Here is a 72,089-nt window from a genome sequence, read left to right as displayed (position 1 = left end):
TGAAAATGCAGAAATCAGTGGTCTTCTGTGTTGCTTGCGCTGGGAGATGGAGACTGGAGCTGTTCCTATTCGGCCATCTTGCTCCGCCCCCCTATTTTATTCTTTATCATTCTTCCACATTCAATAATTTATGTACTTAAAGTTATTCATTTCACTTAAACATATGTTCAACTACAATTTATTTGTTTTGAAAGCAAATAATGAAAAAAAGAAGATATCAGAATGTATAGTTCATAATTTATGAATATTACTGTACTCATATATTGTTTGATGTATCACAAATATTCAGGAAATAATTTTAACTGAACGTATGCTATATAGGCAGTCATACTTATCGAAATTTCTATCTTGATTAAAAATTTCTTGAGATTTGGCATGTAAATTGTATGAAGCTTTGTCTCACTGATATTTTTGCTTTGAATTTTATTTTTCTTATGATTTTATCCATAACCATCTATGACTTTAAAAACAACTTTTACTTGTCTTTTACATCTTCTTGTTAATCTCTGTATTTTTACATCTCTGTACCATTTAATTTTAGGTGTCTCTTCTAAATCACATAGCCATTTATAATTTTAAATACAATCTTATATTTTTAATTTAATAAAATAATTTAACACATTAATGTTTCTTGTGATAACTGATACTTGGTTTATTTTTCTATTATTTAGGCTTTGTATATTTTATGTGTTCTTGCTGTTTGCTTTTTCTCACTTTTCTGTCATCAGCTACACAATTCAATTTCTTTATTCCTCTTATTCTCTAACAATTTAGAAGTTACATATATTGTTTCTTTTCTACTAATGATTATCTTTACCTTATCTTATCTTGGACCTATGTTTTTGTATCAGTGTCATGAATGAACAGAAATCCAACCATTACCGTCACCTTCCCAGTTTCTACCCTTAAACATACTGACCTATATGTTCTTTCTACACTGTCTTCTTAAGTTTTAACCTTATTTGTTTATTCTTAGCTAGATTATACAAAGTAATTTATCTAGGAAAAACATAAATAGCATGTTTTATGAGGCTGTACTGTTCCTAACTATTCTAAAGAAGTTAATGGTATAATGGTATCATCTATTCTTGATTGTCCAATGTTTCCCTATATACATATCACCTCTATTTTAATCACATTAAAATGGAGTTGAGGCAAGTAAAAGAGACTTATGTGAATTCCTTTTTTTTTTTTTTTTTTTTTTTTTGAGACGGAGTCTTACTCTGTGGCCCAGGCTGGAGTGCAGTGGCCAGATCTCAGCTCACTGCAACCTCCGCCTCCCAGGTTTACACCATTCTCCTGCCTCAGCCTCCCGAGTAGCTGGGACTACAGGCGCCCGCTACGTCGCCCGGCTAGTTTTTTGTATTTTTTTAGTAGAGATGGGGTTTCACCGTGTTAGCCAGGCTGGTCTCAATCTCCTGACCTCGCGATCCAGCCCGACTCGGCCTCCCAAAGTGCTGGGATTACAGGCTTGAGCCACCATGCCCGGCCTGACTTATGTTAATTCTAAGACATATTATCTTACAGTTTAAAGATATACTCATACTATAAAGATATGCTATACTAATTTTTGATGTTAACAAACTTATTAGGAACATTTAGACATACAAAGTCAAATGGGAATATCATTACCAACCACTGTTACAGCCCAGCATTTTAAAAAACCATTAAAATTAAAGCCTTCATAAATTTTTAAAGTCAAAGTTTAACTAAATCATGCATTTCTTGCAATGGAACCAAAGATTTGAGTTGATTTCTAGTTTACTTGTTAATCCCAAGGATTTTTCTTTTCAGCTGGAATATACAAAGCCTTATATGGCATTTCAACTGTTGGAAATACAGATGAAACAAAGTATCTAAACTCTAAACCAAGCAACTAAGAGATGTGTTTTTATGTTGGGTAGCTAGTAGGGGAAAGAGTATGTTTCTTTTTATGTTACAGTGATGAGCTATTTGCATTAATTGTAGTTACATATGCATCTGAGGAATTCAAATGATCTATGGTCTTTTTTCCCCTAACGTAGCACTCTTTTCCTGACATTAGGTAATCTTTATTAAATTCAGCAACATCCCTTAACAGGATTAATGATTTTTAAAAAGCAACTCAAATAATGCATGTATTTCTTTTCAGCATAAATAAGACATACATCTTTAATCATTCAATGGCTTATAAACACCTTCCAGGAACAAGTCCAAGCATGCCATATGACACAGGTTTCCATCTTTGCCTACATTCTTCTCTTTTCACTTTATACTCAAGTTACACTAAAATTCTCTCCATCTTTGAAATCATCAAGCTTGCTTTCTTTCTTCGTCCTCCATAGCTTCCTCTTCTAGGACTGCTTTTATCCCCGTTCCACCCCTTGAATCTGAACAACTCTTTGTCATTTAAGAATCGAATTTAAGCCGGGCATGGTGGCTCACGCCTGTAATCCCAGCACTTTGGGAGGCCCAGATGGGCGGATCAGGAGGTCAGGAGATGGAGACTATCCTGGCTAACACAGTGAAACCCCCATTTCTACTAAAAATACAAAACAAAAAACCAACAACAACACAACAACTAGCAGGGCATAGTGGCGGGCGCCTGTAGTCCCAGCTACTTGGGAGGCTGAGGCAGGAGAGTGGCGTGAATCCAGGAGGCGGAACTTGCAGTGAGACCAGATCGCACCACTGCACTCCAGCCTGGGCGACTGAACAAGACTCCATCTCAAAAAAAAAAAAAAAAAACCTGCCTCTTCCTAAAAGCTTCTTCTGACCATCTCAATATCAGCAAAATTTAGGAGGTATTCTTATGTCCTACAATAGCATGCTATGCTTTTCTAGTTTATGGCACTTATGATAGCAACTTATAATAATCTGTTTATTTCTTTGCCTCCTCAATAGACTCTGTTTTTTGATAACAGGGATTATGTCTCTTTTACCTTCATTATTTAGTGGCTAAAATGTCTAGCCATTAAAATTCTCCCCTCAAAAATATAATCCATCCCCTCAAAAACCTTAAATGACAACATTTGATGCAATGCTGATGCTGTGATTCTCTTGAAATTTTGAACATTTTCAGTTGTACTTCATTGTCACAATGAAGTGACTCTTCACTTTGAAAAGATGACATGTAGTGGAGCAAGATGGCCAAATAGGAACAGCTCTAGTCTCCAGCTCCCAGGGCGAGCGACACAGAAGACAGGTGATTTCTGCATTTTTAACTGAGGTACTGGGTTCATCTCACTGGGGAGTGCCGGACAATCGGTGCTGGTCAGCTGCTGCAGCCCGACCAGCCAGAGCTGAAGCAGAGCGAGGCATCGCCTCACCTGGGAAACACAAGGGGGAAGGGAATCCCTTTTCCTAGGCTGAAGCAGGGTGAGGCATCCCCTCACCTGGGAAGCACAAGGGGGAAGGGAATCCCTTTTCCTAGGCAGGGGAACTGAGACACACAACACCTGGAAAATCAGGTAACTCCTACCCCAATACTGCACTTTAAGCAAACGAGCACACCAGGAGATTATATCCCACACCTGGCCAGGAGGGTCCCATGCCCACAGAGCCTTCCTCATTGCTAGCACAGTAGTCTGCGATCTAACAGCAAGGCAGCAGCAAGGCTGGGGGAGGGGCGCCCACCATTGCTGAAGCTTAAGTAGGTAAACAAAGCCCTGGGAAGATCCAACTGGGTGGAGCTCACAGCAGCTCAAGGAGGCCTGCCAGTCTCTGTAGACTCCACCTCTGGGGACAGGGCACAGCTAAACAACAACAACAACAACAACAACAACAACAAAGCAGCAGAAACCACTGCAGATGCAAGCGAAGCTGTCTGACAGCTTTGAAGAGAGCAGTGGATCTCCCAACACAGAGGTTGAGAACTGAGAATGGTCAGACTGCCTGCTTAAGTGGGTCCCTGACCCCTGAGGAGCCTAACTGGGAGACATCCCCCACTAGGGGCAGTCTGACACCCCACACCTCACACGGTGGAGTACACCCCTGAGAGGAAGCTTCCAAAGCAAGAATCAGACAGGTACACTCGCTGTTCAGCAGTATTCTATCTTTTGCAGTCTCTGCTGCTGACACTCAGGCAAACAGGGTCTGGAATGGACCTCAAGCAATCTCCAACAGACCTACAGCTGAGAGTCCTGACTGTTAGAAGGAAAACTAAGAAACAGGAAGGACACCCACACCAAAACCCCATCAGTACGTCACCATCATCAAAGACGAGAGGCAGATAAAACCACAAAGATGGGGAAAAAGCAGGGCAGAAAAGCAGAAAATTCCAAAAATAAGAACGCATCTCCCCCTGCAAAGGAAGGCAGCTCATCGCCAGCAACAGATCAAAGCTGGACGGAGAATGACTTTGACAAGATGAGAGAAGAAGGCTTCAGTCCATCAAACTTCTCAGAGCTAAAGGAGGAATTACATACCCAGAGCAAAGAAACTTAAAATCTTGAAAAAAGAGTGGAAGAATTGATAACCTGAATAATTAATGCAGAGGAAGCCATAAATGAACTGACAGAGATGAAAACCGTGACACGAGAAATACGTGACATGTGCACAAGCTTCAGAAACTGACTCGATCAACTGGAAAAAAGAGTATCAGCGATTGAGGATCAAATGAATGAAATGAAGTGAGAAGAGAAACCAAAAGAAAAAAGAAGACAAAGAAATGAACAAAGCCTACAAGAAGTATGGGATTATGTAAAAAGACCAAATCTACGTCTGATTGGGGTGCCTGAAAGTGAGGGGGAAAATGGAACCAAGTTGGAAAACATTCTTCAGGATATCATCCAGGAGAACTTCCCCAACCTAGTAGGGCAGGCCAACATTCAAATTCAGGAAATACAGAGAACGCCACAAAGATACTCCTGGAGAAGAGCAACTCCAAGACACATAATTGCCAGATTCACCAAAGTTGAAATGAACGAAAAAATCTTAAGCGCAGCCAGAGAGAAAGGTCGGGTTACCCACAAAGGGAAGCCCATCAGAATAACAGCGGATCTCTCAGCAGAAACTCTATGAGCCAGAAGAGAGTGGGGGCCAATATTCAACGTTCTTAAAGAAAAGAATTTTAAACCCAGAATTTCATATCCAGCCAAACTAAGTTTCATAAGTGAAGAAGAAATAAAATCCTTTACAGATAAGCAAATGCTTAGAGATTTTGTCACCACCAGGCCTGCCTTATAAGAGACCCTGAAGGAAGCACTAAACATGGAAAGGAACAACCGGTACCAGCCATTGCAAAAACATGCCAAAATGTAAAGACCATCGAGGCTAGGAAAAAACTGTAACAAACTAACGAGCAAAATAACCAGTTAATATCATAATGGCAAGATCAAGTTCACACATAACATTATTAACCTTAAATGTAAATGGACTAAATGCTCCAATTAAAAGACACAGACTGGCAAACTGGATAAACAGTCAAGACCCACCAGTCTGCTGTATTCAGGAGACCCATCTCACTCGCAGAGACATACACAGGCTCAAAATAAAGGGATGGAGGAAGATCTACCAAGCAAATGGAGAACAAAAAAAAAAAAAAGCAGGGGTTGCAATCCTAGTCTCTGATAAAACAGACTTTAAACCATCAAACATCAAAAGAGACAAAGAAGGCCATTACATACTGGTAAAGGGATCAATTCAACAGGAAGAGCTAACTATCCTCAATATATATGCACCCAATACAGGAGCACCCAGATTCATAAAGCAAGTCCTTAGAGACTTACAAAGAGAGTTAGACTCCCATACAACAATAATGGGAGACTTCAACACCCCACTGTCAACAATAGACAGATCAATGAGACAGAAAATTAACAAGGATATCCAGGAATTGAACTCATCTCTGTAGCAAGCAGACCTAATAGACATCTACAGAACTCTTCACCACAAATCAACAGAATATACATTCTTCTCAGCACCACATCACACTTATTCCAAAATTGACCAAATAATTGGAAGCAAAGCACACCTCAGCAAATGTAAAAGAACAGAAATTATAACAAACTGTCTCTCAGACCACAGTGCAATCAAACTAGAACTCAGGACTAAGAAACTCAATCAAAACCACTCAACTACATGGAAACTGAACAACCTGCTCCTGAATGGCTACTGGGTACATAACAAAATCAAGGCAGAAATAAAGATGTTCTTTGAAACCAATGAGAACAAAGATACAACATACCAGAATCTCTGGGACACATTTAAAGCAGTGTGTAGAGGGAAATTTATAGCACTAAATGCTCACAAGAGAAAGCTGGAAAGATCTAAAATAGACACTCTAACATCACAATTAAAAGAACTAGAGAAACAAGAGCAAACACATCCAAAAGCTAGCAGAAGGCAAGAAATAACTAAGATCAGAGCAGAACTGAAGGAGATAGAGACACAAAAAATCCTCAAAAAATCAATGAATGCAGGAGTTGGTTTTTTCAAAAGATCAACAAATTTGACAGACCGCTAGCAAGGCTAATAAAGAAGAAAAGAGAGAAGAATCAAATAGATGCAATAAAAAATGATAAAGGGGATATCACCACCAACCCCACAGAAATACAAAATACCATCAGAGAATACTATAAACACCTCTATGCAAATAAACTAGAAAATCTAAAAGAAATGGATACTTTCCTGGACACTTACACTCTCCCAAGACTAAACCAGGAAGAAGCTGAATCCCTGAATAGACCAATAGCAGGCTCTGAAATTGAGACAATAATTAATAGCCTACCAACCAAAAAAAGTCCAGGACCAGATGGATTCACAGCTGAATTCTACCAGAGGTACAAAGAGGAACTGGTACCATTCCTTCTGAAACTATTCCAATCAATTGAAAAAGAGGGCATCCTCCATAACTCATTTTATGAGGCCAACATCATCCTGATACCAAAGCCTGGCACAGACACAACAAAAAAAGAGAATTTTAGACCAATATCCCTGATGAACATCGATGCAAAAATCCTCAATAAAATACTGGCAAACCGGATTCAGCAGCACATCAAAAAGCTTATCCACCATGATCAAGTGGGCTTCATCCCTGGGATGCAAGGCTGGTTCAACATTCACAAATCAATAAACGTAATCCAGCATATAAACAGAACCAAAGACAAGAACCACATGATTATCTCATAGATGCAGAAAAGGCTTTTGACAAAATTCAACAGCCCTTCATGCTAAAAACGCTCAATAAATTCGGCATTGATGGAACGTACCTCAAAATAATAAGAGCTATTTATGACAAACCCATAGCCAATATCATACTGAATGGGCAAAAACTGGAAAAAATTCCCTTTGAAAACTGGCACAAGACAGGGATGCCCTCTCTCACCACTCCTATTCAACATAGTGTAGGAAATTCTGGCTAGGGCAATCAGGCAAGAGAAAGAAATAAAGGGTATCCAGTTAGGAAAAGAAGAAGTCAAATTGTCCCTGTTTGCAGATGACATGATTGTATATTTAGAAAACCCCATTGTCTCAGCCCAAAATCTCCTTAAGCTGATAAGCAACTTCAGCAAAGTCTCAGGATACAAAATTAATGTGCAAAAATCACAAGCATTCTTATACACCAGTAACAGACAAACAGAGAGCCAAATCAGGAATGAACTTCCAATCACAATTGCTTCAGAAAGAATAAAATACCTAGGAATCCAACTTACAAGGGATGTAAAGGACCTCTTCAAGGAGAACTACAAACCACTGCTCAGTGAAATCAAAGAGGACACAAACAAATGGAAGAACATACCATGCTCATGGATAGGAAGAATCAATATCGTGAAAATGGCCATACTGCCCAAGGTTATTTATAGATTCAATGCCATCCCCATCAAGCTACCAATGACTTTCTTCACAGAATTGGAAAAAACTGCTTTAAAGTTCATATGGAACCAAAAAAGAGCCCGCATTGCCAAGACAATCCTAAGTCAAAAGAACAAAGCTGGAGGCATCACACTACCTGACTTCAAACTATACTACAAGGCTACAGTAACCAAAACAGCATGGTACTGGTACCAAAACAGAGATATAGACCAATGGAACAGAACAGAGTCCTCAGAAATACTACCACACATCTACAGCCATCTGATCTTTGACAAACCTGAGAGAAACAAGAAATGGGGAAAGGACTCCCTATTCAGTAGATGGTGCTGGGAAAATTGGCTAGCCATAAGTAGAAAGCTGAAACTGGATCCTTTCCTTACTCCTTATACGAAGATTAATTCAAGATGGATTAGAGACTTAAATGTTAGACCTAATACCATAAAAATCCTAGAAGAAAACCTAGGTGGTACCATTCAAGACATAGGCATGGGCAAGGACTTCATGTCTAAAACACCAAAAGCAATGGCAGCAAAAGCCAAAATTGACAAATGGGATATGATTAAACTGAAGAGCTTCTGCACAGCAAAAGAAACTACCATCAGAGTGAACAGGCAACCTACAGAATGGGAGAAATTTTTGCAATCTACTCATCTGACAAAGGGCTAATATCCAGAATCTACAAAGAACTCAAACAAATTTACAAGAAAAAAACAACCCCATCAAAAAGTGGGCAGAGGATATGAACAGACATTTCTCAAAAGAAGACATTCATACAGCCAACAGACACATGAAAAAATGCTCGTCATCACTGGCCATCAGAGAAATGCAAATCAAAACCACAATGAGATACCATCTCACACCAGTTAGAATGGCAATCATTAAAAAGTCAGGAAACAACAGGTGCTGGAGAGGATGTGGAGAAATAGGAACACTTTTACACTGTTGGTGGGATTGTAAACTACTTCAACCATTATGGAAAACAGTATGGCGATTCCTCAAGGATCTAGAACTAGATGTACCATATGACCCCGCCATCCCACTACTGGGTATATACCCAAAGGATTATAAATCATGCTGCTATAAAGACACATGCACACGTATGTTTATTGCGGCACCATTCACGATAGCAAAGTCTTGGAATCAACACAAATGTCCATCTGTGACAGACTGGATTAAGAAAATCTGGCACATATACACCATGGAATATTATGCAGCCATAAAACAGGATGAGTTTGAGTCCTTTGTAGGGACATGGACGCAGCTGGAAACCATCATTCTTAGCAAACTATCACAAGAAGAGAAAACCAAACACCGCATGTTCTCACTCATAGGTGGGAACTGAACAATGAGATCACTTGGACTCGGGAAGGGGAACATCACACATCGGGGCCTATCATGGGGAGGGGGAAGGGGGGAGGGATTGCATTGGGAGTTATACCTGATATAAATGACGAATTGATGGGTGCTGACGAGTTGATGGGTGCAGCACACCAACATGGCACAAGTATAGATATGTAACAAACCTGCACGTTATGCACATGTACCCTAGACTTAAAGTATAATAAAAAATAAAAATAAATAAATAAATAAATAAAAAATAAAAATAAAAATAAAAATTAGAATATAAAAAAAAAGAACACAATATAAGATCTACTCTCTTAACAAATGTTTATGTGCACATTACAGCATTGGTAACTCTAAGTGCTATGTTGTTTAGCAAACATCTAGAATTTTGCATCTGGTATAAATGAAACTATACTAATTGAACAACCCCCCATTTTCCCCTTCATCCACCCCCAGGTAACCACCATTTCATTCTCTGCTTCTATGAGCCTGATTATTTAGGATATCTCACATAAGTGGAATCATCCTGTAATTATCCTTCTGTGATTGGCTTATTTATTTCACTTGACATAATGTCTTTCAGAATCATCCATGTCATCACAAATATTAAGATTTCCTTCTTTTGTAAGGTCAAATAATTTTCCTTTGAATATATATACCATATTTTCTTTATCCATTCATTTATCAATGGACATATGGGTTATTTCTGTATCTTGGTATGATGGTTAATACTGAGTGTAAACTTGATTGAAGTATGAAAGGTATTGTTCCAGGATGTGTCTGTGAGGGTGTTGCCAAAGGAAATTTAACATTTGAGTCAGTGGACTGGGAAAGGCTGACCCACCCTCTGTCTGGGTGGGCACAATCTAATCAGGTTCCAGCATGGCCGGAATAAAAGCAGGCAGAAGAATGTGGAAAGATTAAACTGATTTAGTCTTCCAGCTTTCATGTTTCTCCCACCCTGGATGCTTCCTTCCCTCAAACATTGGACTCCAAGTTCTTCAGCTTTGGGACTCGGACTGGCTTTTTGCTCCTCAGCGCAGACAACCTATTGTGGGACCTCACCTTGACTTGTGTGAGTCAATACTCCTTAATAAATTCCCCTTTATATATACATCTATCCTATTAGTTCTGTCCCTCTAGAGAACCCTAATACACACTTCAACTTCAACGATGCTTGTATTTTTCCTAACACCTTTACTTTCATGTAACATCTGCCAACTACACTTGCCTCTATATAGACGATGTACCTTACAGTAGACAACAAATCTGCCATGGTTCTTGGCCATCCCTGCCTGCAACTTTGTGTCAGTTGAGGAATTTCTCCTTTTTTCTGTTATATTCTTACAAAAGTATATCTGTAAACTACTGTGTAACTGTATATAATAGGACCATTCCAAGTACAGGCTACCCAATCTCAATCGGTCTTTCAATACTGTGTGAAATTCTTTTTTTAAAAAATGTCATGTGTTGATATACATTCTCTCAAAAGTTCTAGTAACCTACCAATCCTCTCATTTGTATTAACACAAATAATAATTCACATTTATTGAATGCTCTTTGTAATAGGTGTTTTATAAGCATTCTCTCATTTAATCCTCACAACGCTATGACAGATATTATTCTTCTCCTTTTCTTCATATTTACTGGCATATTATGAGAGATATTACAAAGGCTACAGATGAAGAGATGCATAGGATGAGATATGAGGGAATAGGTACAGAGCTTCCATTCTCTACCTGGGCTCACGACCCTCTAGGAACTCCCAGGTGTTCAGCTACCCCAAAGCTCTCTGAACTCGATCCTATTGGGTTTTTATGGATGCTTCATGATGTCAGCATTCCTTCCCCCTGGGTATGGAGGAGGACTCTCTCTGGAATGAAGGTTTTATGACCCATAACCAGAAAAATGGTGAAGATTAATGTCCTGCCTTGGGGCAGGTGAAAAGAGGGCAGGAGACAGTCAGATAGATTCTGTTTTTCGAGGCTGCCCCCGAGGCCTATTACATGGTTTGGCTGTGTCCTCACCCAAATCTCATCTTAAATTATAGCTCCAACAATTCCCCCATGTTATGGGAGGACCTGGTGGGAGGTAATTGAATCATGGAGACAGGTCTTTCCTGTGCTGTTCTCATGATAGTGAATAAGTCTCGTGAGATCTGATGTTTTTATAAGGGAGAGTTTCCCTGCAGAAGTTCTCTCTCTCCTGCCACCATGTAAGACAACCTTTCATCTTCCACCATGTGAGGCCTCCCCAACCATTTGGAACTAAGAGTCCATTAAACCTCTTTTTCTTTATAAATTACCCAGTCTCAGGTATGTCTTTATTAGCAGTGTCAGAAGAGACTAATACACTTGGCTATTGTAGATAATGTTGCAATGAACAAAGGAGTACAGATATTTTAAGATCCTGATTTCAATCCTTTAGGGTATATCACGGAAGTGGGATTGCTTAATGATATGGTAGTTCTATTTTAAAAGTTTTTAAGAGTCTTCATACTGTTTTCTATAATGGTTGCATCATTTTACTTTCTCACCTACAGCATACAAGGGTTTCAATTTGTCCACATCCTCAAAAAGACTTATCTTTTTTTTGTTTCATTATGGGCGTCCTAACAGATAACATTTCATTGTGGTTTTGATTTGCATTTCCCTGAACTAGTGATCTTGAGTATTTATCTATCTCTTTATCTATTATCTATCTACCTATCTATCTACCTTTGAGTATTCTTTCTATCTATCTATCTATCTATCTATCTATCTATCTATCTATCTATCTATCCATCCATCTATATTAGTTAACAATTTGTATGTCTTTTTTAAAGAAAACATATTTTTAATCATATTATTAGGGTCTTTGCTATTAAGGTGTAGGACTTCCTTATATGTTTTCGAGATTAATCCCTTATTAGATATACGGTAAGCAAAGATTGTCTCCCACTTCTAAAGTTGTCTTTTTATTCTATTGTTTCCTTTGCTATGTAGAAATTATTTAGTTTGATGCAAGTCTACTTGTCTAATTTTTCTTTTGTCTCATTTTTCTTTTGTTGCTTGTTTTTGGTGTCACATCCAAGAAATCACTACCAAGCCCAATGTCATCAAGTTTGTTCTCTCCTCAATATGTATTTTTGTCACCTTGTCAAAAATCAATATATGCTAAGTTTATTTCTGGCTTTTCTGTTCTGTCCCATTGGTCTACATGTCTGTTTTTATGACAGTACCATACTATTTTGATTACTGTAGCTTTGTAATACATTTTGAAAACTGGAAGGTTGATGTCTTCAGGTTTTTCTTTTTTCTCAAAACTCCTTTGGCCCTTCTGGGTCTTCTGTGGTCCCATACAAATTTTAGCATTACTTTTCAAGTTCTATAAATAATACCATTTGGATTTTTATAGAGATTGAATTAAAATGTAGGTCACTTTTGGTAGTATGGTCATTTTAACAATATTAAAACTTCTGAGCCACGAATACAGCATTTTCAATTTATTGTGTCTCCTTTAATCTCTTTCATCAATAATTTGTAGTTTTCAGTGTATATATCTTTTACTTCCTGGATTAAGCTTATTTCTGTTTTTAATTTTTTTGATGCTATTGTAAATAGGATCTCTTTCTTAATTCTGTTGTAGCTATTTCAATGCTAGTATATGGAAACACAACTGATTTTTGTATGTTGATTTTGTTTCCTGCAAATTTACTAATTTTTTTTTCAGTCTAGTGGGTTTTTTTATGGGGTCATAAACTTTTTTTACATATAAAATAATGTCATCTGCAAACAGAGATCATTTTACTTCTTCCTTTCCAGTCTGGATGCCTTTTGAAATATGCATTTTAACCTAAATTCAAATAGCTAGGTAACTACATTTCTTAAAAGTATTATTCAACTAATTTGTATGCTCTGCTGACACTCCATAATTTCCTTGCAATGACAATGGCAAATTATCATAATTACAGAATTTCAAAATAGTCTTTCCTGGTTTTCCCAAATAGCTATTCTTTGGTCATTCATTGAACAAACATTCATCAAAATATATTAAGTATAGTATTTATTAATATAAAAATAAAACATCCATAAAGCAAGTAGAGATTTTTGCTTATTTTCTTCACTGATGTGCTCTGGTTCTGAGTACCAGTTTCTGAGATACTTCATATACTCACAACGAATATTTGTTGAATGAATGAATAAAGTGTACATAAAATGTCAATCTCATACAGCTAACTAAGAATTTTAGGTATGAATATGAAATAAGAAATGATCCTGAAATTCAAGAAAGCTATAGTCCTTTCTTACCTAAATTATCTTCCTAAACTAACCTTCACATTCCTAGGAAAACTACAGTCACACTATGTGACGGTACTAGAAGGGTGTGGAATTCTTTTATTTATTTATTCTTTCTTTTTTCGAGATGGAGTCTTGCTGTCACCCAGGCTGGAGTGCATGTGATCTCAGCTCACTACAACCTCCGCCTTAGAAGGGTGTGGAATTCTAGTACACAAATAGGGATAGAAAGTATCTATGCCCACTTTGACGTTTGATGTTGCCCCTACATGCTGTTAAACACATTCAGTAAATAGTTTAACTTATACTATTTACTTTTGGAAGTTTTACTTTAATTAGGAACATAAAAATCCTGCTCCAATTGGGAAATTACAAAACGTTTCATGTGTTTGCCTTGGTCAGATTATTGAGGCGTTTCCAGTAATCCATTTATAGTTAATTTGCTTTTCTATGTTAATTTTGTTCTTATACACTTTTTCACCATTTTCTTGTGTAATTGATGATCTGTCAAGAAGTTTGTTTTCTTGTTAATTAAAAAATATCATCTGTATAGTCCTCCTTTATGAGCTGTTTTATTTTCTGCAGTTTCAGTTACCCATGGTCAACAGCAGTCAGAAAATAGATTGTTATACTATAGTACAGTATAGTACAATAGGATATTTTGAGACAGAGAGATCACATTCCCATATTTTTATTACAGTATCTTGTTATAATTGTTCTATTTTATTATTAGTTAACCATTTCAGTTTGGGGATGTTTATGATTGGCTCACCGGGAAGACTGTTAACTCTTTTGGTTACATAGTATATTACTACTATTTACTCCGTGCATCAGTTGCCTAAAACAGCAAATATATCTCACAGGTGATAACAGTGATACTGACCTGAGAGATTTAATGTATTATTTTATTACAGATAGAATAATCCCTAATAAATAATAAATTTTTTATTAATTAAATAACTTAATAATTTATAAATTATAATAAATTATAAATACTAAATTAATAATAATTTAATGAAGTATAAATAATTAACAATTTAATTAATAATAATTTAATGATTTATAAATAATTAATAAATTGATTTAATTAATTAATAAAATTTTTGCAATCCGCTCATCTGACAAAGGGCTAATATCCAGAACCTATAAAGAACTCAATCAAATTTACAAGAAAAAGCGACCCCATCAAAAAGTGGGCAAAGAATATGAACAGACACTTCTCAAAAGAAGACATTCATACAGCCAACAGACACATGATAAAATGCTCATCATCACTCGCCATCAGAGAAATGCAAATCAAAACCACAATGAGATTCCATCTCACACCAGTTAGAATGGCAATCACTAAAAAATCAGGAAACAATAGGTGCTGGAAACCATATGGAGAAATAGGAACAATTTTACACTGTTGGTGGGACTGTAAACTAGTTCAACCATTGTGGAAAACAGTGTGGCGATTCCTCAAGGATCTAGGACTAGAAGTACCATATGACCCAGCCATCCCATTACTGGGGATATACCCAAAGGATTATAAGTCATGCTGCTATAAAGATACGTGCACATGTATGTTCACTGCGGTACTATTCACAATAGCAAAGACTTGGAATCAACCCAAATGTCAATCAGTGACAGACTGGATTAAGAAAATGTGGCACATATACACCTTGGAATACTATGCAGCCATAAAAAATGATGAGTTCAGGTCCTTTGTAGTGGCATGGATGTAGCTGGAAACCATCATTCTCAGCAAACTATCGCAAGAACAGAAAATCAAATACCACATGTTCTCACTCATAGGTGGGAATTGAACAATGAGATCACTTGGACACAGGAAGGGGATCATCACACACCGGGTCCTATTTTGGGAAGGGAGGGGAGGGATAGCATTAGGACATACACCTAATGTAAACGACGAGTTAATGGGTGCAGCACACCAACATGGCACATGTATACATATGTAACAAACCTGCACGTTGTGCACATGTACCCTAGAACTTAAAGTATAATTTAAAAAAAAGAATAATATTCTGAAGTGTTAAGTTTCATGTAAACATTAACGTGCAATTTATCATATGGTGAAGTTCACTATAGAGTTTTGTTAAACTTAAAACTCATCAAAATCATATTCTCAGCAAACCATACCTCCAAGCTGTTAAACTACTAAAATAGCATCCCTACAACCTGTTGAAGACACTGAGTTATGAAAATCGTAGATTTTCTCACCTAGACTTAAGTATTGGTCTTATAATTGGTTCTTAAGATCTTCTGCATATTCAAACATTAAGCATTAAAACTGCCATTTGATAAGTAGAGAAAATAAGAAGATAAAAACACTATTAATTCATGATCACAACTGAAAATAGCACTACTTAAATATTAGTGTTTTATAATCTAAATGTTCTACAATCCGAATCAGAGAAGGAAAAAAGTTATCTTGTCTATGCTCTATTAATAAAAATTGGCTTTGCACATTGAAAGATTTGGAAGAGTCTGTTTTCAAATCAAGTGCATTTTATTTTCTGTGTATAGGTCACCTAAAGAGTTTCATGTTAGGGTCCCTGAATGTATGCATTGGCAGTATGTGCACAAATACACTGTGGTTCTTGATTCTAGAAGAATTCAAGTACAGAGTTCCAAAATCTCCTTTATCATTTGACATACAGAACCCTTTTGTCTTGATTGGGGAGTTTATTTTGCTCTTTGTCCATATTGTCCACAACCTTTTGTGTAGTCTTTTGTAAATGTAAGCAAATACTGACTATTTACTTTGTGCTAGGCTTATAATCCTTTGCATCCAAGAATAGGATTGCTGGCATAGTCTGCATATAAATGTCTTTTTCTGTGTGGTACTATGTCTGAAATGACCATATATGAACTGAAGCCCAGGTCATCCTACTTATCCAAATTTTCTAGCCTATCATTAAACAGGATATACTCTTCTCTACCATTCTTCTGAAGAGTACAGGAATCAAAGAGACACTAAATGGGAATTAACAATCAAATATTTGGAAATTTTTAAATAAGAAAGTTAACTGTATAATTTTAAACTCGAATTTTAAAAAATAATTTTATTTGATCCCTGTATCATTGGATCCCTGGAGATATTCATGTTCAGATATTCTTAATGTGTTGTTTTCCTGCCTTTTCTTCCTCATTCTATTTAATTTTTATTGTTTGGTTTTCTTCTGATATAATGAACTCTTCTAAATTGAGCTGTATAGAATACAATTTTATGTCTATGCTTTAAAACTGTTCTACAGGTCTTCATTCTGTGACATTTTCTCCATCTGTTACTATTAATGAACAAAATATCTGTTTTGTTACTATTAATGGACAAAATATGTCAATAACAGTAGACATCAGTCTCATCCAAACTTTCAACTTCTCCCCACTTTTGACTACAAAGGCCTACCAGAACTATCACAAATTTAGATTTCCCTCAGGTATCTTGGACTCACTAATTACAGTAGAGGGTCATAGTGAGTTTCTAAAAGAATAGTACCTTGAACTCTCTGAGATAACCTCTAATGTGAACCTTCCATTGAATGTTAACAGAAATCTCCATTCTACTGTGATCAAATAGCTTCTCTAATATCCTTATTTGCAACATTTAACAATTTCACAATGCAACTTGGCCTTTTAGAAATTACAGTTCACCATCAATCCTGTTGATCTAGAAGAGATATCACCATTTCTCAATAAGGGTCATGCTTAAGGCAGCATGTGGTAGAAATTTTAGTATTCTCAAACACTTGCTTTATTCGGGACCTGAAAAAAAATGCAAGGTTAGAGTAATTTCATTATTAACATACTGCAAATTTTTTTCTGTATTTTTTCTGCATGTGCCTTCTAGTTTTCTATGGCTTCATATAGAATTCTGGCTATCCAAAGTCTGCAATATAGATTTAAGTTTTGACTTCACCAAAGGTAATTTTTATTAAAGTATGACCTCTTATAGATTCTGCACTTTTAGAAGGAAATCTGGAATCTTACAAAGGGACTTTCACTATTAATATCTCAAATATACATATACAGGTAAATGTTAGATAGCTGGAAAGCTGAATAGGTGAAGAGAGAGATAGATATGTAGACAAAAATCTTCCTAATCACATTTATCTACTCAAATTATTTCCCCAAACTAGAGAAACATAACTCACAGAGATCAACAATATATATTCCATCTATAAAAACTTACCCAAATATTTTCTGAATAATTATCATATAAATAAAAGCTAAAGAAGTAGTAAGTCTGTTATCACAATAATTTGATACATGCACATATTATATCATTATAAATATAATTTGATATATATTTTATATATATAATTTGATACATGTACATCTTGTATAATTCATGCATATATTATACCATTATACCATTTTAATATGTGCATATGATGCACAATTCAGGCATCATATTGTGAATATCTATCCTTTGTAATTATGTTTTACAATATATTTTAAATAAAAATGTGATTTCTAAAATTTTCTTAGTATTAGTACATGTGACCACCACCAGCAGTACAGATTTCTCATTCAACAGGCTTCCAACTTTCTGCATATTCTGCATTGAAATTATGACTATATCAACGAAGCTGAGCATCCTCAAATGTTTCAACATTCTCTATGATACCATCAACATTTGCTGTTTGTTTAGGGGTGAGCGATATTGCTGAATTTCTTAAAAGAAACAGTATCACTGATACTGTAATGCATGGCATGAAAACCTAGTGCTGGTTTAACTTTTCCAAAAGGGTAGGACTTTCCAATTGTCTCATTCTATCATCATGCAAGAATCACGCAGTTATGTTAATATTGGGTGCTATTGTTGATAAGCTACTTGTAACAAATGAGTCAAGCAAAAAGGCATGAATTCTGCAGATGGTGGAATAATTCAGTGGGATAATCTGCATAAGCAGATTCGTACTTTCATACAAAACATTTTAATTTAGTGTTTGGCTTTGATCACTAGCTTACTGAACATCCCTAATTTTTTTCATCTAGTTCCCACCTTCTTTTTAATTAAAAATTGTACTGTGATTAATGATTAATCTTTTTCCAAGCAGCAATATGATTATATTATGTTATGCTGTATGGTACAGATTTTCTACTGTTATAATTTCATTCGGATAGCTCTATGTCACCAGCTTCCTCAGTGAAATACTGCTCCCTGTGAAGGAAAAGCAAACAATCAATATTACCTTGGATTTTATTCACCTGGAAAGAAAGCATATCAAAGTTTATCAGACCACATATATTTGACTTGTTTATTCCCATAGAAGAAAGATATATGGTATTCATTATCTGAGTTTCTTGTAGATTTGATCATTCATTGCTCAACAACTAATTTTTGGGGGGATGACAATATTCACATTCAACAAGTCAAAATTCCTCTAACTTAACAGAAACAGCTATTAATGGACTCTCTCCCTCATATCATTTTTCACATCAGGTTGATGATAGAGTATCCAGGAGGCCCCCCACATCTCTGAGATCCCTTAAATAGATGCTGAGCCAAAAAATGATGTTGTGAGTAAAATCTCAGGTCTCTGTCACAGTGGTGAAGAGAGTAGCAACCAAGTTCAAGGCTGGTTCAAGTCATGACATGTTGTGAGAAAAGTTTTTGAACAATAGTCTGTGTTCTCCCTCTAGTTATTCATGCTCCTCCTCCATTCACCTGAAGTAGGTTTTTATCAGTTAGTCACCAAAAGGTAACCATCTTGCTTGGCATTATTTGCATTTAGGATTTTGGAAATTTTATTTTTATTTTGAATTCATTTGTTTGTTATCTATTTTATTTTTAGCTTCCAGAGTTAAATTATTCAGTAAAAAGTATAAAATTATTTCATGTTCTTATGTGGGAAATGAGAAATCATAGAGAAATATATTGAGAATAATTTTATAAAGTAATTTTCACAATAGCAAGAAATATAAAGAATACTTTAAGGGAAATGAAATTCTACTACTATACCTGGAAGCAATAAGCCAGGACTGGACCAGACGAAGAGCAGATGCTAGTATTTCAAGTGAGAAAGCTGTCTTTTGATCTCTCTAGGGGGTATATCTTTTGACCTCAATAGGAAGATATTTCAGCACAAAGGTTCAAATAGGTAGTTCTTTAGATTTAAATAGCAACTTTTTTATCTTTTTCCAGTTTGCTGGATAAAACTGTGGTTCGCAAGTTTTAATGCACATCCAAATAACCCAGTGGGTTTATTAAAGCCAGATTGCTGCTCCCTAACCCCAGATATCCTGATTCAGTAGGTCTTGGGTGAGACTCGTGAATTTACTTTTCTAACAAGTTTCTGGGGATGTTGATGCTAATTGTCAAGGAACTATATACTGAGAACCACTGGTGTAGAATATACTATTGATTTTATATACATATGTCCTTATAAGGTACTAAATTGTTATTTTATGCCAATAGAGACTCTATTGCCCTCTTTATGTAAATAGCCTTTCTGGTGTGGATCAACATTTTAAAATGGGCCTGTCCTGTAATGGGCAGTAACATTTAAAGAAGAGAGAATCTACAGAGGAGCCTTGAATGTGACATAAGGAATTTTGAATCTCAGCTTTTTTCACTTTTCTGTGCTCAGTGGCTTGAGATGATCAACTACAGTCAAAGGCTTTCTTTTTCTACAAAATAGGAACAATACTTATCTCCCAGTATAGAGTAATACAAATTTTGTATCTAGTCTCTTTATATTTTTTAAATTGATTGTATAAGGCATATACGGAGAAATGAAAGACAAGAATAGTATATGTTAATTAATGGGGGTTGCCTTCGAGGGGAAGAACAGAAGGGAAATACAGCATTTTAGGTTGTACATTTGTGTATTGTCTGTATCTTACAGCAATAATGAATCATTTATGTAGGAATTTTGTACTTAAAACAATTAGAAAGTAAATGATATGTTTCCAAAAAAAGATATCAATACATTGACAGGAGGCTTCTGTTTGGAAAGCAGTATTATCTTATATGACAAGTTTGTATTTCCCTTCTAAAATACCAACCTGCGAATGAATTCTTAGGCTTTCTGCTCATGCTAAAATAGAATCCCAAAGCAATTCCTGTAACCAGTTATTTTTCCTTCAGCCCTAACTCATACAGTTCCTGTGCTCTGTGTCAAAATGTGCTACTGCTGAGCACCGGGCTTCCCTTGGAGCGGTCAGTGAAAGTGATGTCTAATCAAGAATAACTTTCTCTGCAGGTTTCTTTCCTGTAATTTACTTCCCACTGATTCTCACGGAGGTGATTCCGCAGTGAAAATACAGTCGCTGTTTAATCAGTTCCCGTGATTTCTTTCTGAAATCCATAAGAAGATAGCATCACAATAACATCTTGTCACTATGGTGGTTTTAGAAACTTTGGGCATTTTGTCAACAGGCCTTCTTTTAGCAGAGCCCTGCACTAGGCACTACAGCTGTGCGTATTAGTCTGTTCTCATGCTGGTATGAAGAACTACCTGTGACTGGGTGATTTATAAAGAAAAGAGATTTAATTGACTCACAGTTCTGCATGGCTGGGGAAGCCTCAGGAAACTTACAATCATGGTGGAAGGCACCTGTTCACAGGGCGGCTGGAGAGAGAATGAGTGCAAGCAGGGGAAATGCCAGACACTCATGAAACCATCAGATCTCGTGAGACTCACTCATTATCATGAGAACAGCATGGAGAAAACTGCCGCCATGATTCAATTACCTTCACCTGGTCCCACTCTTGACACATGGGGATTATAGGAATTACAATCCAAGGTGAGATTTGGGTGGGGACACAGAGCTAAATAAATGATATCACTGGATAGAGAATACAGTAAAATAGAAAACATGGTTTACACCCTGTCTCTCAGCCTAGAACATAAAGCCTGGAAGAAGGAGTGAGAGATTTGAGTACATGATGAGAAATCAGAATTGGGTGGAAGGCAGTTAGAAAAAATGAGCAGATGAAGCAAGAGGAGTGAAGAAGAAAACTGGATTGCATTTTCTAAAGAAGGAATATTGAAAAGTTTCAGAGTTAGTAACTCTAGCTTTAAAATTTTAATTGTAATGTAAAAGCGAAAATATGCCAAAAATTTCTGAAGCAACCCTAGGAATAGGGTGTTATTCCCCAGAGAGAATATATGCAGGTTCTATTTTACTGTACTCCCTCCCAGCTGCCCCCTATGATCCTTAGTTGAGCTGCCTCAGTTAAGGATCATATTCCAGTGATGGTTTGTCTGAATGTCTGTCTGTATTCTAGACCACAAGTCAGAAGTTCAAAGGTGGAAATTCAGTTCATACTCTGTTTTGCAATGATTATTGTGTTGCTCAAAGGTCACAAATAGGTTCAGTAAATAAAAACAGTATTTTTTTAAAATTAAGTTTCTGAAACATAATCTGGTACTGAAAGGTGTTCTGAGTTATTTTTAGAAAAATTCTAAATGCTACTAAATTAGGGTCTATGTTTTCCAGTTGCTGGAATACATAGAATTATATGTATTCTAGTGTCATAGTTTCCTTTGGTTGTTTTTCCTTTTTATGGAATTCCTAACATATCCATTCTTTTTTTTTTTTTTAATTTTTTCTCAAACTGTCTTCCAAACTAACCTTTCCTTTGAACCTGTGTTTTTTAATTGTCAATGCGATAAAATGTGTTGATTCCTTTGTTTTGTTCCTGCATTCTTTTTTTTTTTTTTGGAAGTCAAATTTTATTATATGAAATGGAATATAATATTGAGATTACTTATTACTTAGGCATGGGATGGGGGGCTTTTAACAACAGATTCCTGCATTCTTTAAACAAACAAACAAACAATGAAATGGAAAGAAATGTGTCAAGGTCACTATTAAGAATAGAAAACAGAACTCTAAAGGAAGATTGCTACCAAGAGAATTGTTTCTAAAGCCAGAGAAAATCACTATGATTTTGTTTTTCTTTGTGTGAGTCTTTTTCTACACATTGATTGTGGCTGTGCCAAGTAACAGAAGGGAAGAGAAAAGCCATTTTAGGACACACCTGGCAGCATGCAGGTGATTTGGGGCACAGAGGAATTCCAGATCCGCCCACCATAATAGAAGTAAAAAAAACACAAGGCCAGGAAGAGACAAGGAGGAACAATTGAAGACCATTCCAGGCAAGAGATCAGGCCTAATAAGCAGATGCTAACTGGAAGTTCAGTTAAGTCAGAATGGAATCTGGGGCAAGAAGAGAAAAGCTGTCAGAGTGAATGAATTAATTTTATAGAGAAGTATAATGCCACACCCATCCAGGTTTATAATCTCAATATCAAGTAACAATCATTCTTCAAGCCTAAATCATAGCTTCTTCTGGAATTCTTTCTCGACAACCTCGAAGTGACATGTTTTCTTCTAGGATCCTTTAGTTCTCAAGGGTGCACTTCTCATTTGTTAGCCAACATAGCCTACCTTGTGTCCTGGTTACTTTTCTTGTGTGATGTGTGAACTCTCTTGTGTTGAAGCTTTTACAATTTCTTTTTTGCAACTTCTAGATTGTTTGTATTTTACTTAAATAAATATTTAACTACTGCAGTGACAATTACATCATATGATCATCTGATGACATCAAAATCCCTCATATGAGTAACACTGTTATCATCTCAAATGAAGTTCAAAAGATAAAGACTCTATTTCTAGCACCTTGCATTGTGTACAAGATTGGTAAATTAATGCCATGTCATTGGCTTATGGAAGGTGTTCATAAACCAGTCCCAGACATTCTCAGATCAGTTGTATTTCCTTGGTATGCTTCACACTTTCACGTTACCTGAAATTATTGTGTTCCCCTCTTTTGTTTTTTTTCTCCCCACTAAATTGTAAGCTCTGTGTGTGCTCGGAGGCTTTCTGTTTTGTTCACTGACAAATCTTTAGGGCCTAGAAAAGTAGCACTTATCAGGCACTCCATATCTTTTGAATGGAAAAACTACTGTTGTTTCTAACCAGATAATATGAAGCCCTATAATCCAAAAGTCTGGACAGAGCTTATTAAATTAGGGCCTTAGTGTAAGGAATTAGGCAAGGTCTCTATTGATGTAGAAAGATGTTAAAAGGTGCAAAAGCAAATATGCCATAGGCCTGTCTGTAAAAGGGAGAAATACTTTTAGGAAGAGGATAGTATACCTCTCAAAGACCAACATGAAGCTGAATTGTGATCAGTTGTATGGTCTCTACTGTATTTTATGCCTACCAATATTGGTGTTCAAAGTTGTCTTTACAATTAGGCCATACATTTAGTTACACTACTCACACAATTATCCACAGCAAAACTTCAGCCATTTGTCTTGCTTTTTGAAGTCCATCCTTCCATGTTACCTCCTTGGTTTATGTACATTATAGGAGTAACTCATAAAGGACAAAGTGCTCACACGCTGGGCTCTGTTCCCCACTGCACTTCAAGAGTAGAAGCGTAAGTCAGTGAAGCCACAGAAGAGAGCAAAATGACACTGGTATATATGAAGATAGTCACATCCCAAGCCTTGGGGAAATCTACATGTACATAAAAAGACATATACAAGAAAGTTCTTTACAGCCTTGTCAATAAAAGCAACAAATTCGACATAACTTAAAGTTTTATTAACTTGAAAACATATAAATACATCATGATATATTCACACCAGGGAATATTTCTCAGCAGTCAAAACAAATGAATTACTGCTATATCTGTCAACATGAATAAATCTAAAAACATAATGTGGAGTGGAAAAAGTTAGATATAACACACTTTATATACAGTTTAAAATTGCAAAAAGCACCATAAAATTTACATATGCATAAATATATAGCAAATGCTAATGAGAGAATAAGTCCTGATTTAATAATAGTGCTTACTTCCATGAATAGAAGAAAGGGAATGGATAAAATTGAAGAAAATACAGACTCGCAAATGTATATGTAATGTTTAATTGATTCTTTCAAAGTTTTCCAGAAAAAAATATTTCATAATATTAAGGTAGTTATGCACAAGAGTGTTATATCACTTAATGTACTTGCTGTATGGTTGAAACATTGAAATAATAAACACTTATTTAAAAAAAGTTATTTCCAGCCCCGGCCCCAGACCCTACAGCCACCGAGATGTTGATGCCTAAGAAAAACCAGATTGCCACTTATGAACTCTTTTTTAAGGAGGGAGTCACGGTGGCCAAGAAGGCTGTCCACGTGCCTAAGTAGCTGGAGCCGGCAGATAAGAATGTGCCCAACGTTCACTCATGAAGGCCATCCAGCCTCTGAAGTCCCGAGGCTACGTGAAGGAACAGTTTGCCTGGAGACATTTCTACTGTGACCTCACCAGTGAGGGTATCCAGTATCTCCGTGATTACCTTCACCTGCCCCCAGAGATTGTGCGCAGCCGTCCAGAGACTGGCAGACCTCGGCCTAAAGGTCTGGAGGGAAAGCGACCGGCAAGACTCACAAGAGGGTACGCCGACAGAGATACCTACAGGCGGAGTGCTGTGCCCCCTGGTGCCTAGAAGAAAGCTGAGGCTGGGGCTGGGTCGGCAACCGAATTCCAGTTTAGAGGTGGATTTGGACGTGGACGTGGTCAACCACCTCAGTAAAATTGGAGAGGATTATTTTTCATTGAATAAACTTACAGAGAAAAAAAATTTGAAAACCCAAAGAAAAAACAGTGTATTCACAAAAGGTGAGTTAAAGTTATTGAGGTTGAAGTAAGACTGGCAGAAGGAAAGGAAAGGAAGTGAAACTGAACAAGATAGACAAGGTGGAGGAGGGAGCTTGAGAAAGAGATCCAGAGAAATAGGTAAGATCTGAAAGAAAAGATGAACTGAGAAAGTCTCAAATGATAAAGGATGAGAACGGAGAAGTCACACCAATTCAAGGCAGTGGCTCATGAGTCAATGGGAAACAAAATGGAAAACAGAGCCAGCACCGTCTGCAGACCACAATAGGAATATCAGCAATGATGTGTACACATCACTGTAAAGCAAGCAGTATGAAAACATGATTAGTTCCTTTCCTAAGGGTTGATATGCTAGGATAAAGTTAAGAACATTCTAGGAGCCAATTAGCAAAATGCTGCTATTAGAGTGTCTGGAAGAAAACTATTGTTCTTATTGTTTCTCAAATCTAGTTTAATTGTGCTAGTAGAATGGTGCAGTGATATATGAAATGTAGTAATGGCTCACCCCCTTCCACCTTCATAGGTAAGAGGAGGTAAAAGGCAAGTCTATTGTCTTTCCATCAGAGCAATGAAAGAAGGCAGGGTGACACAATAATGCATCAATGCACGACAAAAGATTCTATGGCAACATCAAGCAACAGCAGCATCTTTACACAGAGAAATGGGTCTCCACTGGACATTCAAACCAGGATAATTGATTGTAAATCTATGACTTAACAAAATGTAGAAAATCTTACCTGTCAATGGGAACTAGAAGAATATTACAGTGAGCCAGGCTGGCATTTATTAAATGGGAACTTGCTGACAGGTGTCATATTTCTATTAGAGAAGGAAAAAAAAAAAAAAAAAAAAACCTTCTTGGGAATTTCTATTCATATTAACTGCCTAATCTGACTGTGAACCCTTGTTTTTGGCCAGGGAAGAGAAAATCTGATATCTTTTCACAGGACGATTTCTCTTCTTTAAGTAATCTAGAATGCAAGATAAGAGAGAAAGAAGCGTAGAGAACAAGAGAGAAACAGAGAGTGAATGGCAGAGAGATTGAGAAAATAAATGCCTCCAACCAGAATCAGATCCATCGCCAAGAAAATATTGACAGCTATTTTTTCATTAAGGACATCATAGAAGCTTTTAAACTTCAGACTCTGTTGAACTCTGTAAAAAATCAACTCTGTGCTTTCCTTGTCTATCCTGAAGTGTCACTAAAAAATAAGAACTCATTCCATGAGTTGGTTAACTACCCTCAATGTACCTGTTAATTGACTATTTAGATTAACACTATTTTGGAACAAAGAACTCTTTCTCAAGATTTTTAATGTTTTTAAAGTAAATACATAGAATTTGAATAATTTAAGACCTTCAGTGTTAGCCTTTGAAAAACGTAAAAGCATAAGTAAACATACTTGCGGATAGCCTCTAAAATAGTTTCTTCTTAAGAATAATTAATTATTAAACTTGTCTGTATCAGATTATTTATTTTGGGTTGTTTTGACTCAGTTTTGTAGCCCTGTTATATGCTGTGATAGTCAGTTTTTTTAACTCTACTTTTTTTTTTTTTGAGACGGAGTCTTGCTCTGTTGCCCAGGCTGGAGTGCAGTAGCCAGATCTAGGCTCACTGCAAGCTCCGCCTCCCGGGTTCATGCCATTCTCCTGCCTCAGCCTCCCGAGTAGCTGGGACTGCAGGCGCTGCCACTGCGCCTGGCTAGTTTTTTTTGTATTTTTAGTAGAGACGGGGTTTCACCATGTTAGCCAGGATGGTCTCGATCTCCTGACCTCGTGATCCGCCTGTCTTGGCCTCCCAAAGTGCTGGGATTACAGGCTTGAGCCACCGCGCCCGGCCTTTTTTAACTCTATTTGTAAATGCTGTAGCTTTAATTTTGTCCAAATTTATTCTACACAATTTATAGGGCATTTGCAGATACCCAGTTCCCTAATGCAGCAGTCCTGACTCTTGGCTTATTTGCTTATTACAAAGCAACAGATGTGATGGTAAAGGTGATGGGGAGTAAACAGTACAATTGACTGTTTTTAAGTTTTACATTTCAACTAGAAGTTAGTACATTTGATTTCTGCATTAAAATAATGGGATATAGTTGTAATATACCATAACATTTATGTCTAGAAATGCCAAGGCAACAAGTCAAATGGCTCCTCTAAACTAGTCCTCATTTTAGAAAATCAGAGGACTTTAGAATTCTGTCTCATAGTTCAATTCCCATGTAATGGACATTGTTGACAGATGATATTCTAGACTGAAAATGTGAAGTATGGCCATTTTTTTTTTTTTTTTTTAGAAACTGTTGATTCAATAACTGAAAAAGTCTTACTGCCCTAAAACACTTGCTTTTATCAAGCTTCATTTTATTTCCCTGTATCCTTTTTTTAAAGGTTTTTTTTTATCACTATACTTTAAGTTTTGGGATACATGTGCAGAATGTGCAGGTTTTTTACATAGGTATACAGCTGCCATGGTGGTTTGCTGCACCCATCAACCCATCATCTACATCAGGTATTTCTCCTAATGCTATCCCTCCCCTCGTCCACCACCCCTCAACAGGCCCTGTTGCATAACATTCCCCTCCATGTGTCCATGTGTTCTCATTGTTGAACTCCCACCTATGAGTGAGAACCTGCACTTGGGAACAACCTAGTTCAGAACAACTCCTGCTTCTAAGGTCTTGACAGCCCTCAAAATAATTCATGGCTACTTTATTTCTGTCTCTAGCTTTCCCTACTCTAGGATGCTTATCATTAACGTTTGTCAGCAGCACCTCATGGACACAATACACAGACCCTCCATTACCCTGATTGTCTGTGTGCCAGACCACTTTTGGCTCACATTCAGGATGGTAGTTAAAATTCCTGAGCTTTGGAGACAGAGAGAGCTTGGCTGAAATCTCGGCTTTGCTACATTTTAGCTCCATGGCTACTTAGGGGGATGTCGATCACCCCAGGCCTCCTTCACTGAACTTCCCCTTGAATTGCCAGCATCTATACCATTTCCTCTGCAGGAGTGTCCTCAGACTTTAGAAGCCTCCTTTGCCTGCCAATACAAAGAATGGGAAGTACCTAGGAATTTACATGCCCCAGAATGAGCCTTAACAAATCACTGTGTTCGGTGAGGGACAACCTCCACGCCAGAACTTCTCCGTGCTGATAGACTAAGGCTATGCTGAGACCTTGAAGCTACAACGTTTAAAAATAGAGTGGAAAAAAAAAAAAACCTGAATATCACAGCAGAGAACATGGCTACAAAATTGAGTCAAAAGAAGACCTAATACCATAAAAACCCTAGAAGAAAATCTAGGTAGTACCATTCAGGACATAGGCATGGGCAAGGACTTCATGTCTAAAACACCAAAAGCAACGGCAGCAAAAGCCAAAATTGACAAATGGGATCTCATTAAACTAAAGAGCTTCTGCACAGCAAAAGAAACTACCATCAGAGTGAACAGGCAACCTACAGAATGGGAGAAAATTTTTGCAATCTACTCATCTGACAAAGGGCTAATATCCAGAATCTACAAAGAACTCAAACAAATATACAAGAAAAAAACAAACAACCCCATCAAAAAGTGGGCAAAAGATATGAACAGACATTTCTCAAAAGAAGACATTCATACAGCCAACAGACACATGAAAAAATGCTCATCATCACTGGCCATCAGAGAAATGCAAATCAAAACCACAATGAGATACCATCTCACACCAGTTAGAATGGCAATCATTAAAAACTCAGGAAACACCAGGTGTTGGAGAGGATGTGGAGAAATAGGAACACTTTTACACTGTTGGTGGGATTGTAAACTAGTTCAACCATTATGGAAAAGAGTATGGCAATTCCTCAAGGATCTAGAACTAGATGTACCATATGACCCAGCCATCCCACTACTGGGTATATACCCAAGGGATTATAAATTATTCTACTACAAAGACACATGCACATGTATGTTTATTGCGGCACTATTCACAATAGCAAAGACTTGGAATCAACCCAAATGTCCATCAGTGACAGACTGGATTAAGAAAATGTGGCACATATACACCATGGAATACTATGCAGCCATAAAAAAGGATGAGTTTGCGTCCTTTGTAGGGACATGGATGCAGCTGGAAACCATCATTCTTAGCAAACTATCACAAGAAGAGAAAATCAAACACCGCATGTTCTCACTCATAGGTGGGAACTGAACAATGAAATCACTTGGACTCGGGAAGGGGAACATCACACACTGGGGCCTATCATGGGGAGGGGGGAGGAGGGGAGGGATTGCATTGGGGAGTTATACCTGATATAAATGACGAATTGATGGGTGCTGACGAGTTGATGGGTGCAGCACACCAACATGGCACAAGTATACATATGTAACAAACCTGCACGTTATGCACATGTACCCTAGAACTTAAAGTATAATAAAAAATAAAAATAAAAAAATAAAATAATAAAAAGCCACAATATATAAATAATCTGGTACAGACACGTTTACTAATTAATTATTCTTCTTAAGAAGAAACTGTTTTGGAGCCTATCTGCAAATATTTTTACTTATGCTTTTTTTAAAGACTGACACTGAAGGTCTTAAGTTATTCAAATTCTATGTATTTACTTTAAAAACATTGAAGATCTTGAGAAAGATCTCTTCGTTCCAAAGCAGTGTTAATCTAAAGAGTCAATTTACAGATGCATTGAGGGTAGTTAACCAACTCATGGGATGAGTTCTTATTTTTTGGTGCCACTTCAAGATAGACAACGAAAGTGCAGAGTTGATTTTTACAGAATTCAACAGAGTCTGCAGTTTAAAAGCTTCTGTGTTTTCCTTAGTGAAAAAAAAATAGCTGTCAGTATTTTCACGATGATGGACCTGATTCTGGTTGGAAACCTTCATTTTCTCATTCTCTCTGCCTTTCATTCTCTGTTTCTCCTCCCTGCCCAACTTCTCTCATTTTCCTACTGGTTTCTCCTGGAAGCACTTTCTTAATAAAGCACTTGTCCCAGAATCCTCACCTCTGTTTCTGTTTCAGGGAAACCTGACCCAATATGAGAAATTATTATAATCTCTAAACCCCATTCTCCATAACTGTAAATGGGGTCAAAATGGTATCTACTGCTAGAATTAATTTAGGGAATGAATAAAAAAAAGCACATAGCATGTCATAGTTTCACACCTGATGCAAATGCGTACTAAAATGTAACTATTGTTATTAGATTTTCTGGCAGAGATTGAACAGGGCATTCAAGATGCAGAAAATTCAGGACTTTTCCTTCTCAAGTTTGGGAGGCCATTTTTCCACTAAGGAAGTCTGAGAATGCTGGCTTCCCTTGAGAGAGCACGGCACTGTGGACAGCCATATGATTCAAGCTCCCTGCAAAGGTGTTGGAGGACTTGTGCATGGCTGCCAGACACTGCTCAGCAGCCTGTGCTGCTTTCCTTTCTGTTGGCAATGAGCCACAAAGCCCAGATTAGCAGTAGCACTATTTTGCTGTCCTCTCTCGGGCATCACGAGAAGAATGTTTCCTATATAGAACAGAGCAAGTCAAAATCCAGAATACATGTCCTAAATATTGATTTCAAAGAGTTCTTGTACAGGTTAAATGTGATATAAATCTATATGCCAAATTAGTATGGAAAAAAATGAGACTTTCTGTTTTTCATTTGGTTCAGTGTTCTTCATATTTGAGAGGCGTAACATTGTGCAGCCAATTATGAGATTGATATTCGGGGGTCGCACTCACCCAGCTGCAAAGCTCAATGTGGGCTATATAAGCAGCTGAAGGGAACTGGGCAGCAATTTTAATTAATTAGCAATTTAGAGTCTCTCATGCTAAAAGCTACCTTAATGATAAAAAGAGAAATGATATGGGAAGGCAAAAGAATTTGAAACATTCAGCCTGAAACAACAGATAGATTACCAAAGTGAGCTTTTAAGCACGAACCTATCTTTTACTCAGCCATTACATGCTAGCTATTAATATTTTATGGTTATAAAAATTGTAAATCAGTGAAAATCAACTTACTATTTTGAGTTCATTAAGAGATTTTTGGCTTCTGAAGAAAATCATTTTAGCTGGACTCTAACATAGTTTGCTCTTGAGTAAAAACAACAATCTTCTATTTATTTGTATAATATAGGTCAGGGCTCAGAAAACGCTACCCCAAAGCATTTTTGGAGGGCCTTAGAAGTAAGAAAGGCATTCTGACCTTCCCACTTTTCTGTGTGAGATCTGACCATAAATTCTGTGACCCACTTTGCCTGAAAGTAAGTCATAAGACCCTCATCCCAGACAAGTCCTGTCCTGCAACTGGGGAGAAGGAATGCTACACAGAGAAGCCAAGGAGAATCTGAATACACAGCACTCTCTGGGTTCCCCTTTAATCTATTGCCATTAGAGCATACTCTTTTGTTCAAGCACATTTCTACATGGCTGTCCATGCTTCATTGAACCTAAGCATAAAAATGGATAGTTTTCCCTGGGTCTTTTGGTCTTCATTTTTGAAGGCTCCCGTGTCACATGAAATTTTGTTTAAATAAATTTGTTGTGCTTTTCTATTTGTAACCTGTCTGTTATGATAGAAGTGCTGCCCCTGTCCCTTATGACGGGTGTGGAAGGTTATCACAGCTCTCTGCCTCTACATATTCTTACTATGATTGCTAAAACCATCATAGTGCTTTATGATTTATAAAGTCTTTTTATACATTATGGTCACATTTAATCTTCAAAGCAAAGATAAAGAAGAGAAAAATTATTATTACCCTCAATATGTGTTAGAGATAAAAATAAGGTTTACAGTCCATCCAGGACCACAGAGTAAGTGGTGATGCTGTACAGATTCTTTAATTCCAAATTGCATTGATAACTCACTTCACATCAAATATATATGTGATATAAAAATCTTATTGATTTTTATATAAGAAAGTCTGCTTCATAAGTTAAAATGATCAAAATATGGAGCAAGGGAAATCAGCTTGTTTCTTTTCTTTTTTTTTTTTTTTAGGTTCAGGGAATATGTGTATAGGTCTGTTACATGAGTATATTGTGTAATGCTGAGATTTGGGCTTTTGTAAATCCATCACAAAAATAGTGAATATAGTACCTAATAGGAATGGGACTCAACTTGTTTCTTAATCTCAGCCAGTTCAATTCCTACTAAGTGGTAAATACAATTAATCACTTTCCCTTAAACACTGATTTAAGAGAAATCCCTATATCTACCTTACTTCTCCCATTAGACAATGAGAGTGGGAGACATATCAGTAACATACTCATAGTTTTGATACACAAAGCCTAATTTTTGTTTGGAAATATGTTTCTTACATGAATGAATGAACATACTCAGGAATGCTCTAGTTATAAGAGCATTATCATCCATGAACAATGCTCAGAAGGAGCTTACAATATTGAAGAATTTAGAAAATATATACATGGAAATAGCAAGTAAGTGCAAAACCAAATAATGCTAACGATGAGTTTATCAGAATTTCATTCAACAGAGAAATGACCTGTTAGAGAAGAGTACATGGAAGCTGTAGGTTATGCTCTCAGTCCTTCATCTACCTATCCTGGTATCACTTTACCAGTTTTGCTCTCACAGGCTCCGTGTGCTTCCATTTCCAACAGCTAGCACTCAAGTGTCTTTGGCAGAGAGAAGCTGGAAATGTATGTGAATGTATGTCCCTTCCCACCAGGCACAGCCCTTAATCAATGCCCAGTAATACCTGGGCTTTTGTCCTTTTGTCCCTGAATGAGGCAGATTGAATGTAGTCAACACTGTCTCCAAAGCTTCCCTTTGAGACTGAGCCAAAGTGACAGTTCCTGGGACCTCACTCCATCTCATACCCTTACTTGGCCCCCTTCTCACCCAGGCCCCGCTTCCTTCCTCCCTTATTTTTTTTCTTGACCCTTCCTAATAAACCACTTTCACAAAAATCCTCTTTTTTAGGTATATTTTGGGGGAACCCACTCTGAAAAAAGAAGGTTGAAGCTGAGTTTCAAATTTGAGTATTGTGCCAAAAATTTCATTCCAGGAAAGGAGAATGTAATGAGCAAAGGCATGGATCTGTGGAGGTTTTGTATTATTAATGTAGGTGTTAGGAGTTGTAGGTGTTGTTCATGTAGGAGTTCAGGGAAAAGGCTTCCTGACAACTAACATGGGTGTTGTACAGACAGGAGTATAAGCTTGAGTAATGATATGGTTTGGCTGTGTCCCCACCCAAAATCTCATCTTGAATTGTAATCTCCATAATGTGCATAATCCCCACGTGTCAAAGGAGAGACCAGATGGAGGTAATTGAATCATGGGGACAGTTTCCCCCATGCTGTTCTTGTGATAATGAGAGAGTTTTCATGAGATCTGATGGTTTTATAAGTCCTTGATCTGATGGTTTTATAATTGTTTCATGAGATCTTATGGTTTTATAAGTGTTTTGTAAGTCTTGCATTCATTTCTCATTCCTGCCCCATTGTGAAGAAGGTGTCTTGCTTCCCCTTCACCTTCCACAATGGTTGCAAGTTTCTGAGGCCTCCCCAGCCAGGCTAAACTGTGAGTCAATTAAACCTCTTTCCTTTATAATTACCTAGTCTTGGGCAGTTCTTTATAGCAGTGTGAAAATGAACTAATAATGGTAGGTAGCACAATAGAGCAGAATCATGTCAGGTAGGGCATGAAAAAAAAAAAAAAGAGAGAGATTTGAACGTAATGTAATAAAGACTGTGAAATCATGTTGAATTTCCTAGCAGGAGAAGAACGTGAGGAAAGCAGGCAAATCTCAAAACATAGTTACAGAACTCCGGTCGCTGTAGATGCTATGTGAAAAAAAGTTCTATGGTCAAATAAAGTTTGAAAACACTTTTCATCCTACCTGTAGTCCATGGATGATTATCAAATGACCATATACCTACAAAAGGTGGGGTCAAGAAGCAGTTTTAATTTTGTTCTTCTAGTTTCTATTTTTTTTTTTTTTTTTTTTTTGAGACAGAGTCCCCCTCTGTCACCCAGGCTGGAGTGCAATGGAGCGATCTTGGCTCACTGCAACCTCCACCTCCTGGGTTTAAGAGATTTTCCTGCCTCAGCCTCCCAAGTAGCTGGTACTACAGGCACACGCCATCACACTTGGCTAATTTTTGTATTTTTAATAGAGACAAGGTTTCACCATGTCGGCCAGGCTGGTCTCGAACTCCTGACCTCAGGTGATCCACCAGCCTAAGCTGGCCTCCTAAAGTGCTAGGAATACAGGCATGAGTCACTGTGCCCAGTTTTCTAGTTTCAAATCTTATCTTTTGATATCATTTTCTGGGTAGGCTGAGCAAAGGTTTTTTTCAAATAAATTTTTAGAAAATTGTAATGGGCGGGCCAGGTGTGGTGGCTCAAGCCTGTAATCCCAGCACTTTGGGAGGCCGAGACGGGTGGATCACGAGGTTGGGAGATCGAGACCATCCTGGCTAACATGCTGAAACCCTGTCTCTACTAAAAAATACAAAAAACTAGCCGGGCGAGGTGGCGGGCGCCTGTAGTCCCAGCTACTCGGGAGGCTGAGGCAGGAGAATAGCCTAATCCCGGGAAGCGGAGCTTGCAGTGAGCTGAGATCCGGCCACTGCACTCCAGCCTGGGTGACAGAGCGAGACTCCGTCTCAAAAAAAAAAAAAAAAAAAAAAAAAGAAAGAAAGAAAATTGTAATGGGCATATGAAACACATGGAGATCTTGCGAAAATGCAGATTTTAATGTAGAAGGTCTGGATGGAGTCTGAGATTTTGCATTTCTCACAAGCTCCCTGGTGATGAAAGATTGCTCTTCTAATTACTACACTTTGAGCAGCAAGGGGCTCTAAGATAAGGTCTACCTGACTATAAAATGCAGAGACTCAAAATTAGAATTTCAATAGAAATTATTTTTCCTCTGTCAAACATTTATTGTATTATTTCTTATACATATTTGTTTGTTTATTTTGTTAGTTTTTTTTTTTTTTTTTTTTTTTTTTTTTTTTTTGAGACGGAGTCTCACTCTGTCGCCCAAGCTGGAGTGCAGTGGCCTGATCTCAGCTCACTGTAAGCTCCGCCTCCGGGGTTCACGCCATTCTCCTGCCTCAGCCTCCCCAGTAGCTGGGACTACAGGCGCCCGCCACCTCGCCCGGCTAGTTTTTTGTATTTTTTTAGTAGAGACGGGGTTTCACCGTGTTAGCCAGGATGATCTCGATGTCCCGACCTTGTGATCCGCCCGCCTCGGCCTCCCAAAGTGCTGGAATTACAGGCTTGAGCCACCGTGCCCGGCCTATTTTGTTAGTTTTTTATAATATTCAGTGCCAGTCGAGCAGTTAAGAAGGAGTGATAGGGATAAATGTGTATAGGTAAGGGAATTTAAATGAGGTATGAAACCTGTGGGAGGCTCCAGGGAAGAGTAGAGGAAGGGTCTACTTTCAGAGAGAGTTCGGCACCAGTGGGAGGTTCCTGTGGCTGATTTACAAGATTTACACGGGAAAGGGAACATTTTATCAAGATATATTTTTAACTTCTTTTTTCATTCTATGTTCTTCATTTAAGTGTTAATTTTATACATGCTGTGGGCTGAGAAATATGAATAAGGTTTCCCTTTAATAGCAATGTTACCTAAAAGCAGCTATACCAGTTTTTAACAGAATCTTCTTTCTCTGTCATATTTTGTTATTTCAATAACCTTCATTCTTTAAGGAAGTTTTCCAATAGTACTTTCTTCATTTTCGTGTGCCAGTACCTTCTTAATTCTAAAAGTGTAAGAAATAAGATAAAGAGAGAGTATTCTTGCAATCATTTATATTCAGAACACAACGGTAAAAAAAAAAATAGCCATTTTCATTGGTTTTAAGATATATATTTGTTACTTTCTGGAAACAAAAGGAAGGAAATTTAAATAATAAGCGTTTGAAATCTTGATGGTTCCCAAAATAGCAATGATGAAAACATAGGGTCTAACCCTTTTGTTTTTCTTAAGATGGTCCTAACATCTAGATCTATCCATTTTAACCCAGAACTCCAGCTCAAAATTAATAAGGGAGTAATAAAATTAATTATGCATTTAAAAAGTCTCATGACACTACAGGATGTTATATATAAAACAAGTTCTCATTTTACTTTAAAATATGACTATACTTTTATTATATATGTAATGTATTTTTCAGAAGATTTATAGGTAAACTTTCTATTATATATTATTAGCCAGCCATGGCTTCCTCTATGGATTAAAGAATTAAAATGTTAATGGGAAATTCATGACTCAGGACTAAGAACACTTCCTTTTTCCTCTGAATGACTGAGTATATATATATATTTTTTGCTCTTTTCAATATCATGACCCAGAAAATTCATTAGATTTGCATTAACAAAGTGGGCCATGTATATTAACCTTCTCAGTCTAGAAAAAAAGGTAAGAAAATTAACAACTCTTGAGTATTTCCAATGTCCAGGGAATACTCAAGGCACTTTTACTGAGTCATCTCATAAAACAACCAGAGTCTCAGTCTCCACATTAAAGGATTGTAGAGTATCTCTAAAGAGTCAGAGTAAAACCACTGTAAAACATTCTCGTTCAAAGAATACAGTTTATTGTGACAAGTAATTACTGTGTTCCTTACAAGTGATTTGATAACTGACTAAGGAGTCGAGACACTGAAAAGGAAGTCCACATAGGATAAGGCTTCACCAGCTCCCCATTCCTAAGATTTGATCATTGCCAATGGATCTGAGAACTTTGAGTTGACTGAGGCCTTCATTTCCCTCCAAGAGAATATTGTATTTTATATTTACATTTCTTGTATCTAAAGGCAAATGAAGGAGACACAGATTCCTGCCTTAGTTAGAATGCATCTTTAATACTTGACTTGGGTTTGCAAGTCTTCTGCTCATAAACACTTCATATTGAAGCAGCTCAGTCTTTAATTGTAAAAAGGAGTTAATAACTGTAGGAAAATTTTAAAGGCAAGAACTTCATCTGAGGTGGAAAAATTACCCAACTATTGTGAAAATAAATGAAAAATTGAGAATGAGAGTATTTTAGCAAAAATGACAGAAGAAGCAAATAAAAGCAAGAGAATATGAATATCATATTAGGAATTCTGTAGGTCAGAAATCTTATAGACAAAGAATTGGTTTACAATCAGTTTACAATCAGTTTACAAATATTGCTGTTACTTCCCTTTGGGAATTACTACTGTAATATGCACACACACACACACACGCACACAGGAAAAATCTTTTGTTTGGGAAAACCAAAAGTGAACTTGTGTTTATTTTCCTAATTGCTATTGACTTTTTCCAACAGAATCCCATCAGATTGCTGCATTTCAGTCTTGAGCACTCACAGTCTTGTTTTATGTGCTTTATTGGCAAATTTACATGAAAATGATCCTCATTTTAGATGTTACTATAATACAAACATGCCAAGATGGATATAAAAATGGATTTTTTGATACAGCTTCAGATGGAGTAGGAAAAAAATATTTGTAGTTATGTTAGCTTTTTTCCATTTATGATTAGATTTTAACATTTTGAATTCTTTCCTAATCCATAAATTATTCTTATTCTGTATAAACGTTACCTTATCCATCTACTACATTGCTCTTTTTGTCTCACTTTGATTGCTGAAGTTACCTCTAAATTATTTTATATACAAGTCTTCAAATCATAGTCAAAATTTTTTCATGAAAGACAATGTTTGCCACCAATCCCAGAAAATACATTAGTATTTTCAGTGTATATATCAACAAAAAGAGCATAATGGCCACATTATTAAATATGATTAGGGAAAAAGACTAAATTAATAATACACCTAAGTGTCACTAGTGTCCCAAAGTGGATACTGGGAAACTCCTATAATTTCATTGAATTCTTATTATAATACCTTGAGGTAGATTCTGTTGTTATTATTTCATGTTCCCAATGAAAACGTTTTATTTTTACTTTATTTTTAAGAAAACTACTTTTTTCCAAAAAGTCGTATACCTTTTTTAAGTAAAAAAAATCAAGTAATCCATAAAAGTACGAAGAAGAAAGTAAACTATCTCCAAAATCCCACCACCCAAAAACAAAAGTTATTAATGTTTGCTGAAAAATATTCCAGATGTGTCTCTTTGCATGTATACAAATAAAGGTTATTGCTATATAGTACAGCCACATAGACAGATAGATAATAGATAAGGATAGACTGGTGAATAGATAATATTAGTGAATACAGAGAAAGAAGAGAAATAACAGATGGATGGAAATCCAGCTAATAGTTAGAAAATTAATGTATTTTCCTTTCTTATGCTTCCATGTACCTAATCAGTCAAAAGCATCTATGTATGATAGACATGGTAGGTCAGGATACCTGAAAAACATGTAAAGAAAAAAAAAGTTAACTTTTCAGCATCTAATATTCAAAACAGAAATTTAAGACGCCATTAGGTTTGAAGATCATACATCGTGAAAGGGAGGGAAAGTGATATTTTATTTTATCTTCTCTTTAGTAATCAAGAGCCAAGCCAGAGTTTTCCAAATGTAATTTCCATACAGGAACAAGTCCTAAGTAATCTCCATCTTGGCACTTGCATGCCCAATTTCAGTCACCACCTCACAGATGGGTAAAGATGCTTAACTACTGTACAAGTTTGTAATCATAATTACCTGGCATATACAGAGGAGTTTTTTTCTTAGAAATTACTACTATCTTTATGATATATTTCTTTATATTTTTACATAGCCACATTATCTTTTAAAGTTTTTGTGTTTATATTATGCCTCTTTAGTGGAAGACAGGTAATTTTCACTTTTCTTACTAAGCTACCAAAGTCCACAATGCTAATGGTAATTTGAATAATAATGCCGATTGTTTCATTAGTAATGATTTGGGTTACTACAAAACTTTTAACTTTTCAAAACTTTTATGAATACTTTTTCACAGAAAGATTTTACTACAAACATCACAGATTTTTTAGAAATTGAGTTGCCATTTTATACAGAATAGAAAATTGCATCACAAACAATGGCAGTGACTTTCCTCCGATCATGCAGCTGGCAGCTGGTAAGTAGCTGAGAACAAATTAAGTCAGTTCCCTTAATCCCCAGCCCTGTCTTACTTTCATTAAACATTGTTTTGAAGTTTTTTTGAGACAAGATTCTTTACTTTGGGATCAAGGTAAACAGCATCACTTTAACAAACATCTCACGGCAAGAAGATGTCTCAGGGCTAGGCTATTCTTTCTGATTGTCTGGGTAAGCTCATTAATAACCATGCAGAATGAATGGATATGATCTGCATTTCCAAACTAGGGCTTGATCCACATGGAACTACTTCCTTCTTGTGATTTATTTCACTGCTAAACCTTGCTTATTCAGTAAGTTTCTTCTGTCTAGGCCTCCACACTGATGCACTGATATGACCTGTAATACAAGTACATTTTCTGGTTGCCATAGCTTTGGGATAATCTGTCTCTGCCAAACTGTTCATTGCTCAGGCACTTATTCCATCAAAATTGTGTCCAGTCTTATAACAAATATTGAACTTCAAAGAAAACCAATGTATTTTGTATTTTTAAGAAAGAGAGTCCTTTTTAAAACATTCCTTCTGAGCCAAGAACCAAAAATGTGAAACAGTAGTTGGGCACTGAAAAAAATAGTTTAGGACTCCACAAGCCCTTATTTCACCAGATACTGAGTCATTTCTTAGTCCTTTCACAGTAATATAGTCTTTTTCTAGCCTGCTCCAGCCTCTGCCCACTACCCAGTTCAAAAGCCACTTCTGTGTATTTGTAGGTATTTGTTACAGCAGCACCCCACTTCTTGCTATCAATTTGTCTTAGTCTATCCTTGTAACTGTAACAAGATTCCTGAGATTTGGTAATTTACAAACAATAGAAATTTATTTCTTACAGTTTTGGAGACTGGAAAGTCTAAGACCATGGCATCAGCAGATTCAGTGTCTGGTGAGGGCCTGTTTCATAGATGTCATCTTCTCATGGTGACCTCACATGGCAAAGGGGGCAAAGAGGCTCCCTCAAGCCCTTCTAAAAGAGCAATAATCCTATCCATGAGGGGTTCCCAAAGATCCCACCTCTTATTACTATCTCCTTCAGGGTTAGGTTTCAACATATGAATTTTGGAGAAACACAGACATTCAGAACATAACAACTTCATATTTATGACAAGGATGTTATTCATGAAGTTTCTATATTTTAGTTTGTATATAAATTTTATTTTAATTACAAAAATAAAAGAAGCTTATAAATATTAAATTAAAACTTCGGACTAAAAATATGTAAAATGAAAATGTTTTATAATATCTTAGAACATAAGCTCAAACCACTATAAGATCTGCTTTATAGATTTGGTCTAGAGCTGAACATTTTTTATTACTTGTAATAGAATTAACCACACTTTAAGAAACAGAACTAATGAAAAATAAAATGTTAATATCAAATCTCAAAGGTAAACTGACAGACTTTTTATCATAAAATAAAATACTTGAAATATTTCCTGCCAAATAAATGACTATGAAACAATGGAAGAGACTGAAAGAAGGAAGGTCACGGTCAAACTAAAGAACAGGAAATGAAAAAAATCTGTTATAACTGTATAATGTGCTCCTTCATCATTCTAACACATTATAAACTTTAAAATGATGCTCAGACTGGTTTTATAAACACTTCTCTTGATCTTGCCTCATGTTTTGTTGTATTTGATAAAAGGTTTTCCGACTTTAAGCCTCTAAATATCAGGCTGAGGAAGTCTAACTTAAGAGCACTTAATAGAGCATTTCACGCCTATTTAAACTATCTTGAAATCATTGGAGTGTCTCGGTGAGGTTTCCCTTGAACTTATCACCTTAGAAAGGCACATATGAGTCCTTCCCAAAGGCAGCATCTTTTACAAAAGTACCATCTCATATCAACTTATTAGCTACAATGACCACTTCAATCAGATGACAATGTAAGGGGAATAGAAGTCTCAAGTATACTGGAAAGTTTTTAATGACTTAATCATTCTATGATATGAGTTTTGTAGTGTTTTGTTTTTTTCAACCTTTCTCTTGGTCTCCCATTCTTAGGATCTAAAAAGACTTTAGCCTAATGTCTAGAACTCTCCAGTAGTATTTAGATTTCCTTTTGTGAAAACTGGTAGAAGGAAAGAGACAGCCTCTCATGGAGTGATAATGGACAACTGCTCATCTACTCCAAGCTCTTGTGTTGTGTGATACTATTGCATGTAGCATCTTCAATCCAATTTTACTCAAGCCACTCAAAATCATGAGGACATTTGCACTTCTACTACCACTCTCAAAACTTTACAGGTCACATTGCCACCACAAAAAAATTCTGGTTTAATTGATGGCATGAAGCTTGAAGACTTTTCTCCAAACTTTTATACTTTCCTGATTGTTCTGTAACTTAAGATATCCAGAGGTAAGTCAGCTGTTCAGCTACTTTTATGGTCAAGCCCATCTTTATTTAAAACAAGGAACTATACATGTCTATCTGTATGTCTCTGTTTAAATATAGAACATTGAAAGCTAAAAGTGATTGTTTCTACCAATCCCAGTTTTATGTAAATGAGGAAACAGATTATTCTGATATTTCTACTCTTAACGTGATTTTTGAGCTCCAGTCTAGGATTTCCAACTGACTGCTGCACTCAAAATCCAGTTGCCCTACAGCCCCCAGCCTTAACAAGTAAACGCTGAACCTCATATTTCTCCGCAGAAGTTACTTAACAGTCAGGATCCATAATCACACTAGATGTTTCAACAGAAAGGATGTAGCATAAATGGTTAAATAGGTACTGGGGGATAGAACAAAGATAGTGGCCAAAGTAAGCCGCTTCCTGGGAAGAAGCAAGGGACAGGGCTGAAGTTCAGTTGAGCTCAGAGAACTCTGCAGTTTGTAGGGGGAATCCCACGGACTCAGATCTACAAGGAGGGGTGCTGGCCTGGTATCTGTGTTATACCAGGAGTGGAGGAGTGGGCGACAATTGGAAAAGTTGGGATTCAGACCTCTGAACAAGGGGCATTCTAGGTGGCTGCTGGCATCTCTGAGGGATTATAATGAGGCAGTTTTGGGAATGCAAAAACAATAAACAAGAAACAAACCAAAAGAGAAAAATAAATAAATAAAAAACAGCATGGGCACTGGAAAGAACTACTGCTGCCAAGGTGAAGGGATTGGGTGGGGAGACACGGAGTAATAGCAAGCACACAGGAAGACTTGAATCCTATCTCCCCTTCTTCCGCTCTCCAGTTTCCCCAATGACAAAACCTGACAGGGAGCCAGGTGGCAAGATAACAAGGCAGTTTTCAGAGTTGCAGTCGCAGCATCACAAAGCTGAGGATAGAAAGGCAAACAAATGGAAGAACATTCCATGCTCATGGATAGGAAGAATCAATATCGTGAAAATGGTCATACTGCCCAAGGTAATTTATAGATTCAATGCCATCCCCATTCATACCAATGACTTTCTTCACAGAATTGGAAAAAAAACTACTTTAAAGTTCATATGAAACCAAAAAAGAGAGTGCATTGCCAAGACAATCCTAAGCCAAAAGAACAAACCTGGAGGCATCATGCTACATGACTTCAAACTACACTACAAGGCTACAGTAACCAAAACAGCATGGTACTGGCACCAAATCAGAGATACAGACCAATGGAACAGAACAGAGCCCTCAGAAATAGTACCACACATCTACAACTATCTGGTCTTTGACAAACCTGACAAAAACAAGAAATGGGGAAAGGATTCCCTAGTTAATAAATAGTGCTGGGAAAACTGGCTAGCCATAAGAAGAAAGCTGAACCTGGACCCCTTCCTTACACCTAATACAAAAATTAATTCAAGATGGATTAGAGACTTAAATGTTAGACCTAAACCATAAAAACCCTAGAAGAAAACCTAAGTAATACCATTCAGAACATAGGTATGGGCAATGACTTCATGTCTAAAACACCAAAAGCAATGACCAAAAAGGCCAAAATTGACAAATGGGATCTAATTAAACTAAAGAGCTTCTGCACAGCAAAATAAACTACCACTAGAGTGAACAGGCAGCCTACAGAATGGGAGAAAATTGTTGCAATCTACTCATATGACAAAGGGCTAATATCCAGAACCTACAAAGAACTCAAACACATTCACAAGAAAAAAACAAACAACCCCATCAAAAAGTGGGCAAACAAAAGTAGACAGACACTTCTCAAAAGAAGACATTTACGCAGCCAACAGACATATGAAAAAAATGCTCATCATCACTGCCCATTAGAGAAATGCAAATTAAAACCACAATGAGATACCATCTCACATCAGTTAGAATGGCGATCATTAAAAAGTCAGGAAACAATAGGCGCTGGAGAGAATGTGGAGAAATAGGAACACTTTTACACTGTTGGTGGGACTGTAAACTAGTTTAACCATTGTGGAAGACAGTGTGGCGACTCCTCAGGGATCTAGAACTAGAAGCACCATTTGACCCAACCATCCCATTACTGGGTATATACCCAAAGGTTTATAAATCATGCTGCTATAAAGATACATGCACATGTATGTTTATTGTGGCACTATTCACAATAGCAAAGACTTGGAACCAACCCAAATGTCCATCAGTGACAGACTGGATTAAGAAAATGTGACACATATACACCATGGAATACTATGCAGCCATAAAAAAGGATGAGTTCATGTCCTTTGTAGGGACATGGATGCAGCTGGAAACCATCATTCTCAGCAAACTATCACAAGAACAGAAAACCAAATACCGCATGTTCTCACTCATAGGTGGGAATTGAACAATGAGAACAGTTGGACACAGGAAGGGGAACATCACACACTGGGGCCAGTCATGGGGTGGGGAAGGTGGGGAGGGATAGCATTAGGAGATATACCTAATGTAAATGACGAGTTAATGGGTGCAGCACACCAACATGGCACATGTATACATATGTACTAAACCTGCAACTTGTGCACATGTACCCTAGAACATAAAGTATAATAATAAACAAAAAGAGAATATGAAAAACAATTTCCAATTCTGTGAAGAAAGTCATTGGTACTAAGCTTCATCACAGCAGAGGTGCTTAGTAAAGATGTTGCTGAGTTAAAGAATAAAGGAAATTATGGGATGTTCCTGAGGTCAGAGCGTGAATGGAGAAGATAGAATAAGAATCCTGGATTCTTGGATTTCATTACAGGAGTCCTGGCACAAAATCACCCCAGTTAATGTTCATACATTTTACATGCATATAAATATCTCAGTGAAGAAATTTAGAAGTTGTATTCATTTTTGAATATAGAAATGTGTAAAGAACAAAACAAACAACCCTATAATTTGACCATCAAGATAATCTCAGTTGCCTTTTTAAAAATAAGTTATAGATATGCATAGTTCAAAAAAAAAAATAAAGCTCTTCAGAGAAGCAAAAAATAAGAATGTGTTTGATTCAAGAGTTTTATTTTCAGTTTAAATTACATGAATTGCACTCCTGGACCTATACATACTCCAAAGCCATCATATTATAATGGCCCATGATACAGTAACATGTTAAAATGGAATAAGCCTTCAGTAATATATAATTTAATTATTTCATCGCGGAGATGAAAAAACTGAGATACAGAAAGTTTGTGTTACTACCCTAAGTAAGGCCAATAGCTAATAGAGCCACTAATACAATTCCAGGCTCCTGTGTTTCCATCCATAATGAATACTTTACCCCCAAATTCAAGAAATAGAGACACTAATTAAAAATGTATGTCTTAAATTTAATAGCAGATAACTTATGATTATTTTGCATTGATACAGTACTAAGTACTAATTTTTAGACAAAAGATTATACTTCCTAATATTTGTGCAGTACTAATGTTAGAACTATTCAAGCAAGAAAATTCACATCTCACCAGGTGTTTCACATGAGTCTGACACTTGTTTTTAAAACACTGCTAACCCCTTAAGCTTGTATCCTAACATAATTTGTGTTTGTGTGACTCATTACAAATAGAAACGGGAATATTCTCTAAATATTAGACTCAATGAGAATTTCCTCAGCAATATCCCAGGCTCACATGCCTCAGGCTGCTAATGAAAGAAGAAAACAGTTCTTTTATATTAGCAATATTATAACTGAGATGCAAATGACTTATTCTTCGGCTTTCGTTGCCGTCATTGACTATCATTATGTTGACAGATTGAGAAACTAGAGGGATAGCATTGCAGGAGAGACAAAAGATATAAGAATGCTCTGGTAAATTTTTAAGAATACTAAGTGGCAAATACATGTAAATATGCACTAAATGCATCTGTGTTTTTAAGAGGTAGGACTTAGAAATAATTGCCAAATACCTAGAAAAATTAATAAATACAATCTGTGTTCTTTCAGGGTTAATGTCTTGATAAAAAACAGAGATTTTATTAGGTATTTTGCCAAAGAAAAAATATAGATGATCCATTTAAATAGAAGATTATCTAATAATCAGTTTTGTTAAATGGATAACAATATCCAATGTTATAAAAAATGGGAAAACGGAGACTTCCACACATTGTTGCTATAGATGCAAATTGGTCCAATTTTCTGGAAGGCAGTTTAGCTTGTCTATTAACATTTTAAACGTGTATGCCCTTTGAGGCATCAGGTCCAATGCGAGAATCTTTCCCAAGGAATTAATTGGAAGGGGTGCCAAAAAAAGTCTAAGTGAAAGGATGCTTATTGAATTGTTTGTAACTGTAAACAGCTGGATAATGTCCTAAATGTCCATCAACACAATACTGGTCATTTATTTAATGAATATACAGCCATTAATAATAATGAGATAGAACTATTTGTGTTGACAGAGAAAGATGTTAATGATATATAATTAATCAAAAAGAAAGAAAAATAGGGAATGGCTATGAAAAAATATGTTCAGAACTGTTTCAATTTTGTGTATGTATATATATTAATAGATGTATAGATATAGATATACACTTAGCTTGTCATGGGATATTTGTGTTACTTCTTTATACATTTTTGTATTGTTAAATTATTTTTACAACGAGCTTTTATTATATTTATAACCAGCAAACATAATAAAGGTATCCTGATTTTGGAGAAAGAAGAGACTGAGAATGAGTGAAGGCTTCAGAAAGATGGTGATACAGGAGTCAATTCTTGAAAGACCGAGATTATATACTTCATTGTTTCGTTCTGAATATTAAAACATTTAGTATAGAAAACTTAGAAAGCACAGAAAATCATAAAAATGTCAATAAAAATTACCACACTCAGAAATAATTATATTTCTAGGTATTATCAGCTAGGTGAAATTTTAATCGGCAGGGATGAGAGTGCAGGCAATTTTGGGAAAACAAAGGTAGAGAATTAAGAAAGATAGCATTGTATTCACGTAAGCTATTTAAATTAACTCAATCAAAAAGAAGTGGAAACTAAATCTGAAAGATTAGATTAGAGGATATCATCATAAATGGCCTTCAATGTGAAGATGACTATAAGTAATGAGGAACCATTGAAGGCTCTAGTGCAAGGAAAGGAGGTGTTTGAAGATATGCTTGAGATTAACCTGTAATCCCAGCACTTTGGGAGACCAAGATGGGTGGATCACCTGAGGTCAGGAGTTCAAGACCAGCCTGGCCAATATGGGGAAACCCTGTCTCTACTAAAAATACAAAAATTAGCCAGGCATGGTGGTGAATGCCTGTAATCCCAGCTATCCAGGAGATTGAGGCAGGAGAATCACTTGAACTTGAGAGGTGGAGGTTGTAGTGAGCCTAGATCACGTCACTGCACTCCAGCCTGGGCAACAGAGCGAAAAAACGAATGAGAAGATTAACCTAGTAGCAACATTAGAAAAATTGAAGAAGAGAATGAAGGGAGTTAGAATATTTAATAGTTTATTATAGTAATCTAGGGAGAAAGCCATGTATTTAAATCCTGAATTAAAGAGAAAATAATACACAGAAAAGGGAAAATATAGGAATGTATCTACAAATATATGTATTTGTAGAGATAATAAAGTTTTACATATTTTGCCTAAAATAACAGTATCTTTGTGTGTGTACTTTTTATTATCTTTCATTCTATTTTTTGTTGTTTGGGGAGAGCTGAAATTTTACAAGATTGTAAAACATCAGCTTTGACAACTGTAAGAGTGATTCGCTTCTTACCTATCAAGTTAGTCTATTACTGGAACAAAGTAAGTAAGACAAATAAGAATCAGTTACCTTTACAATCTAAGAGTTCATATTACAAACAAACCAAGTTTTCACAAGGATTTTAACAAAGGCCCTCATAAATTTTTGCCAAAAATAAAATAATAAAGTGAATTATAAGAATTTGCCTAATGTAAATCTTCTTCTTGACTTTAACTCTTAAATTAATAATAGTTGATATCATATTGCCTATAAATTATATGGCATAAGCAGTAGATGTTCAGCAAGTCATTTCTATTAAAACCTAATTATGGGGGAAATAATATTATGATGACAACACTTCAATACTGTCTCTACCTACACTTAATAAGTTGCCTTGGTTTGCTTTGCATTTTTAGGTAGTGTCTATGTTATTTCTTTTTCTATAGCTAGTTGGATAATAATATAATGCCTGTTGAAGGTAAACATTTAAGAGCAGTTAGAAGGTTATTTGTCTGTTAGGAATTCTGACCCTTTTCCCCAGATCTGACACTAGAAAATATGCTTCACATTTCTCATTTCTGATGTTGAAATAGAAGTTGCAGAAATTGTAGAAGCTGGAGAAGTTGGAGATATTGAAGAATTGAAGTTTTCATCTGTATGTGTATTTCTATATGCACTATTGCCATTCTTTTAATGTATGTGCAGTATAAATGTACATGGAAAATATTTCTACTAAATTTTGCATGATATATTTGCAGGGGATACTGTAGGCATGTTTCCAGATGCCCTTGAATTCTGTACTGTGCACTGTCACCTTAGCCAATGATTGATTAGTTAATGCTGGAGTAGAAAAACCCAGCTCCCTTGACTGAGATGGGAACAATTCTGAGGCACAATTTATAAAGCTCCCCTGTGGGACACACCTTTAATGACCCCACCTGGGACTTCACCAATATGATACCCTCCTTAGCTTCTTTTCCTTCCTTGCCCAGCATCCCACAGTTCCTTGACACTCTTTCCTGGGAGCACTAAATAATCTCTTGTACATGAATCCTCTTCTTAGACCCTAATTTTAGGGAACTCAACCTAAGGCACTGCAATCTAAAAAACAAAAGGGGAACTAGTATAAAGCTTGCTGAAAACACTTTGTCATTTTCTTCCAAGAGACCAAGCCATGGATATAACAATAGCAACTAGACCACTGGAGAAATACATGAATAGCCACAGATTCAATAAAGAACTCTTAAATGTACCTTTCCAAAATATTTTTACATCAAACTTAAGAAGAAATTTAGTATTATGTTATTTACCCTTTCATAACAGTAATAGCTGCCATTTGTTGAATTATTAGCTGTGATTGTCATTTTTCTTGTGTTTTTGCATCTTATGCCATTTAGTTTTCACAACAACCCTATGATGGAGGAATTTTCTTTATTTTTCACATGAGTGGAGTGTAGCTCTGAGATCATACAGTTTAGCAAGTAGCTGAACCAGGATTTAAACCCAGGTATAATCTGGCATTAAAACTTATAATCTTTCTACTTTATCTCTGTGTTGTTCTTCTGTAAGAACATCCTGAAATATAGTAGATGCCTATGTTCATTGACTTACTGTTGATTTTCCTCTGTCATTGACAGGAAACTATGAGGCAGTATTTATCCAATGACTTTCATCAAAGAACTTACCCTTTGCAAATACAGCCATAGTATTTCAATTACTTCAAAGGGTTAAGTTTTCTCAAATCCTGTATTTTAAGGACCCCAAGATTTGTCTGGTTTTGGTTATGTCATGAAGACGCCCATTAACGAAGTCATCAACAAGTCACTCGACCAGCTAGTGCAGAAAAAACAGCAATATACCATTAAAGCACCAAGCCTAGAAAGGGATATTATACTCAATACCCTATGGTTCACATATAACTACTTAGATTGTTTAGATAATAACCCTGGCCAACTATTTTTCTGTGGTGGTCATTTCTGGCTTCTGAAGACTGATCAACTTATTACATTCCTATTACTAAATGCTATCAGGAAGCACATTCAGTTGTAATGTATCATTTATCTGTAACAACTGTGAGAAAAATCAACAACATCCAAGCAAGGGTGGCACAAGAAGCTAGAGTCATTTTGCTCTTTGTGATCAGACACAACAACATGTAATTCATCTCAGTCTTTGACACTGAAAGCAGTATAACTCAAATGGATGGCATTGTGCATGGCTGGCCTTACAAAATAAAAATACCGCTATCTACACATCCTGTAAGCACTTCCTTTAACCCTATGGAAGCAAATGCTTTTCTTCCATGGAATAGTTCTACATTTAACACACACACTGAGTGTTTTCTGTGTGTTTTACCTTAGTAACTATTTGGGTGATAAGACACAATTTGAGAATGAATGCTAATGAAGTTGAACGAAGGAAAGATTTGTTGAAGACAAGAAAGCCGAATGTTTCATCTGTATCTGTTGATTACTTTGGGAGCATCAGAGGTTATTAATTTCCAACTGTTTCTATAAACATGGAAAGGAATTGGATGCCATTATGTGTTGAATTCTGTCCCCCAAAAATGTGTTGAGGCCTAACCCCAAAAACGTACGAATGTGGCCTTATTTGGAAATAGGGTCTTTGCAGATGATCAAGGTAAGATATGATCATTAAAGCAGGCCCTAATCCAATATGATTATGCCCTTCTAAAGAGGAGAAATTTGCATGCAGAGACAGACTGTACATGGCAGAATGCCATGAGAGGATGAAGGTAGAGACCAGGGTGATGCATCTGTAAGCCAAGGAACACCAAATAAGGAACACCAAATACTGACAGCAAACCCCCAGAAGTTAGGAAAGACACATTGAACAGATTCTCCCGCAGAGATTTCCAAAGGAAACAACCCTGCTGAAACTTTTATCTCAGACTTGTAACATCCAAAACTGTGAAACAATAAATTTCTGTTGTTAAGCCACCCAGATCTTGGTATTTTCTTATGCCTCCCCTGGGAAACTGATATAGATGTAAAACATAAAATTTAATTATTCTAATGCCTATGTACTCATTAGGATCTTGTCAATTGAAAGTGGCAGAAAACTAAGAAGCTCGACTTTTCCAGGGTTCTAAGTTAGTATTCTTTCCATTCTTTAGGCTGCTTCCTTCTGTATTGGCTCCATTCTCGGAAAGGTGTTTCACTGCACATGGCCAGATGACTGCCAGCACTTCCTGCTAGACATTCTGTCTTTTCAGCAATACCAACTTTTCCTCCCTAGTTTTAACCAAAGTTCCAAGACTATGTCTCACTGACTTGTCTCCATTACTATGTGGTGTTTGGGAGATGACTAATCCAAGACTCTACATCCAGGGGTAAAATCAACATGGCCTGAACCACGTGGACTGAATCTCTAACTTTCACCACTTTGATTGTCAAAACTATCTTTTCCTCTCTTTATTTTTCCAGATTTATTCTCACTTCAAGGCCCAGTGTACTTCCCAGCCTTCCCATAAGACTCCTCCTGAATGCCAATGGAATGGGTAATGGTCCTCTGAAATTCTAAGCCACTTATTGCCTTTATACTATTTTATCCTCAACCTATCCAACATATATCATTGAGTATGCTTTTATGTGTATATCTTATCTCTTTTAGTTTCAAAATTATCTCATTGCAGACATATTATATAAACAGTTATTACCCCCTAAAAAATAGTTGGCAATAATGATCTCAACAATGGTTATCAATTTTTCAAGATAATTGTCTGAAACTTAAAGATACTTATAAGAAAGTGGTAATCTTTTTGTACCATGCTTATGAGATATATAAGTCAGCATGATTATCTCAATGTATTAGAAGAGAATAGATTGAGGTAAATTAAATGGCTTCCTTAAAATTATCCCAATTGTTCAATGTAAGATGGTCATTCAAGAGATAGAGCCTAAATACAAACCCAGTTTTTCTAACTTCAAGCTCAGTACTTATTCATTCACCATTTACAATATATTATTGAGTGTTTAATATGAAGGATACAAGGATGAAAATAGAGTCAATACCCTCAAGAAGCTCAAGATGTTATGTAAGTCACAAATATATAAGTAAATATCATAAATATACTTCCAGTATACCACTCAATTTCTCTGACATATTAAGAGTTTTCATGAATCACAGTATGGATTAAATAATACACAGGGAAGTACTACGTATTTTGTCTTCCTGTATCACATAACCCTTAGTGCACACTCAAATTGGGTGAACATGGAACTACTGGAGAGAACAAAAGGTTTGGGTAATTCCCAGGCAAAGACTTAACAGGCCTGCCTAGAATACTGAGATGCAATTCGTTTAATCCATGAGGTGAGATGGATAATGCTAGGAAAAATGTAAATTTGAAGAATTAACTTTTAAAACATTTAATTCAATACTTCTTAGCACTTACACTAGAGGCCTTAGTATATACATAGAAAGAGAGAATGTACCTTCTACTTCCAGCCAAAATTTTCTACCCTTGTAAGAGCTTAGGCATAGATTATCAACCTGAAAGAGCAATTATTTTTCTTGTACAAGTATGGTGTGTTATATAAGCAGGAAGTGCTTAATAGTTGTCATATTTTCCTACCTGCTTGCTGTACTGTACTCTGCTGAAAAGCAGAGAAAGTGTTCAAAAAAAACTTAGGTTTAAAGACTGCTTCCTATAACCAAATTTAATTCTTTTCTTGGCTCTTAGTGTATTTTTCAGTCTATATTGATATAAAGACTTCATCTCCTAGGCACTGAAAAACTCAGTATATGAATGTTCGAATAGCAGTTAAAGCACTGCAGTTTTGTTGCTGACAATAGCACCAGTGTATTCCAGTGAACTATGTCTCATTCTCTGCAAATGAATGAACAGTATATAATTTTTAAAAAAATTTCCCATTTATTAACTAGTCGGGGGAAAAGCTGTACCATTTGTGCGCACACCATCCTCTTCCATTAGTGAAAATTAAATGAAGGTTATACCCAGAGTTTGTAAGCAAGGATTGACAAAGCAGCCAGGATAGATGAGGGAGTTTGTGCAATCGAGACTGAGAGAACATTAGCTGATCAAATACTGGTTTCCTTCCCTTTGCATCATTCCCACCTTTGTTACTATTTTTTCAAGATGGTAACTAAGTTCTCACCAAACTCACTGAACTCACCTTACGCCTTTTTTCCCACTTTATCTACTATATGCTTATGAGAAAATCCACAAATCTAGAAAAATATCTTAACATAATATATACATGATTGTACTTGGATATGTGATGATCAAGGTGGTGGTGTGTGTCCGACTTTTTTCAGGACTCTTTCTTCTCTCTTTTAGCTCATCATTTGAAAACGTTACTTAAGCATTAATTTTAAAATATATATTTTTATTTTATACTTTTATATTGTGCTTTTCCGTGGTTTTGTGAGAAAGGAATTAAAAAACAAACAAACAAACAAAAAAGCTAGCCCCACCAAAAAGGATAAAGATGGAGAAAGCCATAATCCTTCTCCTAATGGATATGCTGTAATCAACAGAAATGTTATGTGGAGCTAGTGTTTCTATTTCTTTACATTTATAGAAAGGTTCAAGACAACTGCTTTTTCATTATCAATTTTAAGTTGCAAACAAGCAGATTACAAACTGTAGGGAGACCATTACCGTCTGGGAGAATTCACGTTTCTCATGTAGGTGTGAAATAAGAACTACATCCTGAGGTTTTTTGGAAAGAAGCCACTTGTCTTTCCCAGGGGTCTGGTGGGGTTTCCTGAGCTTTTTACTGGCAACACTCAAGTGTTGTTTATGGGACCATGCCAAGACGTCATGGGATTGAGATACTCTCATTTGGCTGGCAGGCCTGTCTGGCTCTCTCCTTGGTGCTGGCTGCTTCCAAGGACCTTGCTTCTCTGGGCTTTGTTTTTAGCAAGACACAGAGAAAAGGGGTTACCCTGCAAAGTCCTTAATGGATTTACATCCCCAAATGAGCTCTTGGCTTTGTTATTCCAAATTGACTCACCTCCCTATGAAGTTTTTCTAAATTGCCACTGCCTTATAACACCTAAATTTTATTTTTTCCTTGGCACTTAGCAGGTTTTGTATGGCTTTGAAATTCACATTGTGATTTGGTTTCTACTGAGTCTATAAGCCACTTTAGAGCAAACACCTGAAAATTGTCTTATCTCAACAGTTCCTAAGTTGTAATAAGTTCTTGAAAATATTGTTTGATGATAGGAGTGTTTTCCTGTCTTCTTTCCTGGAAGTGATGCATAGAGTTTTTAAATTATAAGATCCTGTCATATCTAGACAATGTTTAAGATAATAGATTTACATATGTGGCCCACAGTTGGCAAGTATATTATTTTTATATTTCTCTTCCTTTTCCAATAATTACACAAAACCCCCTGTTGTTCTCTGCCTCTCTGTCTCCTCTCTCTGTCTCTTTCTCTGTCACATACACACATACACACACACACACACACAAACGGATACAAGATCACAGTTTCACTCCCAAATATACTCTCATCTTTCAATGAGATCCTAACATTAGAGGTCAAGAGCATAGAATCTGAAGCTAAACTGCCTCAGATCCTACACCAGCTCCCGTAATTAATACCTACATGACAGTGAAAAATATCATGTGAGCACACCAGGCCAGGCACCGTGGCTCATGCCTGTAATCCCAGCACTTTGAGAGGCTGAGGCAGGTGGATCACCTGAGGTCAGGAGTTCGAGACCAGCCTGGCCAACATGATGACGCTCCATCTCTACTAAAGATACAAAAATTAGCAGGGCATGGTGGCAGGCGCCTGTAATCCCAGCTCCTTGGGTGGCAGGAGTGTTGCTTGAACCTGGAGGAGGAGGTTGCAGTGAGTGGAGATCACACCATTGCTCTCCAGCCTGGACGACAAGAGTGAAACTCTATAGAAAAAACAGAAAAGAAAAGGAAAATGTCATGTTATGTGTATCTCTGTGCCTCAGTTTTTTGATTGAGAAAATGAGGATAAAAATAGAAAGTAACCTCATATTTTGTTGAGTTAATCACATAAAGCCTTTAAAAGAATGTCTGGCTCATAATAAGTAGTATATTAATATTTTTCATTGTTACTACTTTGGGGAATGGTTTAGCAAAAATGTTAGTCGTCTCAGCAGTCATCAGTTCAGACTTACAAAACATGCAATCTCAACTCATGAGGGAAGTGGCAGTGGTAGCAGAAGCAAGAACCTAACTAGAAAAGCTAGATCCTCTTCTTAATTGAGGGAGACCAAATCACCAACATTTACTTCATTAATGGAAAAGATGTTGGCCAATAAAAAGCAACTAATTTAACTAAATAAGTGTCTTTGGGCTGTGAAGAGCTTTATAAATCCTTACATTTTTGATGTATAACTTGCACAACCTGAACTTTATGTAACTTTGCACAATAACTCCTGAAATTTTATGTTTGGAAAATCTAAGGAGAGGATCTGATGTTGGATACATAAGAATAGAAATGAGTCACAGCAGGATAATGTTAAAAGAAAAGACAATTATTAGGTACAATAGCTTGGTTCTAAAATGATGTTTTCTGTAGCTTCATATTTGTACTATTTCTAGGTTATCCTCATAAAAGGCCTGCCAGTGAATACAATAGGTCATCTATTGCTCCATATTTAAAATGATTTCAGAAGTGCATAAAGTGACGGCTAAAAGTGGAGTTCCAGACTTGAAGATCACAGCAAATTTTGTTCGTTTGTTTTGCTTTGTCACCCAGGCTGGCATGCAGTGGTGCAAAAATAGCTCACTGCAATCTCAAACTCCTGGGCTCAGAAGATCCTCCTGCCTCAGCCTCCCAGCTAGCTCGGACTACAGGTGCATGCCACCATGGCTGGATAATTTTTTTTTTTTATTTTGGTAGAGACACGGTCTCCCTATGTTGCCCAGGCTGGTCTTGAACTCTGGTCTCAAGTGATCCTCCTGTCTCAGCCTCCCAAAGACCTGGGATTGCAGGTGTGAGCAACTGCAACTGGTCCAAAAGAGGCTTTAGGGCTTGTCTTCAATGAAGCCAAGTGTTTGGCAGTGGTAACTCTGTCTTACTTGAAGGACCCCCAAAATATGTCTATTAATGGGGAATTTTTTTTTCTTTTTTTTTTATTATACTTTAAGTTCTAGGGTACATGTGCATAACGTGCAGGTTTGTTACATATGTATACATGTGCCATGTTGGTGTGCTGCACCCATCAACTAAGAAAATCTAGGTAGTACCATTCAGGACATAGGCATGGGCAAGGACTTCATGTCTAAAACACCAAAAGCAACGGCAGCAAAAGCCAAAAGACAAATGGGATCTCATTAAACTAAAGAGCTTCTGCACAGCAAAAGAAACTACCATCAGAGTGAACAGGCAACCTACAGAATGGGAGAAAATTTTTGCAATCTACTCATCTGACAAAGGGCTAATTTCCAGAATCTACAAAGAACTCAAACAAATATACAAGAAAAAAACAAACAACTCCATCCAAAAGTGGGGAAAGGATGTGAACAGACATTTCTCAAAAGAAGACATTCATACAGCCAACAGACACATGAAAAAATGCTCATCATCACTGGCCATCAGAGGAATGCAAATCAAAACCACAATGAGATACCATCTCACACCAGTTAGAATGGCAATCATTAAAAAATCAGGAAACAACAGGTGTTGGAGAGGATGTGGAGAAATAGGAACACTTTTACACTGTTGGTGGGATTGTAAACTAGTTCAACCATTATGGGAATTTGTTTGTTTGTTTGTTTTACCTGAAACAGTGGAATAAGCCCTAAAGCATGGCTTCCAAGGTTATCTAATAACTGACACCTCTTATAAGTTGGTGAACCTGGTCTAGAGCATGCTCCACCATTTGTCCTGGCAAGGATGTATACTGGACTACTTCAATTTTACATAAATGAGGGTAAACCTGAAAGTAGAAAGTTATGTTTACAATAAACTTTGCCTAGAAATCATTCCAACTACTTATGCTACATTTAAAAAAAAATCCCAAAACTTTGTGGCTTAAAGCAACATCAATCATTTATTTTGCTCATGAGTCTGCAATTAGGGCAGGACTTGGTAAGATGGCTTATCTCTATGAGCACCAGCCCAAATGGCTTGATTGGGACTTAAGGATGCATTTCCAAAATGCACATGATTGGCAAGTTGCAGTTGGTGGTTAGCTGGGAATTCAGCCAGGGCTGCAGGCTGAGGGTTTTCCTCATAGCATTGAAAGCCAAGCTTCAAGAAGAAAGGTTTAAGCAACTTGGTCAGAGGGTATACCGCTTCTTATGAGCTTGCCCTATTATATTGAATTAGTAACTAGGAAAGTCATTAAGACCAGCTCACATTCAAAGGGAGGGGAGTTAGGCTCTATCTTTACTATCCTGCAGAAGTTATCATGCCCAAATCTCTACGTATAAGTGAGGCTATTTATGGTCTCTCTCTTATATACAATAATGCATCCTTTATTGACAGGGATACACTCTGAGAAATGGACTATTAGGCAACTTTGTCATTGGGCAAATATCATAGAGTGTATTTGCACAAAACTAGATGGTATAGCCTAGTACACTTCTAGGCTATATGATATAGCCTGTTGTTTATAGACTGTAAACCTGTTCAGCATGTTTCTCTGCTGAATTTTGTAGGCAATTGTAACACAATGGTATTTGTGTATCTAAACATAGCTACACAAAGGAAAGCAAAGGTACAGTAAAAATATGGTTTAAAAGGATTACAAATGATACACCTGTATAGGGCAGCTCCATTATCATTTTATTAGACCACTGTCATGTATTTGGTCTATCACTGGTCAAAACGTTGCTATGCTATATATGACTGTATCTTAATTGTGATTTCCTAATGTTTCTTTTAGGCAAGTGAATCTTGTTTGATATACCAAAGAGGTATCGTTTTTCTGGTTCTTTTTCTGGTCAGTCTTTTTTTTCTATTGACATTTAGTGATAACATCATCTGCATATTTTCACATATGTAAGAAATTGAAATGGCCCCTGAAGAAACTGGATCTCTTAATTTGTTTCTTGCACTTTAATTGTAGATTACAGTTATATTTCCTTAATGAGATTGTGAGCTCTTTGATACCAGGGACAATGCCTTGCTTCTCTTATCTCCAGCACCTGTCAAAATATGTGGCACATCCAAGTGAATGCTATTATTTGAATGTAAGGAAACTAAAATGATGTTGTTAAGAAATATAGGATAAAACTCACCAGCTTCACACACATACAAAAATACCACATATACCTGGCATCTTCAGGAAGATGAAGAGCACCTGAAAAGTTGTGCTCTACAAAGAAAGAAGAATCATCTCACTTAGCAGCCACTCCATTCTCCTCCGTATGTTGAAAATAGTATCACATTATAGGTGGTGTATGATATGAAAAGGCCAGGAATCCTGATAATCTGTTGGGTGAACAAAATCTACCAGCAGCATTTTGATGAAGGAAATGATATGCTAGCACAAGAGAGAACTGACTTGATCCAGCAGCGACTTCATTTATTTTCAAAGGAAGACTTTCTATCATGTACATCAGAGCTTTAATCTTTTGCTTGTCACTTGATGGTCTGCTCAGAAAACTTCAAATTTATGAATCAAAATAACCATAAGCTTTCTTGGGACTGTCTATTTTCCTGAAATGATCATTTAGTTCAATAAAGATGTATTTAATGCCATTTGATGTGCCAGAAACCATGTTCATCGTGCTGCCTGAAACGCTGCCAATCTAATTATTCAGCTTTTTTCACTTAGTAATGTGCATTTATGTTTCTTAGATCTCTTTTCATGGCTTGATTATCTCATTTCTTTTTAGAACTGAATAATACTCCATTGTCTGCTTGTAGCAAGATTTATTTATCCACTCAACTACTGAAAGACAACTTTGTTGCTTCCAAGGTTTTGGCAATTTTAAATAAAACTGCTATAAATATTTGTATACAGAGTTTGGTGTAGACATAAGTTCTCAACTCATTTGAGTAGATAACCAAAGATCACAATTGCTGAATCATATGGTTAGTTCCATAAGAAACTGTCAAACTTTTCCATAGTGGCTATATCATTCTGCATTTCCATCAGCAGTGAAGGAGAGTTCCTGTTCCATCCTCGTTAGCATTTAATGTTGTCAAAGTTTGGAATTTTAATCATTCAAATAAGTGTGGAGTAGCGTCTCACTGTCATGTTAATATGCAATTCCCTAATGACATATGCTGTTGCACATCTTTTCATATGCTTACTTGCTATCTGGATTATCTTCTTTGTTTAGATGTCTGTCAAGATCTTTGGCCCATTTTAAAAATTAGATCGTTCACTTTCTTAGTTTTGAGTTTTAAAAGTTCCTTTTTTATTTTGGCTAACAGTCTTTTATCAGATGTGTCTTTTGCAAATATTTTCTTTTAGTCTGTTACTTTTCATACTTTCTTATCTTTCCCAGGGCAGGGATTTTTAATTTTAAAGAAGTCCCACTTATGAATTATTTCATTGATGAATAGTGTCTTTGGTGTTGTATCTAAACAGTCATTGTCATATTCAAGGTCACTTAGGTTTTCTCCCATGTTGTCTCCTAGGAATTTTACAGCTCTGATTTTACATTTTGGTTTATGAACTGTTTTGAGTTAATTTCTGTGAAGGGTGTGAGGTCTAGATTTATTGTTTTACATGTGGATGCCCAGTCATTTCAGTACCATTTGTTGAAAATACTATCTATTCCACTTTATTGCCTTTGTTCTTTTGTCAAAGATCAGTTGACTATATTTATGTGGGTCTATTTCCGGACTCTCCTTTCTGTGCCATTGATCTACTTGTCTGTTCTTTTGCCAATACCACACTCTCTTGATTGCTGTAGTTTTATATTCTTGGAGCTGTGTATTGTCAGCCCACTGATTTTATTATTCTTCAATATTGAGTTGGCTATTCTGGGGCAGTATTTCCACATAAATTTTAGAATCAGATTGTTGATATCTACAAAATTACTTTCCTAGATTTTGATTGAGATTACATTGTATCTATATATCAAGTTGGGAAGAACTGATATCTTGACAATACTGGGTCTTCCTATCTATGAACATGGAATATCTCTCCTTTTAGTTCTTTGATATCTTTAATGAACTTTTAGTTTTCCTTTTACAAGCCTTATGCATATTTAATTAGGTTTATATCTAACTATTTTATTTTGGAGATGTTACTATAAATGTTAATGAGTTTTTAATTTCAAATTCTACCTATTCATTGCTGGTATATAAGAAAAAAACTGACTTTAACCTTGTATACTGAAATGTTGCTAAAATTGCTTATCAGTTCTAGGAGGGATTTTTCTTGTTGACTCTTTTGAATTTTCTATATACAATCATGTTATCTGCCAACAAAGACAGCTTGATTTCTTCCTTTTAAATCTATACTTTTAAAAAAAATCTTGTCTCACTACATTATCTAGGACGTTCATTACGATGTTAAAAAGCAGTGGTGGGAAAGGATATCTTTGCCGTATTCATGCTCTTGGAGAGAAAACTTCAAATTTTTCACCATTAAGTATGTTAGCTGTAGGTTTCTTATAAATGTTGTTTTTACAAGTTGAGGCTATGCCCCTCTACTCCTAGTTTACTGAGAATTTTTAATCATAAATGGGTACTGGTGCTTGTGACATGTTTATTCTGCATCTATTTATATCTTCATATGATTTTGTTTTCTATAGTCTGTTATATGATAATTATATTAATTGATTTTTGAAATGTTCAAATAGACACACATTTCTGCAATAAATCTCACTTGGTCATGTTGTATAATTCCTTTTTTTTTTTTACATTGTTGGATTTGATTTGCTTATAATTTGTTGAGAATTTTTGCATCTATGTTCATGAGAGGTGTTGGTCTATAGTTTTCTTTTGTTGTAATGTAGTCGTTTGAGTTTGATATAGGGGAGTGCTGAGCTCATAGAATGAGATAGGAAGTCTTTCCTTGCTTATATCTTCTGAAAGAGATTTCAGAGAATTGATTTAATTTCTTCCTTGAATATTTGGTAGTTTTCACCAGTGAACCCATCTTGGTGCTTGCATTTTGGAAGAGAGTTAACTGTTGATTAAGTTCCTTTAACAAATATATTCAGGTCTATTTAGATTATCTATTTATTCTTGTGTGAGTTTTGGCAAGTTGTGTCTTTCAAAAACTTGATCCATTTCACCTAGATTATCAAATTTGTGGGTATGGGCTTTGTTCATAATATGCCTTTATTATCCTTTTAATGTCCATAGGATCTGTATGTCTCCTCTTTCATTTCTGATATTATTAATTTGTGTATTCTCGCTTTTTTCCTTAGTTATTCTGGCTATAAACTTGTTAATTTTATTGATCTTTTCAAAGAAGCAGCTATTAGTCTTACTGATTTTCTGCATTAATTTCCTGTTTTACATTTTATTGATTTGTGCTCTAATTTTTAAAATTATTTCTTTCTTTCTTCTGCTTACTTTGAATTTAATTTGCTGTTCTTTTTCTAGTTTTCCTAATGTGAAAGTTTAGATTATTAATTTTAGAACTTTCTTTAATGTATGCATTTCATGCTATAAATTTCCCTCTAAGCACTGCTTTTCCCACATTCCACAAATACTGATAATTTGTGTTTTCATTTATTTTTACTTTCTCCTGAGATTTCTTTTATGACCCACATGTTACTTAGAAGTCTGTTGTTTAATCTTCAAGAATTTTGGAATTTTCCAACTATCTTTCTATTATCGAATTGCAATTTAACTTTACTATGGTCTGAGAGCAGATATTGTAGGTTTTCTATTCTTTTACATTTGTTAAAGCATGTTTTATGACCCAGAAAATTGTCTGTCTTGGTAAGTGTTCCCTGTGAGTTTGAGAAGAATGTGTGTTCTGTTGTTTGATAATGTTGTCTATAGATGTCAATTATATCAGTTGGTTGTTAGTACTTTTGAGTTCAACTATGTCCTTAATGATTCTTTTGCCAGCCAGATAGGGTTTTTTGTTTGTTTGTTTTGAGACGGAGTCTCGCTCTGTTACCCAGGCTGGAGTGCAGTGGTGCAATCTCAGCTCACTGAAACCTCTGTCTCCCAGGTTCAAGCGATTCTCCCGCCTCAGCCTCCCGAGTAGCTGGGACTACAGGTGTGTGCCACTACACCCGGCTAATTTTTTGTATTTTTTTAAATAGAGTCGGGGTTTCACCGTGTTAGCCAGGATGGCCTAGATCTCCTGACCTTGTGATCTGCCCTCCTCGGCCTCCCCCAGATAGGGGTCTTAAAGTCTCCAACTATAACAATGGATTAATCTATTTCTCCATGCAGTTCTCACATTTTTTTGTCTCATGTATGTTGATGCTGTATGTTAGGCACCTACACGTTAAGGATTGTTTTATCTTCTTGAAGTATTGACCCCTTTAGCATTATATAATGGCTTTTTTATCCTTGATAACTTTCCATGAAGTTAGTTGTCTAAAGTTAATAGTTAATATAGCTATGACCACTTTATTTTTATTAGTATTGTCATAATATATATCTCTCTATCCTTTTACCTTTAATCTATATGTATCTTTATATTTAAAGTGGATTTCTTATAGACAACATACAGTTGGGTCTTGTTTTTTTTTTTTGTTTTTTTTTTTTAATCTACTCTGACAATCTCTGTCATTTAATTGGCTTATTCAGGCCTTTGTTGTTTAAAGAGATTATTGATATAGTTGGACTAATATCTACCATATTTGTTTTTTTTTTGTTTGTTTGTTTTTTTTTTGAGACGGAGTCTTGCTCTGCCGCCCAGGCTGGAGTGCAGTGGCCGGATCTCAGCTCACTGCAAGCTCCACCTCCCGGGTTCACGCCATTCTCCTGTCTCAGCCTCCCGAGTAGCTGGGACTACAGGCGCCCGCCTCGTCGCCCGGCTAGTTTTTTGTATTTTTTTCTATTAGAGACGGGGTTTCACCATATTAGCCAGGATGGTCTCGATCTCCTGACCTCGTGATCCGCCCGTCTCGGCCTCCCAAAGTGCTGGGATTACAGGCTTGAGCCACCGCGCCCGGCCATATCTACCATATTTGTTACTGTTTTCTATTTGTTGCGCTTGTTCTTTTCTCCTATATTTGTCATTTACACTTTTTCTGACTTTTGCTTTTTTTTTTTTCCAGAGAGGGCCTCACTCTCTCACCTAGACTGGAGTACAGTGGCCTGATCACAGCTCACTGCAGTCTTGAACTCCTGGGCTCAAGTGATCCTTCCACTTCAGCCTCCCAAGTAGCTGGGACTACAGGTGTACACCACCACACCTGGCTAATTTTTTAAATTTTTTGTAGAGACAGGTTCTCTGTTGGTTTCCCAGGCTCTGCTGTTATTTTAATTGAACATTTTACATGATTTTATTTTCTCTTTTTTCTTAGTATATAAATAGTCCCCTTTTAAAAAACTTTTTAGTGATTTCCCTATCACATTTATAACTAATACACGTCCAGTTTCAAATAACACTATACTACTTCATGGGTTGTTCAAGTAACCTATAATAATAAAATATTCTATATTTATCACTCTTATCTCTTGTATCTTTGCTGGTATTTATTTCACTTGAATATATATGTTATATATTACATACATGTTTGCATGCATAATCAAATACAGTGTTATATTTGAAGCAAACTGTTTTCTGTTAGATTAGTTAAGAAAAAAAGATAAAAGTTTTCATTTATTTTCACTTATTTATTCTTTGATGATCTTCCTTTCTTCATGTAGATACAAGTTTCTGACATGTCATTTTCCTTCTCTTTGAATAAGTCCATTTAATATTTCTTCCAAGGCAGGTCTACTGGCAAAAAATTCCCTCAATCTTTGTCTGACATAATCCTTATTTCTCCTTCACTTTTAAAGAGTAATTTTTCAGAGTACCTAACTTTAGGTTGGTAGTTTTCTCTCACCACGTTAAATGTTGCATTGCATTCTCTTCTTACTTGCATGGTTTCTGCATAGTCAGATATAATTCTTATCTTTGCTTCTCTGTAGTTAAGGTATTTTTCTCCCTGATTTCTTTCAAGGTTGTTGTTGTTTTTTTTTTTTTTTTTTTTTAAATTTATCTTTGATTTTGTAAAGCTTGAATATAGTAAGTCTAGGTGGTTGAGGTTTTTTGCTCTTTGGATTTTGTTTTGTTTTTTGTTTGTTTGTTTGATTTATCCTGCTTTGTGTTCTCTGAGTTTCCTGCATCTGTGTTTGGTACCTGACATTAAACTGGGGAAAGTCTCAGTCATTATTGCTTCAAATATTGTTTCCGTTCCTTTCTCGTTTTCTCTCATTACATCATTTGTAGTTGTTCCACAGTTCTTATTTCCATTCATGTTCCATTCAACTCATATTCTGTTCTTGTTTTTTCACTTTGCCTTTCAGTTTTGGAGGTTTCTATTGTCATGTCCTTTAGCTCAGAGATTCTTCCCTCAGCCATGTCCAATAATATACTAATGAGCCCATCAAAGGCATTTTTCATCTTGTTACATTTTTATTCTATCTCTAGCATTTTGTTTTCTTTTTTTAATTTCAACTTTTATTTTAGATACAAGGAGTATGTGTATAGGTGATCCTTTCTTAGAATTTCCATCTCTCTGCTGACATTATCTATGTGTTCTTGCATGTTGTCTACTTTTTCCATTAAAGCCCTTAGCATATTTAATCATAGCTTTAAAAAAAAAAATCCTGGTCCAATAATTCCTACATGACTGCCATATCTGACTCAGATTCTGATGCTTTTTCAGTTTCTTCTATGTGTTTATAATGCGTTACAATCTTTTGTCAAAGGTGGGCACGAAGTACTGGTTAAAAGGAACTGCAGCAAATGGCCTTTAGCAATTTAGTGGTAAGATGTCAGGGAAGGAGACACAGTCTATAGTCCTAAGATTAGGTCTCAGCTTTTTTGTGGCGCCTGTACCCCTTCTCAGTCTTCATCTTGCTTCAGGTGGGACAGAATGTCTAGTGGGGGCTGGCTGGAAGTTGGATTTCCCTGCCCTATGTTAGGCTCTGATAAAATAGTTTCTCCTGAGGACAGGACTTGTTAAGAAGAAGAGGATGCTCTGATGTATTTCAAAGTGGTTTCTTTTCTACTCCCCATGCCAGAAGCACAAGGGAATTTTTCTCTGCTCTTCACTGTGAGGACCTGATAGAGCTCCTGGAAATACAACTGACAACATTTCTCTCTCTCTCTCTCTCTCTCTCTCTCTCTCTCTCACACACACACACACACACACACGCACACACACACACACAGTCTCTCTCACCCATGCACACACACATACACACACACACACCTGAGTTCCCCTAGTGTTTGTATTTCTTAGATTTGTCTACAAGGAGCCTCCAGGGTAATTTTTCAATTATACTTCAGGTTTTCCTACCCCAGCTTTGGTTCCTGTGGAAGATTCTACTCACGGCCTTCCACTGTGGAAAGCTGTGATTCTCTGCAGCCACCTTTCTGTTTCTTCCATTTTAAGGGTAACAGTTCACCCTGTGTCCTCACTTCCCTGACAGATCTAAGACTAGTTGTTAATTTTTCAGTTTGTTCAGCTTTCTGCTTCTTGTTAGGATGAGGTTGTGATTCCTAAGCTCCTCACAGCCTGAACTACAAGCCAGAAGTTCTGATTCATTACATCTATAATGACAAATATCTGAATTCCAACAAAAGAACCAGGCACTTAGATACTTTGACAGCAATAGCTATTGAAATACAAGTTTTAAGTAAATTGTGGTCTTTGAATACCATCGGTTTAGTAAATGTTTGAAGGATATATTGGGAAGAATTTGGGCAACCTTTTCACCTGAAGAATACATGAATATCTTACAAAGGTAGACATTCAGTTAGAAGAGACAGAAAAAAAAGAAAAAGAAAAAAAAGAAAATTGTGACTTCTGTACCGACTGATGCCAACACCATCATTTCTTTTATTTCATAAAGCTAATGTTTGAGTCTTTCCCCATGGTTTTCATCTCTATGAAAAAAGTACTATTGATGCCTTAATGCTAACATGAAGAATATGTACATGGGTGCTTGTACTTCTAACCACCGGGAACGGAGTGTGTTATCTTTTAGGGAAAAGCTGTTTTATTGTTGCAATCGTTGTGACTGGTATTGAATCCTTGGGAGCAGGCAGCATGTGGCACAGCTTGACCTTTCAGATCAGGCAGATTAAGAACATTATATTTTCCACCCAGTCAATGCAGGGCCTATGGTTAATGATTACTTAGAGCCTAAATCCCACAGCTGATTTTCTGTCATTTGGAAATGATCAGAGCCCATGTCCAGCAAAATCTGGCAGTGACATTTTTGGCAAGCTCTTTCAACAGCAGATGCTTTCAGGAAAGACAGAGGGCAAATGGGGATGAGGGGAGGAAAATCCTATATTTCATGTAAAATTTATTTTGCTTCTAGGTCAATCATGCACCTTCATTCTTTCAAAGTGATGTGTTGATACTTGTGACTTTTAGCATGGTAATATATTACATGTCATTATTAGGATAAAATGATATTGTCTGCTTGCTTATTCTAATTTCATAATTGCACATTCTCTTTCTATTGAAAAACAGCATTCACTGTGAGAAGAGCACTAAAATAACTTCAACACTTCAAGCAACAACTTTTTCATTAACATTCATCATAATAAGTTTCATACGTCACTAAAAAGAGAAACCTGAAAGGCCTATCTTTATTAAAATAGAGAAGAGAAGATAGAAAAGTAGAATCAAGGTGAGGAGTCATATAAAGAAAATAAAGTGAATTTCCTTCCAATAGCAGTGTCTGGTAAATATTCCCTCCCACTGTTCATTGCTTCTGCTCTTATTCTGGCTTTTTTCCCCCTTCTCTCCTTATCCTTCTTTAAATTCAAACTGTAAATTCTGGTATAGAGTAGACAGCACTGTATGTCTACTAGACAAAGGGCCTGGGCTGAGTTGGGGTTGACTAGTGTTTCTAGCCTGCAAGATTTTCCTTATGGCTCTCATTAGGCACTACACCTTGTGCCACAAAAAGCCAAAAATAGGCCTTGGTGACCTATGTTTCCCTATATGTAGAATGTGATCCAAAAATGCAATGCATACAAGTAGATCTCTGATCAAAACTGCAAAAGAGCCAGAGTTAACTTTTGGTCCTGCTAATTCTATTTTTCTCAACTTTTGCCTTTTTATTTTTCATTCAATCACACAGGGCCCTGATAGTGGCCTATTTACAGCTATGCAAATCTACTAATTTCACCTAACAACACTCTTAACCAAGTACTCCATTCTCCAAAACTAAATATCTGCTGCTCATCCAACTCATCCACAGTCTAAATTCTGATTATTCTGAGTTCTGTTATTGTCAACAATATGTTTATTATATTCTATGATTATACTCCTATACATCAGATTATGAATGGCTGATAGGTAACACTTTCTAAAGTATCCACATGTAAGAGAAGTACCTATTGATCCTTTTGTAGTTCATAAACAGGATGATTGGGTTTTCACATTTATTGCCAGATGTGCTTTCCTCCAACCTTGTTATGATGTTCATCCATCTGATGCGAACTTAGGGAAAAAAAAGAAGTAGCTATTGGCATAAATTATTATTGAACAATAAAATTGCTAAATTGGAAGATAAATAGTACACGTATCAAACACTTGATAATTCTTCTCTTTTGCCTGCTATATGTGATATAAGCGGCTACATTAAAGTTGCCTAAAAATGTGAAAATAGACAGTAGAAGGCAATAGAAATTTCCATAATTGACATGTGGCTTCCATCAGGTCCAAGGGAACCGCTTAACTTGTCATCTCCCAGTAAGTGGGAAGAGAAGGAAAATACATAGATTATTTGACTCTCGTCCCATTGACCAGACATAGTAATATGGCCACACAAATTACAAAGGAGGCTGGGAAATATATTTTCTAGCTAAAAAAAAAATTACTAAATGAAACTGCCACATTTTAAAAGAATATGACCATTACATTATCAAAGAATAGGAGAATGGTTAGTGTTAGACAAAGGCACCGGCACACTAACTGGTAAAATGAATAGAGAATTTGGTCCAGAAGACAGTACCATAAGATGGATTTGATGTTGCTTAAACAGTAGTACCTGTGAAGCTCTGATTCATATATTGACCGCAACCTTCCGTGGTTATTTCTTGAAGTAAGACCAAGAAAGGCTTTACTTGGGTACTACCTCATGTACCACAAAAAGCAACGATAGAAAATATGTTCCCATCAATTTTGTGGACGACACAAATGTGAGCAGGGAAGGGCCTTCACAAGACAAGAGAAGTGAAATTACAGAAAATCTGGGCAGACTAAAATCGTGAGCTGAAATTTAAATATATTAAATGGAAAGTGACTTTAAGCTCAAAAGTACTGTGCAAGTATAAAATGACTTAGCAGCTCACATACTAAGGATATAGATTCCCTTAAGAATAAATCCAATAAGCATTAGCACTGAGGCATAGCTCTCCCAAGAGCTAAATCCATTTAAATAAGGCAAGTCATCCTTCTAGTAAATGTTGCATCAGAATCAACACGTCTGTGTGGTTGTCATTGTGATAAATGCCACATTTGAAGGGGGTCTGCAACAATATGAAGTACATAAATATAAGGGCAGTTATTTCATATGTGAAATGATTGAAAGAACTATAAATATTTTCCTTGAGGAAGACAAGGCTTATAAGGGACAACGAATGATAAAAATCTTCACATATTTGAAGAATTGTCAACAGAGTGTAAAGCCCTCTGGGGCCAAACTGGGACAATTGGGTTATACGGCGATAGATTTTAAACCTAGTATAAATATACCATTTCCAACAATTAGACTATTTTTAAAATGGTTTGTCTTTGAAAGGAGGAAAGTTTCTAATCTGTATTATTTCATGATCTCCAAAGTTTCTTCCACCTCAGAGATTCTATACAATCATTATGTATTTGTGAACAAAGTGTTTCCCTCAGCTTCTCATATGCATAAACTCACAGGCATGTATACAAACATGCATAAGAACAATCCATTAGAAATGAGATAAATAGCACTGATACGATTGCCTAGTGGGGTGTACTGTCCAACTACTCCCAGCACCAATCTTTCACCTTTGCCATGATTTTTCTTCTCTTAGGGTTTGGTTAAAACATAACTATGGCTGTTGAAATGTATGTGTCTAGCACAACACAGAATACACGAGGCCCCTAGATAAAGGGGACTTTTCCATTTATGGGGCTTCAGGTTTTTTTTTTTTTTTTTTTAACCATTTAGAATGTTTAAACAGCTGACATATTTATGTAGTATCAAGGAGTAGGTGGTATGCAGCTTTGAAAACTAAACTATCCAGTGCAAGTCACTAGGAAGCCAGAATGCATTTTTTTCACTTCAATTTCAACATTATAGATATGGTGCTTATTTCATTACAGGGGTGTAAAGATACAAGCACATCCTTGAAATCAGATGACTTGCGTTTAAGTCATTGTCATGGGATAATTTTAGTTCTGTGAATTTTGGTAAATCACTTTGACTCTTTTATCCTTGATTTCTTCATTTTAAAATGAGAATAATGACTGTCTTATAGTATTATCCTAGATGTCAAATGATATAACCATGCAAAACATTTTATAAGTTATATACAAGTAAAATATTATTAATATTATTCCTGGAAGTGGTTTCAAAGACTAAATTTTCTCTAATTCTAAAATTTCTTATTTATCTCTGTGGATTATCTGTATCCTCTTTTCAATTTCAGTCTAGCTTTTCTCTGCCACCTGTCATACATCTGGGCCAGTTCCTGGATTGCCACATTTGTTCCTCCATCCATTTTCATCAATTACTATTTTCTCAAATTAAAATTTGTTTATAAAAGATGAAAGATAAGTGGCTGTGAAATCGCATATAAGCAGAAGTCCAAATAAAATTACTCTTTAAATTAATAGAAAGCACTGGACAAACCCAAATAACAGAAAGTTAGCTAGAGCGCAAAAATTCAGAAGGGTTTGGAAGATTCAGAAGATTATAAACTGCTTAATATTTAGAAGAGCTGGCAATCCGCCAGCAGGGAAGAAATTGTTCACCGCAATGCCCTGTATATCTTTACTGTTGTCACCTCTTCATCTAATGTAGTTCCAGAAACTTTTGTGTAGGATATCAGATAATCACTCCCACCTTCTGGGGAGTGTGTCTGTCCCTGGGACAGAAGCAGATACAAATGTGGAAATCTAAGGTAAAGAGAGTTGAGCAATTACTTCTTACCAATGGCAGGAGTGACCACTGTAGTGACTAAGATGCCCATGACAAGAGGCAGTAAGAGCCCACGAAGTAGCGGTGTAAGAGGGACTAAGTTTTATCTCAGTAGGAAGTGGGAACCATTCCTGGCACAGAGAAAAATAACAACGAGAAAGATGCTCACTCCATCCCACCTAAGGTTCAAGTTTAGTCAGCTGAAATGAAAGGTCCACACCACCTTGATGATGGTGAATGACCTTGCCAGACTGCTATAAAGAAGAGGAAGTAATTGAATGAACTAATTAGCATTCTAGGCATCTTGTCTTTAAAATGAGAACTGTGATGGGTAAAATTTTGAACTTAAATTGCAGGCCCAGGAGAACAACTATTTACAAAAAAACTCTCTTTTTATATATCTGTTGGCCATTTATATGTCTTCTTTGGAAAAATGTCTATTCAGGTTCATTGTTCATTTTTGAATTGGACTATTTGTTTTTTGGTTGGGTTGAGGGTTTCTTGTTTGCTTTTTGCTATTGAGTTGTATAAATTCCTTACATATTTTGGATACTATATAATTTTTTAGTTTTTAGTTATACTTTAGTATAACTGAAAAAAAGTAAAATAAAAATAAAAAGCTAAAAGAGACTCTATTCTTCTCTACGGATTATTTTAGTTCTCTACAATTTAGAAAGGAAAACTGAAAACTGCTATCCACAGTTGCTAACCTGAAAGCATCATCTCACTCTTCTTGAGGTCAAGTGAAGATTTGGTGCTTAGAACTCATTACAAATATAAATTGTGTACTAAAGTGGACAATCCTGTAAATCAGCATATTCTGCATCTAAGATGCAAAGAGGGCCACAGTCAAATGATCTACCTGCCTCGGCATCCCCCCCCCCCCCAAAAAAATAGCTGACCTGGTGGCACACGCCTGTAATCCCAGCTACTGGGGAGGCTGAGGCAGGAGAATTGCTTGAACGTGGGAGATGGAGGTCACAGTGAGCCGAGATCGTGCTACTGTACTCCAGCCTGTGTGACCGTGTGAGACTTCATCTCAAAAACAACAACAACAACAACTGCAGATTTTTCTGATATTAGCCTCAAAAACTATAGTTGACACATTAACAAAATTTACCTTCCTTGAACTCGAAGGGAAATGCTGGGGCGATATTACATCTCTCATTTTTATGGACAGCACTTTATAATATTTCTCAGAACAGAAATTCAGAAACATCTTAAGCCCCTCTTTATTGACTCCTCTAGTCCAAGTTAATTATTTCAACCTCTATGTTCTTAAGTATCTTGTCCATATGCTAATTATAGCACTTACCACACTGAATTTAATAAAAAGTAAGTAAGCATGTAGTTTGTACATTATAGATGGTTTTTCATACTGAGTGTAAGGGAATTCCATTTCACTGAATGTGATCTCCATTTAAATATCACCTTTATCATTCATTTCTTCCTTATTCAATGAATTGTGCCAAATACCGTTTGGGCTCACAGGAGGTATTTAAGGAGTTAACATCAAAATGCATCTTTGCAATTCAAAATGATACACACTGTTTCAATAAATCAATTTTAAATTATGTGAGAATCAAAAGGATCATAAAGAGAAAGTAGTAATAGTATGTGAGATGAATTTGAGGGAAAATCAGGATTTTGCACATAACATAGAGGTATTATAGACACACTGGACTAAAAATACATCATTTCCCATTGACCCACTAGGCTTCGCATTTCTCAGAGCCAAAAATAATGTCTACATAGTGTGTTCATTTGCTAGGGCTACTGCAACAAGGAACTACAAATTGGGTGGCTTAAAACAATAGACATTTATTGTCTCACAGTTCTTGAGGCTAGCAGTCCAAACTGAAGATTTTGGCCAGGCCATGTATTCCATGAAGAATCTAGAGAAGAATTTTCACTGCTTCTTCCAGCCTCCAGCAGCCAAGGCTCGCTGCAGCATAACTCCAGTTTCTGTCCCCATCTTCACATGGCTGACCTCCCTGTGGATGAGGTGATGTCTTTACATCGTCTTCTTTCTATGAGTATCTCTGTGTTTTCACGTGGCATTCTCCTCTCTCTGTGCGTCTATGTCCACATTTCCCTTTGCTTATGAGGACACCATTCCTATTGGATAAGGGCTCACCCTAATGATTTCATCTTAACTTGATTACATCTGTAAAAACTCAATTTCCAAATAAGGTCACATTCACAGATACTCACAATTAAGACTCCAACATATCTTTTTGGGGGATACAGTTTAACCCAAACATTCATAATTATAACCCCAATATTTATCAGAGAATATACAAAATTTTACGCATTCAATACATGCTAGCTAAATTTTTAAATGTTCATTTTTACATCCTACTATAACCCTTGCACTATCATTTAAAATTGTATAAATTGTTCTTGATTCAGGAAAATTGAGAAATAAATGATTACCATCATCTGAGAAATATTCAACCTACTTGAAAATTGTTGTCATCCTTAGCCAGGTCTTTCTCCAATTAAATTATTCAAATACATTTATCTTCTACATAAATCCTATTTTATAGTTCTTCAATCATCTTTTTTCCCACCCACTGTATCCTAACTGTATCCTAAGATGGAACTTGCAATTTATCCTTTTAGAAATAAATTTGGGGTTACCTCAGACCTCTAAAATGTTCATATGCACAATATCACTTTTCCTAAACTCCTGTTTTCTTTGTAATTTA

General features: G+C 36.4%; 2 pseudogenes; both read left to right on the top strand.

Annotated features, from left to right (window-relative positions):
* Window positions 1–24,485: 24,485 nt before the first annotated feature.
* LOC111541572 lies at window positions 24,486–24,967 on the top strand (annotated as a pseudogene).
* A 41,634-nt stretch (window positions 24,968–66,601) lies between these two features.
* LOC111541697 lies at window positions 66,602–66,697 on the top strand (annotated as a pseudogene).
* The last annotated feature ends 5,392 nt before the right edge of the window (window positions 66,698–72,089 follow it).

The sequence above is a fragment of the Piliocolobus tephrosceles genome, chromosome 4 (assembly GCF_002776525.5).
Source record: "Piliocolobus tephrosceles isolate RC106 chromosome 4, ASM277652v3, whole genome shotgun sequence".
Lineage (NCBI taxonomy): Eukaryota > Metazoa > Chordata > Mammalia > Primates > Cercopithecidae > Piliocolobus > Piliocolobus tephrosceles.
This window is presented reverse-complemented; position numbering and strand designations above follow the sequence as displayed.